At 32.7% G+C, this 72089-nt stretch overlaps 2 protein-coding genes and 1 long non-coding RNA gene across 4 annotated transcripts; 1 reads left to right on the forward strand and 2 right to left on the reverse strand.

Moving 5' to 3' along the window:
* Nucleotides 1-6531: 6531 nt before the first annotated feature.
* LOC114300493 (transcription factor MYB61) lies at nucleotides 6532-8497 on the forward strand. The gene is made up of 3 exons (XM_028245356.2): nucleotides 6532-7005; nucleotides 7107-7236; nucleotides 7318-8497. The coding sequence occupies exons 1-3, from the start codon at nucleotides 6873-6875 to the stop codon at nucleotides 8282-8284; spliced, it is 1230 nt and encodes a 409-aa protein (XP_028101157.2). The 5' UTR covers nucleotides 6532-6872; the 3' UTR covers nucleotides 8285-8497.
* An 11497-nt stretch (nucleotides 8498-19994) lies between these two features.
* Nucleotides 19995-32306, reverse strand: LOC114300494 (pectin acetylesterase 10). 2 transcript variants are annotated; one of them, XM_082868488.1, is made up of 9 exons: nucleotides 31901-32306; nucleotides 29894-29976; nucleotides 29076-29205; nucleotides 26043-26129; nucleotides 23246-23299; nucleotides 23042-23119; nucleotides 22813-22918; nucleotides 22543-22688; nucleotides 19995-20454 (listed from the first exon to the last, which is right to left on the reverse strand). In XM_082868488.1, the coding sequence occupies exons 1-9, from the start codon at nucleotides 31979-31981 to the stop codon at nucleotides 20347-20349; spliced, it is 873 nt and encodes a 290-aa protein (XP_082724614.1). In that variant the 5' UTR covers nucleotides 31982-32306; the 3' UTR covers nucleotides 19995-20346. The 2 variants fall into 2 exon arrangements, with proteins under 2 accessions (XP_082724614.1, XP_082724615.1); XM_082868489.1 differs by lacking the exon at nucleotides 19995-20454 and adding an exon at nucleotides 20621-20838.
* Nucleotides 32307-42932: 10626 nt separating this feature from the next.
* Nucleotides 42933-44608, reverse strand: LOC145790065 (uncharacterized). The gene is made up of 2 exons (XR_014328707.1): nucleotides 44512-44608; nucleotides 42933-43101 (listed from the first exon to the last, which is right to left on the reverse strand). It is a non-coding gene; the product is annotated as an uncharacterized LOC145790065 (long non-coding RNA).
* Between the last annotated feature and the right edge of the window lie 27481 nt (nucleotides 44609-72089).

Raw genomic sequence — 72089 nt, forward strand, 5'->3', positions numbered from 1 at the left:
GTTTTTTAAGGGGTCTAGCTTCCTTTCAGTCCATGATTAAACTGAAGGGTTTTATTGTGCTTGTGGAGGCCCACCACAGGTCCTTTTTTTGATAATTCAAATTGTTTAATGTATAGAACTCGTCGAATATTATATATCTATAAAAAATCACGTTAATTGGATATCGATAGTTACGTGATCAAATCAGTTTTTTATACAAAAAAATGGACAGTAAAAAAATAAACGGTTGATAGAAATCTGATTCGATGAGATAACTATCGATATCCGATAAACCTAGTTTTTTACAGACATATAGTACTCGACGAGTTCTATACATTGAACGGTTCGGATTATCGAAACAGAACCCGTGATGAGTCTCTACAGACCTAACAACACCCTCCAGTCCGATAACTAGAGGGAAGCCAGACCCTTTCTTAAGAATTACTTTAATAAATCTGTCAACATTCATAAGAATCACAACGATGTGCATGACATCGTCGATAGTAGACGATAGGAAAAGAGGTTGTGCCAACAAGAACACTTGCAACAACATAGGCAATGGTGTCAAATTGCAACCCACACGTGCCACCAAATTAATCAAGATACAAGTGAAACATAGTTCCTCTTTTTTTTTTTAGATTCATAGAGAGAAGGAACAAGAGAAGTTTCTCCCATATTCAAGAACTTCTAAACATATATACCACCTGAATAGCTATGTACTCTGCACTCACTTATACAAGACTTTCTTCCTAAAATATGTATGCAACGGGTGTAGCAAGAAATTTATAGAGTGTATTTAGAACCTTGATTCTTTTCGCGTGGAAAAAAATATTTATGAAATAAAGGGTGTGGTAAGTTACCCCAAGTCATAAAATCTAATCTGAATGTTGGATAATTTTATTCAAGGATAAATTAATCATACCACACCTATAGCTCTTAGTAAAATAGTCCATTCCCTCAAGAAAAATTTTGAGGCGGCTTCTAAGAGAAATGCTAAAGACTCTCAAAATAAGATCTTTAATTCACTTTCACTCAAATTTCACATTGGTCTCTTATATGTTAATTTTCACTCAAATCTCAAATGATAAGAAGACGAAAAGACCATATTGAACTATGGGCTGAGGTTTAAGGACTTAATTATTCCAATTAAAAGTCGAGGGATGAAGGTTAAATTTGGATAAAAATTCCATGGTGAAAATATAATTTACTCTATAATTAATAATTGGATAAAGACAATTTTCGTCCTTAAAATATGCATTCTTTGTCATTTTAATCTCTCAAGTTTTAGTTTTGTTATTTTAGTCTTCAAAATTATCAATTTGAGTCAATTTAGTCTTATCTCTAACGTTCATTTACATTGATAACAGAAAAAGTATTTTATCATTGGATAAAAAATAATTTTGGTCCCTAAAGTATTCGTTTCTTATTCTTTTAGTCCTTCAAATTTTAAATTTTGTCATTTTAGTCCTCAAAGTTGTCAATTTGAGCTAGGATCAAATTGGCTCAAATTGACAACTTTAAGGACCAAAATGACAAAATTTAAAACTTGAGGGACTAAAATGACAAGAAACAAATACTTTAGGGGCCAAAACTGTCTTTTATTCATTTTTTTATTATCAATGTAAACGGACATTAGACGTAAAACTAAATTAACTTAAATTAACAATTTTAAGGATTAAAATGACAAAATTAAAATTTAAAAGACTAAAATAAAAAGTAATGCATATTTTATTAAAACTATTTTTCATCCTTCATAATTTATTGCAAGAGTGATATTTTTATCACTTTTCAATGAAAGTCTCGTCCCATATTCAAAAACCTCTGAACATATATACCACCTAAATATCTATGTACTCTTTTTTTGATCCATCGAAAAATCCATTAAAGAAAGCCAATCGGCACTTGCAAGAATTCATCAAACCCAAAACTTACACCAAATAAAGTAAAAATATAGCAAGAAGTACAAAGGAGAGAAACTATGAAAATATTTAGATGCCATCTCGTGCTTGTACTTGTATTGCGGAATAGAGCCGATCATAAGAGTTCGACAATAGAACATGTCTGAGATAAATCATAGATCTCAACCACAGAGAGGGTAAGCTTAACAATCACACCACCAATGGACTCCAAAACACCAAACAACATTAGAGCAAAACACAAAGAAAAACCAAAAAGCAAAAACTCAAACCCACAAACAACAAACTTCTAGAAACAATGGTGGCGGATCTAGCGGTGGTGAAGGGGGTAGATCTGGGAAAGGAAGGTGGTGAATCTGGCGGAGAAAGAGTGGTGAGCAAAGGCGATGATGGCTGAACAACAAGTAGATGTGGAGGCGACGCCATGGAGGCAGAGAAGAGAAGAGACGATGGATTTGGTAAAGGCCATGGCCGAAGTTGAAGCGAAGGGGAGAAGAAATACCTCACAAAGGAGGGAGATGATGGAAAGCCAAAACTTCCAAGTTATTGGACAGCAAAGCAAGGAAAGGAAAGAGAAAAGAAGGGTAGGAGGAGGGGAGAGGAGGCCGGAGGCCACCGGAAAGCCCCCTTCCCCACCTCGCTTGCCACTTCACATTAGAAATCCTTATGTACTCTACACTCACTTTTTCAAGTCTTTCTTCCTAAAATATGTATGCAATGGATGTAGCAAGAAATTTATGGAGTGTATTTAGAAGCTTCCTTTTTTTCGCATAATAAAAAATAATTATGTATATGCAAAATAAAGGGTGTTGTAAGTTATCCCAAGTCATAAAAGCTAATCTAAATGTTTGATATTCAAGGATAAATTAATCATACCACACCTATGTGGCCTATAGCTCATAGTAAAGTAGACAACTCCCTTGCCTCAAGGAAAATTTTGAGGAAGCTTCTAAGTGAAATGCTAAACTCTCTCAAAATAAGATTCATAAATTCATTTTTAATGATGTGACAAAATAATTTATATCATTGTAAGTAAATTTAAGAGTCTTATTTTTAGAGTCTCAAAATTTTTCTCAACTTCTAAGTACACTTCAAATATTACTCATGAAATATCTCTCTAAACTCACTCTATACATTGAGATCTTTTTACTTTTTCCCTTTGTACTTTTTTTTTTGGTTTTTTAGTCACACGAAATATGTTGGTAGAGGTAAATTTGTTAGTAGAGAAATGGTGCAATACAAAAGGTAATGCATTTTCTTATGATTTGAACCATCAACCTAACACAAACATTAGATTAAAGGTCTTAATTGATTGAGACCTTTGTACTTTATTAAAGAACTTCTATCCAGAAGGTGTAGAGAGAAGGTTTTGTTTTTTGGGTGAATGAGAGAAGAGAGGAGAAGTTTTTGTTAATGTAAGCTAAGCCATTGACATGCTTGTACTTCTGGTAATTCAAGTCAATTAAGATGGAACTATGTATAGGGACTAGTTTTATTTTCACTTATTTGTAGATTTTATTTTTCCTTATATTTGTTTGTTTTCATTTTTCTCTCATTTCGGAGTTTGTGATTTATATTGTAATTAATCTTCATTGTAATTGTTAATGTTGATTCACTATCCTATTGTGTTGCCTTATATTAAACACCACTAATTCACGTCTTCCCCAATTTTTCTACTAATTAAAAAAATTGAAAATGAAAATATATATATACATATATATATATATATATATATATATATATATGTTTAATGAATTCATGTTCTCATTCCCTCAAAAAAAATAAATAAATAAACAAATCATGTTCGCGTCAGAGGTTATCAATTCAATGGATTGCATGATTAATATCCTCTTGTTTTGTGCACACAAAGTATCTTCAATTAATTTTATCCAAACTTGTCCTTATTCAAGTTTCAGTAGCACATACTCAATTTAAAAGAGGACTACTACATTATTGTTGTTGTCTTCTGCATGTAAATGAATAGCCTAGTTTTCTTAGCAACACATAATAAAATAAAGGAAAAAAATAATTAACAATTTCTAAATCAATCATGAATAGTGGAATATTTTTCCTTTCTTTATCTTATTTGATTCTTTCTTAGAAGAAAGATGAATGATTTGGGGAGTTGGTAGAATTTGAGAGTTTTTGAGAGAGAGAGAGAGAGAGAGAGAAGAGGAAGCTACCCCTAATTTCCAAGGCTTTCAACATACATTGTCTTTGTATCCAATTATAAATCTAATCAAAGAGATCATTAGTTTTGGAAGATTACTCAATCTGCCAGAAGAAGAGAAAATGCCAATGTTAGTTGAGACTTGAAAGTTATCTTGAACAGAAGTCCCTCAAGAAATAGGATGAGAGAGTCAATGAGGGTTTTAGAATTCTATATACTGCCATTCAAATGTAACAGGAGAATGCATAACTGTTCAAAGTTTGTGTTGGCATTAATTTATTCACCTCTTACTTCCGAGAAAGTTTTTTATGTAACGGGCACATTATATTGTACCTGCCCTCATCATTTTTGAGTCCTATCTATACGTCAAAGGGGCTTCTATAGATGAGAGGGTGAGTTGGCGAACCTAGAGGTGGATTGCAACAGTTTTAAAATAAATAAAAAATAAAAATAAAAATAAAAACACCTTAATTTGTACAAAGTTTAGTTATGACATATAATAGTGTTTGATTAAATCTAACGGCTAGAAATTGAGATAATTACAGTATGCACTTTTCCAAAGATTTGTTTGTACCATTGAGCCCTAACTAGCATCATGTTTTGGACCACATGAAAAAGTTACCTATATAATCTTATTTTCTTGTTTCTGATTTTTACATGTCTAATTTATTATTTATGGAGAATTTTATTCAAAAATTTAATGAGGTTTCTAAATTTCTTACGCTTATAAAAGTATAATATTAGTATGACTTTCATATAATGCTTTCGTTATAAATGAAAGATTTAGAATTTTATTGTCAATTTTAAAGGGAAATTTAATCAAAATTCCTCCATTGGATTTTAGTTTGGTAAAAATTACAACTTAATTTATTTTGCTTTATAAATCCTTTAAGGAGAAAACATATAATTGAGTAAGGACAAAATAATTTTTTTTTTTCTTAAACAATATTGTCAGAGTAACATGTTACTGTGAGATAGAATAAACATATTACTGTGAACCAGATTAACATGTTACTTTTAATGTTTACATCAATTTTGACTGTAATAAATTTTATTTTACTTTTAAAAAATTTCATAAATATGAAATTTATTTGATAGATCTTGATGAGAGAATTTAAAAATACTAATTTTATTAAATACCAATATTTACATCAAAAGTTTTATTATTTTAAAATTTAATATTTGATAATAATAGTATATGTTTAACTTCTCAAAGAAAATATTTCATACTTACCCTTAATATATTGAAATTTTATTATGAAATGATTTTGACTTCTCAATTTTAAACACACACAATTTAATCCCCTCTTACTGAAATTTTCACGTCTCAATTGTGGCGCCTCTAGTTATGAGACGTGTGGCTAAACTAGTCCCTACCTCTCTCAGGTTCAGAGGCTCAAGTACAGAGGTCCAATTAAGAGCATCAATATCAGCCTCTTAAAAATTTTAATTAAATTATAATTTAAAAAGTTATTTTTTATTTTAACTAGTCACTCTACTGTATTAAATTCTCTATTTTAATTCAATCCTATTAAAATATTTGTTATTCTTTTTTTATATTTAAATTGTTAAGCTATGAACTAAATAATTCTTATGTTTTACAAAAAAATAAAGCTGGAGGAAATGCAAAAATAAATAAAAAATTAAATAAATATTAAATTTTCCGTTGACTGATTGACCGGCGGGTCCGATAACACACAAGTAGCGATAAACGGTACCTCGCTTGTTGTAGCGAGGTACTGTAACACTCGTATATTAACGATAAACAGTAACGAGACTGATGCAGTCCATTTTTGATGAACAGTACCACTAATTTAGCTAAAAAATGAGTTTAGTTAGTTTGATACGGATGCTCTAATAAGTCCCATATGTATGTAAAATGGGTGAGTATACAGTGGGACTTCCATATATGATAGGGCAAGTACACCACCGCTCTGGTGTACCTGTTACACAAAATACATCCTCCATTGTGGCTGATTTTAGAGGCTTAACAACTAATCATGGAAACTTCTCATCTGCAGGAATATTTAACCTTTTTTCCAAATCTGTATTGGGAATCATGGCATGAACTTGCTCCAAATAAGTATTTTACTTAAGAGCCAATACAAACTCCAAAATCCATAAATGTAAGATGACTTGTATCATCCACCAAAAAAAAAAAATTGTATAGATTTTAAAGTCTTCACAATTTCTTCAATCCCCACCAAATTAAAATATCTGTCAATATGCCCCACCAGTGCTGTCAAACTCATTAATTCTCAACCTTTGATGAGACACGTGGAACTTAGATTATTGAAGCTCCGTCTTCACATTTTAAATGAAAAATAATATAAAATTAATTTTTAAAAATATAAAATACAGAATGATATGTACTAATTAGGCGTTATTTTTATAAAATACAGAATGATACGTATCATTTATATTTATTTATTGAAATATAAAATGCTCATCAGTATGGTTAGTAATAATAAGAGTGTCATTGCCATGTCATTTTTATCTTATTTTTTTACGGAAATTATGTATTGAGTATCATTTTCCTTTTAAAAAAAGTGACAATCTCAAAATGTGACCTCTCTCTTTGAGGTTCCTCCTATTAATTTGATTCCCCACCAGTCTGCCATTTCATTTTCAGAACCTCCTTATCACCTCTCTCTCCTCTCTCCTCTTTCTCTCTCTCTCTCTTCTAATATCCAATTGAAGACCTCTCTCCTCTTCTTTGCTGACAATCACATAGTATTCTATACAAACTTTGCTATCTTTGTTTAGCTTTTGCCAGCATTGCAAGGCAGAGGAATATTGCAAACCACATGGGGAGGCACTCTTGTTGTTTCAAGCAGAAACTAAGGAAAGGCCTTTGGTCTCCAGAGGAAGATGAGAAGCTTATAAACCACATCACCAAGTATGGCCATGGTTGTTGGAGCTCTGTCCCTAAACTTGCAGGTCCTCTCTTCTTTCTTCACTTCACTCACTAATCTTTTCTTCTTCTTTTTTCTTCATCAAATGCAAACAAAAGGGTATTCAAAACTATGTTTATATGACAGGTTTGCAAAGGTGTGGGAAGAGTTGTAGATTGAGGTGGATAAACTACTTGAGGCCTGATTTGAAAAGAGGGACATTTTCACAGCAAGAAGAGAACCTCATAATTGAACTTCATGCAGTTCTAGGCAACAGGTATATATATATTTTTTGTTTAAATCTTGCTTTTTGTGAATTTTGTTTTGTAAAACATGTTTTTGTTTATGTTTTCAACAGATGGTCGCAGATTGCAGCCCAATTGCCCGGGAGGACCGACAACGAAATCAAGAACCTGTGGAATTCCTCAATCAAGAAGAAGCTCAAGCAGAAAGGCATTGACCCAAACACTCACAAACCACTTTCCAATGCTGAGAGTGAAGAGAAAGCCTCTGGGGGATCTAAATCCAATGAACTGACAAATGTCGAGGCTGAGAATTCGGACAAGGGAATGGCAATTCACAAGTCAAAAAGGGCTTCAGTGGCAACAGAAAACTACTTTGAAAACAACTGCAACAACAACATGACAACACCCCCATCAACAACCCATGAATTTTTCCTAGACAGGTTTGTTTCCTCCCATGAGAGCTCCACAGCTGCTTGCAAAACATCCGATTTTCCAGCCTATTTTCCCTTTCAGCAGCTGAATTATGGGTCTGATGCCAGACTTTCTGTCAACACAAACACACCCAATAATCTCTTTCTCAATCCAATCACAACCACTCTTTTTTCTTCCATGTCAAGCCCAACCATCAAGCCTTCCATTAGTCTTCCCTCAAGTACCCCATCAATGGGCTCTTTCGACATCAATGGGGTCCACAATTGGAACACTGCTTCATTCAGCAACAATGGCAGTAGTAGCAGCAATGGAAGCACTAACAGTTCTTCCTTCTTCGATAACAACGGTACCTTCTCGTGGGGACCGGAAAACTGTATAAAATCAGAGAAAGAAGGCGAAATTCATGCAATAGAAGGCGACCCGGAAGAGATCAAATGGTCTGAATATCTCCAAACCCCATATTTATTTGGGACCACAATTCAAAACCAAAGTGCTCATCAAGATATATACAGTACTGAGACCAAAACAGAATCACACTTCAACGCACAAGGGTCTAGTACTAATTGGCAACAACAATCTTCACAATCTGCTGATTTATATAATAAGAATTTCCAGCGAATCGCTGCAGCTTACGGGCAATTTTCTTAAGTATTTCCATTTGGAGGATTTCAGTTCAGAGGCATTGGAAAAGAAAGAAAAAAATTGCAGGTGTGTGATATAGAATTTTCTTTGTTTTGTAAATAGGTTCTTGTCGTACAGAGTTTCTCTTTTCTATTTGTGATAGAAACATGGTTTTATGCTCTTCATCTTTTGTCTATGGAACATGGTAGATTTACAGAATAAAAGTATTGTTTTCCAATTTGTTTTCATATTTTTTAATGCTTCCCCAGCTTGTAATTTTATATGAAATTTGAAGAAAAAAATAAATACTTATGGGTTTTACTAGCATTATGACCACCTTTGGCTTCTCACCTTTTTGGCTTGAAAAATCCTAGGACATGGTGACCATCCATAGTATATCCAAATCTGTTTTGGTTTTCCGAAAGTCTTTCCTCACTTTTAACATGCCAAATAGTACCAAGTGCTTCAATTTTTGTTTAAATTATACCTACGACTTTTATTTTACCAAAATTCTACTTTAGGCCTCTATTTTCAATTGTGGCAGTTAATTTCTTATAGTTTTAGTAATACTGATGAAAATTGACATGTTTGTCGTACTTGAGATTCTTTTTAGAACAAAATTTAAATTAAAGGGTACCAACTGAGATTTTGATAAAAGTATAAGAGATCAAAATGAAATTTTGTTGAACAAGGACGTTAATGAAACGATAAAAATATCATATGTGGCTCACTTGCCAATTTTCACAAGTCTCATTAGTAACAAACGAAAAGAATGATAACATTACAATTTGATTTTAAATATAGATGTTAGCTGTTAGAGCATCCCCACCAGCTCCCTTAAATCTCCTCCTTACCTATCGTAAGAGGTAAATGGCTCCCTATACACCTGCATCAGCTCCCCTTATATATATATATATATATTTTACTTTGTTTTGTTTAAGAATTGCAATACATATTTATGATTTTTTTTTAATTTATAATTAAAAATTATATTTTAATAAAATAAAGAAAATATAGGAAGTTTGTTAATAGAATAGGGAAAGAATAGGAAGCCTTTTATGAGAAGTAAATGAAAAAGTGATTCCTAAAAAATGGAATGAATTTTTTAATAATATTTTAAGATAAAATATAGGAGTTGAAACTAGTATTTTGGTGAAATTCCAATAGCACTACGTATAAATTTGTTTGTTTGCTTGGTTTTTGTTTTTTTTTTTTTTTTTTTGTGGTGAAATTCACGTAAAATTTGAACTTAGACATGACGCTCAATAAAGCACCGTCTCAACGACGGCCAATCCCTTATCCAATTTCAAAGTATAATAATTAAATATATGAAAAAGACTCAAGTGCTTTTCTCAAATGCAAGATTCAAAGAATCCTTTAACTTAAATGGGTGTCTGTCACTATCTCATAGGTAAAGATAGTTTTCACTTTTCCCTTCCCCAGCCTTTGAAAACTAACTGTTTTTTTAAGACAATAAATATGGTTGTCTCACTTTTTACATCTTCTTCAAAGAATTTTATTTTATGGGTTCTCTTGTAAAGATCATACTTTCCACCTGACAGAAAAAAAAAAAAAAATTAAAAAATAAATAAACAATAAAAAATAAAAATAAGAAAGAGGAAAACCCCACAAGAAGTAAAGTGAGATTTAGACTGTTAATCAACATGAAAGCAAATGGATTTCAGTCTGCTAAAGGTCAAGAAATTCTGTCCCACAGCTTTCATGACTTGCTAACATTATCTTAAGGTTGTGTTCAGACCTTAGATTAAGAATGAGATTTGTGGGGAAAAAAGAAAAAACAAAAAAACAAAAAAAAAATGAAATGAAATATAGGTTAAATTTGTTTCACAGTTTTTTTTATTTGTTTTTATTTTTTATCTACACAAACTCTCTAAATTCAAAATTCGAACACATATTTAAGATGCACCGACGAAGCCCATTAATTGGGGCATCGAATTGCTTGGTGAATTGGTAGGCCACGAAATTTCAGGCCTTTTATCAAGTGTGAAAACCATGTCATACATTTCCCCTCTGCGGCTCAACTTTAGCCACTTCTGGGAAGAACATAGGAAAGAGGGTCCCTCTGAGGGACATATCTGGATACTGATATCTAAGGAGAGGAAAAAGTATCCAAAATTATCTTGGAAATAAAATATATGAACCAGATTTATTCTGAACGTGACTCACATTGCATCAAATTTTAATCTATGCTATATATTTCATTTCAGGGTACTTTTCAGGAGAAAAAAAAAGGCCCTTTTCCCTCTAGTAAAAGATAAAGAAATGTGACTTGACAGAAAAATGAGGGAAAAGGGAGTCTTGTTTAGATTGAGAAGCATCTTGCTATTGAACACAGCAGTTTAAAATTTGGTTCCTTTTAGAATCAATGTCAAATCTCTTTCACATAGTTTACATTGTTTTCTGTCTCATGAAAAAAAAAAAAAAAAAATGAAGAAGAAAAAAACTAGGCCTAGCTTAGTCATATTGGATGGGAGCCTAGGAGGGATAGATTGGGTAAGATCCAAACTTTTGGCAGTTTGTGTAAAGTTGCTACCATCAGATACGAATTCACAACTTTAAGGTAACGAGATTTAACCATTGAGATGTAAATGTCTCAACATAACCAACCAATTGTTTTGGGTGAGCTGCAGTCAATCAGTGATATTTTCATGTGCCTTTTTACTCATACCAACTTAGTTTTCTAGTCATCCAAACAACATCACATGTGAAAAAACACATGCTATGACCTTTGCATTTGACAAGAAAAATACCCAATTTCGAGAAAAACATAGAAGGATTTTTTAAGTAAACACAAATCTATTCAAATAAATGACGCCACTGATATCGATGTGTAAAAAATAAAAAATAAAAAAATTATCAAAAATCCTACGGACACAAAAGATGTGTCAAAAAAAAGGCAGAGAACACTCACAAGAATTGCGTCTTTTTGTGGCGCATCCCGTGAGCGTTCAATTTAGTGTTATTTTTGTATTACATCCCTTCTAAGTACTATTTTATATATATATATATATATATATATTTTTTTTTTTTTTTTTGTAACTCATCCGTTGTGAGTGTTCTGTGTCTTTTTTTGTGACACATTTTCGGTGTCCTTAGGAAAGCACAAAATTTGTACTCCTTATCTTCAATAGAATATGTTAGTCTCTCTTTTCCTTGCCAGTTTACATTTGTTTTATATTATGTAGATAGATTTAAATATTTTGTTGTGAATATGAATGCATGTGAACCAAATTATTGATGTACTACTGTTTAGGCCCTACATTAATCTTATACTCAGAAGAAAACAAAAACAATGGAAATGCTAGGGCAGACTGAAAAGGGGTAATGAGATGGCAGCAGACTTGGAAGCAAGTTTCAATTTCAACTTCAACAATTTTAAAATAGAAATTCCAACTTCCCATTTTCTTTACCTTTCTTCCGATAAAGTTAAATAGAATCAATAAATTATAAATGAATACGGATACTAAGCAAAGAAATGGCGATGATGATGGTGATGATTAAGAAATTGAATTTTTCTAATTTGAGATTCTGTTGTGAGTGAGAAAAGTTTAGCATAAGCTTCCCATTGCCATTCTGCCTAGCTGTCAGGAATATATATAGTTTTATTTTTATTTTTTATTTTTTTGGTGGAGTGGGTTAAATGCTTGCTAGTTTTTTTAATGTGAAGACAAATCTATAATAATAGTTTGTTTGGCAAACTAGAAAAGAAAACAAGAGAAAAATTAAATACAAGAGAAAAGAATTGTTTTCATTTCCAATTGTCAAGGGAATGGACAAAATAACAAAGTGACAGAGTAGAAGAGAGATGGAAAAGAAAACACTTGAGAATTTTGGTGGTCCAAAACTGGGTGGAGAATTAGGTATATAGAGCTGAAGTAAGAGTGTTAATGTCAAATTTTAATTCCAGGTGGACAAAATACTGGTACATTTCACACGTGAGCGTCAGCTCGAATGGTAAGGTCAAGTTTGACAACTCTAAAATAATTCATCTTTTTATCTTTTTATCTTTTTTTGATCACATCATCTCTCTACTTTTCTGCACATCTTTTCGTAAAAAGACAAAAAGTACACTTATTTAGGTTATCCCAAACAACCCCTAAGTCTCTAGATTCTATTCAAGAGGTTCTAATGATCTGTTTATTTGGATGAAAAATAATTTTTATTAAAAATATATTTTTTTTTAAATGTCTTTTGAATAAAATATTTTTTCATATTTGGTGGTGTGGTGAGATGAAAGTGGAGGTTAAGGTTGTGCCGTGACGGTGAGGTGACAGCGGCAATGTTAGCGACAGTGATAGTGGTGGTGGTGGTGGTGGTAGTGTGGTGATATTAGTAAGACTTTAGTCTAAAAAATGTATCCCAACTTTTAAAAGGGAAAAATATTTTCTACTCAAATAAATTTATTTTCAGTTTACTATGACAAATGTTTTTTTTTTTTTTTTACTTTTGTTTTCTATTATACCAAGCGCCAAAAAATTTAGATGACCGTTATTTGTTGCGGTACTCTCTTTTTTTTCTTTTTTCTTTTTTCTTTTTCAAGAACAAAAATACCTGTCATTTCATTTTATTTAATAAAAAAAGAAAATAAAATAAAAAAAGAAAACACAGTCTTTAAAAATAAATTTTATGTATCCTGTAAATTGTTTTTAGGGTAAATTACACTCACTTCCCCTAAATTTTGAAAAAAAATACAATTAATCCCATACGTTTGACATAATTATACTTATCTCCCTCAAGATTTTAATTCACATAATATTTGGGACATTTTTTTATCAATGATTCATTAATTGCATGAATGAAAAAATGTTGTTATCATCTCCTTCTTACTAAAATGCATATTTATCTTTATTTATTTCAATGTCTACCTACTATTGACATTAGTTCCGATCGCTTTAATCATACTAAAAGAAAGATTAGTGTAATTATTTAAAAAACGTGCGATTAACTGTATGTTTTCAAACTTCAAATGATGTTAGAGTAATTTACCTTTGTTTTTTTCCAAAAAAAAAAGGATCAATCTTTTTTCTAGTTAAAGAGAAGCAACTGGACCATTCAATTTGTTTTATGGGGCTCATTACAGGTCTCACTTTGATAATTCGAACCGTTTATTTTGTAGAATTTTTCAAGAAGATTATTTATACCAAAAATCAAATTGATCAAGTATTGATAACCACTTGATTAGATTTCATTTGTCAAAAAAAATTTGACAGACTAGTTGCAAAATCACACTATCCATTAATTATTTTTCACAGAATCCAATCAAGTGACTCCCGATATTCAATCAACTTAATTTTGTGTATAAATAATTTGTTTGGCAAGTCCTATAAGATAAACGGTTCAAACTATCATGATGAGCCCAATGTGAGGCAAATTAGACCCGTCCAATTGGGTGAGAGGATCCTGTTCAAAAATTCTCCAAAACAATTTTTAAAAACCTCTCCAATCATTTTTTTTAAGAGTGCTGCTATTAACACCCCATCAATTATTTTGGAACCCCCATGTTTTAGTTTTTTTTTTTAATTACAATAATAATCTCAAATGAAATTACTAAAAAGGACATCAAAAATTTTGAGACACCCTATTTCACAATAAGTCCACACACCCACTACATCGTGAGTTAGGATTTATGAAAGCACCTACCTCCATCACCACCCATCCATCTTCCCCAAATCCCACCTTCAAAACTTGCCTATACTCAAAACCTTGAAAACCCTTTGGCTGCAATATTCCGGCAACAACGATGGCAGCCATTTGATTACATATACTTCTCTGACAATGACAATGAGTGGAAGTTTTTCCAGCAACCACAACTTCATGAAACGAGAGGAGTGCAACAACAACAACTCAGAAAAATTGTTCGTCATTTTTTGGGGACTAAACTCCCGAACATATGATCGAAATTCGGAAATACAAGTCCGAACATTGTTTATTTGTTCAGGAACAAGTAACCAAACAGTTCTTATTTGTTCAAAAACAAATAATCGAAGCAGCAGTAGAAGTAGGCAAACAAAGGAGGTCAGACCACCCTTAGGTGGTCGACCGGCCAGTTGATCGTAGGGTGAAATCCTGCCCAATTTTGTTCACACAAAGAGCATACCAATACAATGAGGTCATAGATGAATGAAAGTGGATTGTGATGTATGTGTAAAAAAAGGTAATAGAAAGAGAAAAATAAATCAAACAAATTGACAAATCTCGTAATGAAATAGAGAAAAAAAAATTCTTAATCACCACAAATTTTTTCCATTGGTTTTGAGAGGTTCCACCGTTATGGATTTTGTTAGGATTTTGGAAGAGACTTTTTGGAGTGTGGAGAGCATGGGAGTACATTTGAATGGGTGAAATATTTGTACAAGGAAAATTTTGGTATCATTTGAGAGTGGAAAAGAAATTGTAAGTGAAAGTCCAAAAAAATAGGAGGTCTAAAATAATTGATAGGAATGCTAATAGCAACACTCTTTTTTTTAATCATATTTAACCCTTGGTATGCAAAAGATTGATTAAGGGAAGAAAAAAAAAAAAAAAAAAAAAACCCTATAATCCCACGCAATAACAGAATGTTATGCCCAAATCTTGCCACAATCTTTCCTTCTAATACTAGTAGTCACTCGTGCGATGCACGGGATTTTACAAAGTGAATAACATTAAAATTAATATAAAAAAAAAATACTGCACATGGGATTTTACAAAGTGAATAATATTAAAATAAAAAAAATGCTATTTAGCTATATTCTCTAATATGAATAAAATATTTTTATACATCCTTCAAATTTTTTAATACTTCACAACATGAAAAATTTTAGAAAACTATCATAAATGATGTAAAATCATTACCTAACTGTCACGACCCAAACTCGCCCCTATGGGTTTAGTACCGTAACCGGCCAGTAATCCGAGATTACCGAAGGCCTACTTAACAGTAGAACAGTAATACAGAGTACAGGGGCTGGCAGAAGCCAATACAGTAAGTAAACAATGTCCAATGAGCTGTGAGTCTGTATGTAAAAAGATTTTTCATACACATATACATAAACAGTACAGAACAATAAGTACACATATACAATCATTCAGTTCAGGGACTTAATCCCTATTAAACAGTACAGTAACAGTCTATACAGTTATACAGTCTATACGGTTATACAAAACAGCTACAGAGACAGACGGGGAAATTAAAAACACCCCTAAGCCATAACTTGACAGGCTCGGAACCTTGAAGTGAGGCACAGTGGTTGGCTTGACAAAACTAGAGCTTACCTCGACGCTTCTAACCACAGTCTGGTGACTGAACACCTACATTTATATATGAGCAGTGAGCTAAAGCCCAGTGAATAACGTAATGCGTAAAGAGGTTAAGAATGAATGTCCTTACAGTAATGAAAACAATTCGTTAATTCAGTATATCAGTCATTCGGTCAAATGTGGTACATCCATTAGCATAATAGTACAGTAAATAGTAGGTCTTAAAAGACCGAATAGTAAATGATGGCCATCAATCAGTAAACAGTAGTGGTTCCAACAAGGGAACCGACAGAGATCTTTGTAACAGTAACAATAAATAGTAGTTGCTAAGGATACCACAATACAGTTCAGAATATAGAGAGGTTGAATTCCCTTACCTAGGTCTCCAATACAAGGTGAAGAACCTTAATTTGCTAATTCTTTCTTCAATTCTACCAAGTTTCCAAGCAATTTGGTTGAAATCAAGTCCTTCTCCTAGCTCTCTCTCTCTAGTCGGCTAAGTCCAAGAAAAATGGGCTGATGAAGTGTTGTAATGTTAGCATTGGAGGTCAACTAAGAGGCTCAAGAGAGTCCACTAAGTGGCAAAATGGCAATTAGGTCCAACTCTTGTAATTTAACTCATTTTAATCCAATTTAATCATACCAAATCACATTTTAGATAAATACACCATAAAATCATATAAATTCCAATTAACACAAATCATTAATCAATTTCAGATTCGGCTGCCGATAAGGCCTTCAATTTGCAATTTAAACACAAGGGCGTGAACAGATAAACAAACAGTCAACAGATAAACATACAATTAAACAGACATACTTAATCAATTCAGTTCCAGATTTCAGTCAGTCAGTTCAGTACTTCAATCAATTCAGTTACCAATCATAATCAGTCTCAGTTTAGCAGTAATCAGTGGTTAATCGGTAAACAGTGACGAGAGTTGTTACACTAACAAATAGATAATAAGAGTTAGCTAAGACAACCAAAAGTGGGGTAACAAAAGCATACTAAAATTATAATTAATTAAAATAACTAACATTAAATAAAAGAATGTTATGTTTTTCATTTTTTTTTTCAATCAATAAGAGATATTATATTAATTATCTCACACAATATAATGAATTAAAATAAAATTAATTTTAATTTTCATTATATTCAATCAGTGGATAAAAAATTTTACATGCTATTTTTTTTCCCTTTATTTTTATATTGATTTACTAAACATAAATAGGTTTGGTAATGCATTAAAATTGAATTGACAAAAATAAAGAATAAAAATATTTAAATTATTCAAAAAATCTGACATTTTAAATTTGAGATCACTTGCATTTGTTCTAGTTTTGAATTTGCATAAAAAGACATTTAAAAAAAACAAAAAAAGGAATGAATTTGTGGTTTATGTCTCAAAAGAAATAAGTTCTTGAAAATTAATTTAATCCTAAGTTATTTCACAATCAACAACCAAAAATAATTGATGATTAAATTTAAAACATAAAGCCATATTCAAATAAATTTTGATGCTCTCCTCACTTCCAATCTAACATCTGCACCCAAAAAAATTAAATACGAATAATCAATAAGTGAAAAAGTCACAGGTTAATAATATTAGTACTTCAAAAAAAGAATGAAATCTCAATTAAATGACATATTATTAGCCAAAAAAGAGAGAAATAAAAAAATACAGATTGTAAGAAAAAAGAAAAAGAAACAAAAACATAAACAGAATTTAAAGAAAAATAAAATAATAATATCCATTTACATAAACTTACTTTTTCACAAACGTAAAAACTCATGTAAGTACACATTTCAAATGTAAAGTAGGTACAATTGAGGGGGGAAAAATCACATGTGATTCGAAGTTTAATGCAAGATTTTTTAGGCACCGTGAAAGTGAGTCAAAAAGGGCTCAATGTTGATTGTGATTTTTTTCTTTTCAATCTTATGTTCGTGGTTCCTTTTTCAGGCACTTGTTTTTATATTGAAAAGATTAAACGTAGGCAAAAGATACAATTCTGTCATATTTAAAACTTATATGGAAATTAATTAATGATTTTAAAAGATAAACTTTGATAAGATTAAATTGAAATATATGAGAATCTAAAACAATCATGTTCAAATAGAAGATAAGTCCAAGAGAAAGGGAGTTTTGAAGAAAATAAAAAATTATGTTCAAATTTAAAGATAAAATAAGATAAACATGAGAAAATAAAATAAATAAAATAAAATTTCAACTTTGAAATTTATATCTTATCTATAGGCTATGAAATTAATTTCCATTGGAAAATTAATTTAACAATTAAAAAATGAAACAAAAAAGAAACCATGATATACAATCAAAAAGGATTGCTAAGTAGAAGAGAGAAATATTAAAATCATGAAAATTTAAGAATAATCATTTAAATTTTTTTTAGAACACACTACATTTGCTTATATATAGTGTAGTATAGATTGAAAAATAATTAAAAATCATATCTTATTTAAATTTCATTATTTCAAATTATTTAATTTTTAATATATATGATAGATGGAGAGGAAAAATTGGAGTAAATCAAAATAAAGATTTAGATACAAAATGTTATTGACAGATATAGATTAACAAATCATACCATTATCTAAATTTTGTTATTTTAATTTTTATTTAACTTTTTATTATATTAAAAAATTAAAAATTAGGAAAATGAGCTAGGGAGACTTCAAGAACTGTAAAGAAAATGTTAACTTCCCTTGAAAAATTGGTATTGAGATGTTGGAGAGTTTTGAAAGCACACTACATTTACTTATATTTACTTATATATATATGTATGTATAATATAGATATAGATATAGATATAGATATGATTCTCTTGGCAAAGAGTTGAAGAGACTTTTTTGCCACAATCTTTCCTTCTAATATATGATTCTCTTTGCAAAGAGTCGAGGAGACTTTTATTTCCCTTCACCAGAACAGTAATATGAACACTGATTTTTTAATAAAGGAAAGACAAAAACAACTAACAATAATAATAATAATAATAATAATAATAATAATAATAACAACAATAGCAACATGATTAGTATGAAATTAAAAAAAATCAACGTCTTGACAAATTAGAAATAAATAAAACCTATCAAAGACGACGAGGATTAGAATAATACATGTGGTGTGGTTAGTGATTTTCAAAGCCCTGTAGGCTCTACTATAATTATTTTGTTCGATCAATGTTATATAAACAAAAATTTTGTATAAAAAAATCATTAAAAAATGTTGTGTTCTTCTCTGTTCATTTCATTTCAACCCAAAACATTTACAATTGTTACTTAGAATAACAAAAAAAAAAAAAAATAATAATATTGTCAAGTTATTTTGTATGTGTTTTATGTAGAGAAATTGAATATAACTTGTCTTTGGTTCATAAGTTGTGCCAGTGGGCTAACTAGAGACCTCACTCCAATAATTCAATCGTTCATTTTGTGATACCCTATGTTTAAATTTTTATGAAAAACAAAATAGAATAAAATCAAAAGATAAGATAGTCTAAAGATTGTGTTTGTTTAAGGTATTGAATTAGGAGATGATTGGACGAACTGGATAAGGGGAGATCAGAATCCATCAGACTTGAATTCTGAGACTGTGAATCCCCCAAACTATGTGGTGTTTGTTTTCTCATTGGATTAGATATCTGAAAAATACTATTTTTACTGAATCCAATATTTGGTTGAGCGGATTGGATAGGATAAATGAGCAAAAGACTATTTTATCATTTTTCAATTGTTTACTAAGTAATAGCAATATTAAACATATCTTTAATATTTTAATTATTTTTAGCTCGATTAAATAAAAATTTATTTTATTTTATTTTTTACACAACTAAGTAAATTTATTTTTAAAAAATTAAATAAATAAAATATCAATAAAAATATATGTTGTTTTTTAATTAAATTTTTAAATAAATTTATTTTAAAAAATAATAATAATTAAATAAAACATCTATTAAAATTTAAATAATGAAATTAAATAAAATATAAACAAAATTTTAAAATAAAATATTAATAAAATATCTATAAAAAATTATTTTAAAAAAATTAAATAAATAAAACATCAATAAAAAGTTAAATAAAATTAATTTATTTTTAAATTGAGACATTTAAATTTTATTAAATTTTGCTAAATATAATACATAATTAAATAGCAGAGGGTCAAAATAATCATTTCATCACTTAATCCCAACAGTAAATAATCTCATGAAAATTTTTTAATCAAATTTATTTCCTTTTTACATGTATATGAATCTAACTCTCCCAATCATATGCGATCTCATCGTGCACACACATGAAAGAAAACATAGCTCGCAAAAGGTGCACGAAGACAGACATACAGAACAAAGTGCACAATAACAGAGATAAACCTCTTGAAATAGAGCTCAGATACAATGTCAAGACAATTGTAGTAACAAAAGTTTAAACTATTATGAAATGAAACCAACAATATATACATCAAGCTAATACACCAAATCATAATTGTAGCCACTGAAACAACTTTGTTAAAAATTACAAAGTCATTACTACAGAGATAAATATATAGAGTAGCAGGAATGCTTATGTAAGTTCCACAAGCATAACACATGCTTATCAGAGATTCAGAATTACACTACTCTAAAATAGAAGAAAGAAAATTAAGTATATAAATCATGTGCACTTACTCGACGAATTGCAATTTTATTGTCTTTAATGAAGATTAAAAATTGCTAGCTTTCTGAATGGGAGCTGAGATAACTCACTAAGATGACAACATAAATGTGCCAATGAAATTAAAAATAATAATAATAATAATAAATACATATATGTTGCTGCCTTATTTGAAAATCAGATTGTGACAAGTTTTGTCACAGGGGTATGCACAGTCGATGGCCTTAACGCTTGATCGATCAAAATACCAATCTCCAACAGATAGCGCGATCCCCTGCCATCGTTAAACATCCCATATTAGATAGTTCAAAATTCTTTTGCTCAACGATAACAAGTATGCAAAAAGAGCACACAAATGTAGATACCCAACAAGTGATCAAAAGTACTTACATTCCATCTTTGAATTGTTTTTAAGTCCAATGAGGTATGTTTATGTGGGATTAAATCTTCAATTCTTGATTATTTGTATTCTTTGCTGTCTCTTAAAAGATTAAAAAGGGGAGAACAAACAAACACACACTAACAATAACTAAATCACAAATCTCAAGGACCAATAATTTCAAGTTGAGTTCTAGTTTTACTAGATCTCCAAAAAACTAGAGCCTAGCTTAGTGGACATTTGGAAGCATCTCCTCGAGTTTTCTTCAAGCTGGGCCTCCTGACAAAATTTCCTCGCATTTGGTTAGAGTTGCTACACCTTGAGGTAATATGTATTTCATGATTCGTGTAGCTTTTATAGAGGTCATTAGTGATGCTAGTGTTACCAAAAAAATGCTAGCAAATTACATTTTGGAACACACATTTTGAAACATGGTATATTTTCATTCCAAAAGGTAAATTTAGCAATCAAAAGTGATCAGTGTTGGGATAATAGATTTGGGTAAGGATTTGAAAAGAGAAAGAGAAAGAGAAAAAGAAAATGTGATAATAATGTGAATGGAATATTTGTGAGTCAAGTTTTAACAGGAAAAAGTGTGAGTCAAGTTTCCATCTAAATTCATGATTTAAACACAACATAAAGGTTTTCTTAGAAGTAAAAAATATATATATATATATATATATAATGAATAATTGTGACTCAAGTTTTAACAAGAAAAAGTGTCTGGGTCATGATGATAGAAATGTGTTACAGTCACTACATGATTAATTCGGGACAAAAAATTAAAAAAAAAAAGCCCTACATTTCATTGGATGTCTATATGTTAAAAGAAAAATACTCTAAAAGTAGTATAATACAAGTTTGCTTCTATCACACAACATTTTAGTGCGTGTGGCATAAGACTGCAAATGAATTGAGTTGTTCATGAATAGCTCAAAGCTCGGCTCATTTCAACTCAATCAAGCTCGTTTGATTACCAAACGAATCGAGCTCGAGCCTGATAAAACGAGTCGAGCTCGAGCCTTACTATCAAGCTCGAGCCTTACTATCAAGCTCAATTATTAAACAAGCCAAGCTTGGTCTAATGTGAGCTCGACTCGATTAAGCTCAGCTCAATTGTAACCAAAAAAAAAAATTTGAATTTGAAAATGCATATGGAGTAATAATAATAATAATGCACTGCTCATGGAAATGTAACATGATGGAAAACAATTTATAAAGGGTGAGATTAGTTCAATTTTCCTTATTTTTCGATGTGGGATAGCCACTGAATGAACTTCACCAAAAAAAAAAAAAAAAATTGTAAATGACATGTGCAAGTTTGCAATGGTTAAGAGTCCCACATCACTTCTTTATACATTCAATAGGCACAAAAAGCTCTATATAATTGAGGGAAGCCAGCAGGCCATTTTAGCTACGGCTGTTAGGAGAGAATACATATTGTAAAGTCAAGCCACAAGAGCCGAGCTTGAGTTTTGTTTTAGTCCAACGAGTCGAGCTCAAGCCAAGTTCAAACACTTGAAAATTTACGTGAGCCGAGTTCGAACAAAGTTGATATTCGGCTCAGATCGTTTGCAGCCTAGTGTGGCATACCACATACTTGTTCTTGTTACACGAACCGGAACGATCCGCATTCCAGCTAATATAGAGTGATGCAAATGTACAAGTATGAGACCTAGGCCTACTTGATGTGTGTATGACATAGGTGTTAATTTTTCTTTATGTTTTCTTCATATGCATGCGTGTTTATTTCTATCAACAGGACTTGAGTATGAGTTAATTGTGATAAGTAAAACCAAACATTGAGCATGAGATTGACATTAACTGACTTGAAAAGTATGGGTGATTGACTTAAATTGAAGGCTAGGTCAAGAGAAATCAAAATATGACATAGCTCGAGGCAGAAAGGAAAACCATGATTGACTACAAATCTATACTAGTATTCAATAGAACTAATACATAGTAACCACACATCAGCTGTACCTTATTGCCAACAAGAGGTGAATCATCAGCAAACCATGTATCCTGCCTCTCTGTTTGGCAGTGAGCAAAACATGAATTTATTAATAACCCATTTTCCTCGGACGTTGAGAATCCCTCTATTGCATTCAGCATATGATTTCTGAAGTCTGCTCCAAAGAATATACAAAATCTTTAATCAATTGATAAAATTTCTATACTACATTTTTAACAAAGCTGATTAAATTTATTAATAGTCATGCCAGTTGAGTAATTTCTGTTATATGAAACCACCTTGCAGAAACTGGATCTGTGATTCTGAACAACTTGCGTGATTCATTTTGCAGTCACGCCAACTGCCACTAGGATCAGCTGATACAGGAGCTAAACTGGCCTGGACCTGAATTGCGAAATTAAGAATTTATCAAGTTTTTCATTTAACACGCTTAAAAGCAGTCACAAAGCAATTTAGCAAACTCTAGGTGAACTAAATTTAGCAAACTCTACAGAAACAAGATATTGCCTGCCATGAATCATAGGCTGCATTGAGAATAAATAGAGGGGTTTTGACATTGGCAATTAAGTTCTCGGGGAAGAAGCACTGTAATGGAAGAATGATATGAAAGTCAATGTGAGTTTGAGAATGATGGGATTGAACAGAATTTGGTATTTTCTTATGCAATTAAATCTCTTGCATTTGCCAAGAAAATTGAAGGAACAGACTCACCGAAGTCGGATCAAGATTCTCAGTACAAGTACTTGGAAGATTCTTTTGCACCCCCTAGTAGTTAAAACATATTTCAAATAATCAAGAATGTATAGGATGTCAGATGACCATGCTCAATGAGAAATATTCAAGAAATAAGAACTAGTAAGTTACTAGACAGGCATGTGCACAACTTCTTTAAATTGCTCAAGTCATATATCAAGTTTTTGGATATAAAAATTAAACAATTATGGCAGGATTCACTTTTAAAATATATTACAAAATAATTAAACGATTGTAAGACATGTTTGAACATGTGTCCACCAAGTGTCAAATGAGATTTGTGTGGTATCGGTGTCCGACAAGATAAGCCACCTTCTAAGAAGTGCCGGTGCTTATTACCAACAAATGTTGCAAGGAAGGGGGACAGTATTGTGATAGATACAGAGACATAAAATAATAATAAAATAAAATCAACTTCCATATTCCCTTTCTAGTTGGCCAATCAGAGGCAGCATATGCATGGTTTGAAAGTAACAAATTTTAATGAAATTACAAGAATCATTACATATAATATAACTTTGATTATATAGATGTGTGTTACAGCTTACTTCCAGTTCCCACAGTAACTAGTGTGCATGCAGGAGATGATAGACATGTAGATTATTTGGACAACGGGAAAGGGGGGGGGGGGGGGGGGGGGGGGTGTTGTGTTGTTGTGGCGGTTCTGTTAATGTACCTGCACGCTAACCACACCACTAAAAAAATTCCTAAGGGTGTTTAATTGAATTGTATTCAAAAGCATTAGTACTTTTTTTAAAAAAATAATAATAATTGTGTTTTATTAAATATTTTAAAATAATTAATTGTGTTTTGTTTCATAGTATTCAAATATTTATCTCTAAAAAGTGAATAAGTACCTTCACATATTCGATATTCTATTAAAAATATTAATTTTGAAAAAATTGTGAATAAAAGTGTAATAAGATAATTTTGAAAATTTGTGTAAATAGAATTATCTTTTTGAAAACTTTAAAATTAATAATTTCAATGCTAAACTTAAATTTTGTTGACAAAAAATATATTATGTAATAAAATAATACTTAATTAAATTTTGAAATTATAAATTACCCACAAACTTATAAAATAATAATAAATAACAATTAAACAAACACGCTTATATAAAAGGCAAGGAACCCAAACACCCCCCCCCGGCGCCAATATAGCCTTCTCTGTAATGGGTTGCTCTCTGTTATATTAGCAATTAGCGAAGAATACGCTAATTCCTAATAAAGCATTATGCTATGTATACCGTGTATTCTCACAGCAACAAGTCATTAACAAAGTTCCACCCCTCCTCTCTCTCTCTCTCTCCATGAAGCCCTCAACTTCAATCTCTCTGTCTCTGAGGTTCGGGAAGTCGTTGATCCGGAAGGTCAAGAAATGCTTCACCGGTTGTAGCAGACAGATGGTAGTGATGGTGTAAAGTCACTGAATTACAAGCCGACAGATGACAATGACGTTGTAAAGTCACTTAAGAACTGTATGTATTACAGTGACATGAGTGCCGAGCAGAAGAATGAGATGATAACCTCGGCAATCAGCTACTGCAAGGTTAGTGTTGTTGAAAAAAATATTTAATAGTTTTGGACCTCATTTTTATTTGGGAGAATTTCGAAAAAGTGAAAAGTCAAAAAAAATAATTTTTAAATGGTGGTATAAGATTTATTTTAAAAATTATTTTTTTTGACTTTTCACTTTCTCGAAATTCTCCCAAATAAAAATGAGGTCCAAAACTATTAAATATTTTTTTCAACAACACTAACCTTGCAGTAGCTGATTGCCGAGGTTATCATCTCATTCCTCTGCTCGGCACTCATGTCACTGTAATACATACAGTTCTTAAGTGACTTTACAACATCATTGCCATCTGTCGGCTTGTAATTCAGTGACTTTACACCATCACCACCATCTGTCTGCTTACAACCGGTGAAGCATTTCTTGACCTTCTGGATCAACGACTTCCCGAACCTCAGAGACAGAGAGATTGAAGTTGAGGGCTTCATGGAGAGAGAGAGAGAGAGAGAGGAGGGGTGGAACTTTGTTAATGACTTGTTGCTGTGAGAATACACGGTATACATAGCATAATGGTTTATTAGGAATTAGCGTATTCTTCGCTAATTGCTAATATAACAGAGAGCAACCCATTACAGAGAAGACTATATTGGCGCGGGGGGGTGTGTTTGGGTTCCTTGCCTTTTATATAAGCGTGTTTGTTTAATTGTTATTTATTATTATTTTATAAGTTTGTGGGTAATTTATAATTTCAAAATTTAATTAAGTATTATTTTATTACATAATATATTTTTTGTCAACAAAATTTAAGTATAGCATTGAAATTATTAATTTTAAAGTTTTCAAAAAGATAATTCTATTTACACAATTTTTCAAAATTATCTTATTACACTTTTATTCACAATTTTTTCAAAATTAATATTTTTAATAGAATATCGAATATGTGAAGGTACTTATTCACTTTTTAGAGATAAATATTTGAATACTATGAAACAAAACACAATTAATTATTTTAAAATATTTAATAAAACACAATTATTATTATTTTTAAAAAAAAAGTACTAATGCTTTTGAATATAATTCAATTAAACAAGTCATTTTTCTGTTAATATAGAAGCCAAGCCCCCAGCAGAACACCCTGAAAGAAGAGCCTGAAACAAAATGGATTCGTATAATCAAAAGAAGAATCAAAATAATGGCAAAAAGGCATGGACAGAATTGAATGATTTGGTAGACATAAAACCTGGTCAGCATTGCTCATCCCCCTTGACATTAAATCTTCCATAGCAGCTGACCATATGCGTTGCCCTCTAAATTCCAGTTGTGCAGCCTAGAAATGAAATAATATTCCTTAAAGAAGTGTACACAAACCAATGATCAAAACAAGGCCTAGACTCAATAAATGAATGGAATCAAACCGAGTAGTGGATTGCTTAACTCATTTATCTTACGAACAATCTCAAGCAAGCTTCTACATGAGCCAATCTTGATGTGAGCTTGAGTAGCTCACTTCGTTATATAGTTCTAGGAAGCCCACTACCTTATGAAACAAAATTCAAGTCAAGCTACTACTTGAAGCTTGGCTTATTTGTTAGTTGATTTAGGGCAAGCCTCTAACCCAGATACTCACAAGCCAAGCTCAAGTACCTTTGATTCACTTCACAACTTTAGGTGCATGATCAAATATAGTCAACCAATTCATATAACCGATGTTGTGAATTAATTTCTTGAAGGATAGTGGAATAGATTTTCACAAACTATTAAATAAGCACCATTTCTCATCTCATCTACAGTCTCGGATCAATTATTATTTTGTTACTGTTGCGCCTTGGACCAATTTAATGTGATGAAGGAAATAGGATCCACTAACAGAGAGGCATCAAAAATTGCATTACTAGAATAATTTTTACAAGATAAGGTCATTTGAGTTTGTTTTGTCAAAATTAACACCAAAATACCTATTAGCACTAAAATGCCTACCAGCTTTCCATTACTGACAAAGCACACCTTATATCACTTGATCTATAATTACTACTCCCTCCATCCCATTTTATTTGTCCACCTTTCCATTTTGATCTATCCCAAAATGTTAATTTTGTTAGATTCCCAAAACTACCCACTACAAATCAGTATACACCCATTTAAAAATTCAATAGAAGGGTACTGGTGGTAAAAATATTTCAAAATTTGAATTAAAGTGTCATGATTGCATATCTCCTTATAAGTTGGATTCCCTACAATGGACAAACAAGTAGTGACGGAGGGAGTGATTAGTTAGTCTTCTTTGCAAGTGCTTAATTATTATATACTACACATTTTATGGGTTGCAAATAAAGTTGGAGACAAAACACTAATACTGTGTTTGGTTGGGGGATTTGGAGAGGGATTTGGAAAGGAAAATGGAAAAGGTAGGTGAAATGTGAATAAAACATGCCTATATTTCACCTAGTTTCACATATCTTTTCCCTTTCCCTTTCCAAATCTCTCCCCAAATCCCTCAACCAAACACAGCATAACTAGTGCCTCTGGGAATAACTCAACTAAGTGTACAACATTAATCATCTCTTCTTTGAAATGACTTGGAAGAAGTATGAAAAGTAATGTGGTCCAAAGAAGTAATAAATGTCAAGCAACTTGTGCAGGAGCCTTATCTGTAATGTAGGCCCTGCGTACTTCAATTGGGCACATGGCCCATGGACAGTGGTGCCTGACCACATGATTAGATCAGCAGGTTTATTTTACATAGGTATATGTTAGCCTCAGAAATATTACTTTCTCCCTCGGGTGAAGCCCATGGACCCATTGCATGGAAATAAGACTTTTTGGTCCAATAAGTGTAATTAGTAGATTTTATTATTAATATTTACTTAGAATTATAAGTAATTATTTGCTAGGATATTTGGTTATATTTCCTAAAATTGTTAGGGTTTAATTAGGGTTAATGCCTCATAAATCAATGTTTTAAAAACTAGATTGATAAGCGAACCAGAAAAGGAATCTGGTGAATAGATCACTGGTTCAACTGTCAAGTTGAATTGAAATTGAACCGTGACATCATAATTATTTTATAAATATAAAAAAGTTACTTAATAATAATATAAAAATTAAGATATATTAATTTAAATTATTTTTATATTTTAAGATAAATATAATTTCATAAATATATCTATATTTATTTTTTTGTAAAATATCAATTATATATAATGTTTGAAAGAAAATATTATAATAATATATATTTAGCAAATATAAACTAAAGTTAAAGGTGACATAGTGGTTATACTATTATTCCACTTTCAGGTGGATTTTTTTTTTTTGCTGTGGTACTTTTATGTGAAAGTGGAACTTCGTTTTGTAAAATTGTTAAATATATGTTTGTTTGGAATAAGATATAATAAATACCATAAATAATATTTTTTTACTATATATAAGCAAGGAGGTATGGTGGCTCAATGGAAATAAGCTGCCTTTTCAACCAAAGGTGCTGTGTTCGACTCTCACAAGCTTCAACACTGGAATAAGCGCGCATGAGACCGGCCGGTTTACTTCAATCGGTGCCGGTTCGTCCAATATACCGGTTCAACCGCGGATTTATCCGGTCATCTAAAATAGCCAGTTTTGAAGCTTAGAGGGTAGACCAATCGATGGGTCAACCGGTTGAACCGGCCGATTCGGTCTCGTTTCAAAACATTGCTATAAATATTAAGTTGCATTTTATTATTCAGAGTTGATGAATAAAATTGAGTGCTAAGGCTGTGACTATATCCAACAAGTGATTTTTGGTAGAGAACTGTTTCAAATTTCAAATAAACCCCATGCCTCTATGTGCCACATGGCAGGCAATGACATAGGAGGAAATATCCTCAATATACCTTATTACATTTACCTGTGGTAAGAATTAGGGCCGCAATACCCACCAACAAAAAGGACAAGCGTCGTAAGGTAGCAATTTCGTTCATTTTGTTCAGGTTTTTTGTAGCCAAATAGAGCATCAATATTGGTTGTACAAGAAAATAAAAATACCACATACTCTCCCACTAACCTTATCTTCACTATCCCCAGCAAAGGAGGCACCATCACAATAACGAAACAAGACCTTTAGTCAGCAAAATGCTCATACACACACATCCAGAACATAGCCACAAAAAGGAAAATAATAATAATAATAACAAAGAAGATAGAAGAAGGAAGTTGTATTGATGATTTAACTATATGTAGCTTTATGTTAAAAAAAAAAAAAAAAATAGGAACTAGATGTACTTTGAGATTGAGAGAATACCTGGATTTTCTTCGGCCTTATTGCTAAGTATTCCTGTAAATGGTATCTGCTTTTCCATGTAAGTTGATGATCCACGCCGAGTCGTTTTGCGGTAAACACAAGATCGTATGGCATTACACCATCCTCCACCCTGTCACAAGATGTCCCACAAAGTCACGTTCTCAATCAATACCAAGAAGCATAGTTGAAAAATCTGTAGCATGAAGCATCCTGCCAAGATATTGTCAGCCCACAGATTCAAATAATGATAAGCACACAAAAAATACGAAACAAAACTTTTCTCTAGCTTGATAACTGTATAACATGTCATCAACAGACTATCAAACATCTTGCATTGAAAACAGGAGGAAACATTTTTCTAGAAGTAATCCTCAGATGTACGGAGCAATTTATGTGAGCTAAAGGAAATTCTAACTCATAATAACATAGTGCTTGAAAATCTCGCATTTCAGTTCATTTTTCTTTGAACTCCAAATTATTAATAATTTTTCTTTGTTTTGTCGATCACATAGAACCTGTTAGAATTGTGTGCTCTGGTTGCCACTAGAAATAACATAATCTTCCCAATCAATATACTTGTGTTTTAAGGATTAGAGGAGCAACGGGTATCTGGAACTACAGATTTATCAGACTCACAGTTTGGTACTTGAAACAGTGGAACATCAGCGTGTGTGTGTGTGCGCGTGTGTGTGTGTGTGTGTTTTCTTTGGGATAATGAAAAACACCACAGAAGAAAACATAGACAAGCATGTACACTTTAAAGTGTAAAAGTAAAAATGTAAGAAAAAGGACAAGTATTTTCAAGCTGTCTCACATACCTCCAATTGAATGAGCCAACTGTTTGCTCCTGAATCATATCCGCGGTGGAAATGATAACCAGGTAATGTTCCGTCCAAACATACTGTAAAAGTAAACCACACCACAAGATAAATGGGGGAGGGGGAAATTAGGTAGATTTCATAACAAGGAAAAGTAAGTATCTAATATCGCAATCATTAAAACTTCAAATAAGATGAGATATATAACTTTGAAGCTATGTTATCTTGAATGCAGATTGTTCCAATACAAGGAATGGGAACATAAATGTAGTACATCACATACTCTAGAATGTGGTGTATGATGAAGGTAGGGTCATTTAGATCACACTAATAAAATTTAAGAGAGTACTAAATGATGATAGCAATTATATTTTAATAATTAGACATCCAATAAAGTATAGGTATGAAACATTAGGGCCCAATTGTTTTACATTTGGTCATGCAAAAACTGCATTCTCTCTAGTTCATATATTTGATTTTCTTTACCTCCTACAGGAAACTTTCAAGCAAATATTTAGGAAAAATTTTGGAATTGTCAATTTTTTTTTGTTTTGGGACAAAATTGTACCACATTAAGGCATTTTTTTACTTTTTTAAAGACCAAGAACTCCAACCAGCCCAACCTATCATCCAATACAAAATCTTATCAATAAACTCTGGATACGCACAATCACCCACAAATCACGTGTCAATTAAACCCGAGTGTTTTATTGCCTCATGAGACTCAATTCGAGAAGTATCCATAGCAGACCTTTCATATTTAAGCCCTTAGCCACTGGGCCACCCATAGGAATTGTCACAAAGTAATGATGATTACGCTAACTCTACTACTTTACGGGTTGAGTTTGTTTCAAGTTCAAAACTAAATTTGAAACAATTTAAGAGGCTTACAAAATGAACAATTTGGATCATTAAAACAGAACCGTTTTATTCGATTAAGATTTAAATTTGAGAAGCCCAATCCTTTTACTAAAAGGGCATGTTGATGCATCATTAATATGAGAAAGTGATAGTTGTGAAGACCTAAATTTAACCAACCAAATCTACTAATTACTATCAGTACTACCAAACAACACTAATTGATAGCAACAGGCTAACAAATTGATAGCAACAGGCTAACCAACTAGACCTAGCCTAATTAGTCACCATGACGCTCTTGTGTTTGGTTGAGAGATTTGGAAAGGGATTTGGAAATAAAAAGGGAAAATATGTGTGAAACTAGGTGAAATGTAGGTATATTTTATTCACATTTCACCTATTTTTTCTCTTTCCCGTTCCCTTTCCCTTTTCAAATCCCTTCCCAAATCTCCCAACCAAACACAACATTAAGGGCTTAGTCCCAAGGAGAGGTCATGGGTTCAACTCTTCCTAAGGTCGTGTTTGGTTCAATGATTTGAGGAGGGATTTGGAAAGAAAAATGGAGAACTATATGAAACTAGATAAAATATAAGTATATTTTATTTAAATTTCACCATTATTTTCCCTTTGCCTTTATATTTCTAGATGCCTCCCCAAACATTTGAACCAAACACGGCCAAAGGGCAGTTGAATAAGGAGGAAAGTACTGGATGATTTGTAAGGATGGGAGGCTAACTCTATAATCTAACCATTATCAACAAACTTTTTAGCAGATAAAAAAACACAAAGCAAACAGGCTAACAAATTGATATAATTATGCGATTAATATCATGCCATGACACAAAAGCACCTCAATCAGATCACTCACCCAATAAAAGTAAACCAAGAAAAAAGGAAAACATGAAAACGCGTAACAAAATCAATCAATAATTAGAAATCAGTTTTAAAAAAGCAAAAAACTTGCTTTACCAAATAAAGAAAACATTGAAAAGTAACATCAATCAATATAGAATTATGTAGAAAATTCAATTAGCAGCAAATCCATAAAGTGGCCATAATGTAGAAAATTCAAAAAAAAAAAAAAAAATCATTTTAGAAAACAAAAAACATATATATATATATATATAGAGAGAGAGAGAGAGAGAGTACCAGCGCCTTTGGCAGCAGCACCTTGAATGAGGGTAAGACCGACGGTGAGACGATTATTACCGTCGGAAGCAGAGACTCCATAGAAAGATTCAAATCGAAGCTCTGTCAGATTGAAATACTCAAACCCATAGACACATTTGCTCACAAACCCAACAACAAATAGAACCCATAAACCCATAAGCTTCCTCATAGCTGTGTCAATCAATCCCACCCAAAAAATCTCAAAAACCAATCACTAGCCTACAACACTGAAAATCTATATATAGAACCAAATATGGGAACAATGTTAAGAATTTTAGAGAGAGAGAAAGAGAGGAAAGTGAGAGAAAACGAGGAGCAGAGATCTTTGAAACTGTTAAAGCAGTCACGCCATTGATAAGAGAGAGCGGAGAACTAAGCGAAGTATAAATAGTGTGCTTTTTGCAGGAGGGCATCGGTAATAAGGCCATGTTTGTTTGGGTAGATATGAAATTGGAATTGTACTAATAGTCTAATAAAATTATTAATTTAATATTTGGTTAAATAATTGAGGTACGGATTAATTATTTTAAACTTAACTATTAATTAAGATAGTATACACAATCCAACGGATTCGTAATCCTAAAACTATTAGTCATGGAAATGCTAATCCAGTCCGCCCAAACAAACATGGCCTAATTGTGTTAATCGCACGTTTGGAATCTAGTAGAGAAAGCTAAAGTCACCATAAGTGGAGAACACGGACGATTCGACAAGGTTTGACACGGTGGAGGACCCCGGTTCCGCCCTTAAAAAAAAAAAAAATGCTATGGATGTAAAGTTAAAAAATTTCTAAAAAATAAATAAATAAAACGTAAGTAAAATATATTTATAATTCACACAATTTTAACTAAACACAATGTAAGACTTGATCATGTCCTGAGGTGAGGTGAGGTGAGGTGAGAAATAATTATGATTTGGGAAGTTAAAATTTACAAAAAAATAATATTAATTAAGGAGTTATATTAATAATAATGACTGAGATTCTTTTTTAGAACTTTACAATTCTTTTTTGATCTCAACTATAAATGGTGTGGCTCTATACATACATGAATGGGTCTCACACATACATCAATGTGACGCAGCAGAATACACGGAGACTAGATATGGTTCTAGCAGACGAAAGGGGCTCTCGAATCCACGAGAAAAATAGAACCTTGAATTCACAAGGAAGAGAAATATTATTGAATGAATGAATAAAAATTGTATAAAAGTTGTCTTTGCCATGAGGCTTACATAGCTATTTATAATAAACAAAACCTAATATTTGTAGGAAAAGTGCTTATAAAATAAATTAGGAAACTTAAATCAATACAAATTAGAAAACCTAAGAGAATAGGAAACTAGAATTCTAAACTATTTAAAATCCTAATCAAAACCTAATTCCAAAATAATAAAATTAAGAAACCTAATAATTCTAAATTATTTATACTAAATTACAAGAATCCTAATAAAATAATATATCAAAAATATTAAAACTAAAAATATAAAAATTGTTAAAATCTTGTCCTACATCACAATGGTTAAGATCCAAAGGATCCCAAAAAAAGGAGTCTCAAACATTTTTGTTATATTAATAGTCCTTATAGTTCGGGGTTTGTATCACTTTAGTCTATGACATTTCAATTGTAATACATTTGACTCTAAATTTTGAATCTCGTTCTAAAAAAGAACAATTGAAAATATTGTTGCTACATTTTAAAGGCAAAATCATCAATTTGATAAAATATAAACTAGTTTGATAAAAATAAATGTCAAAAAATTATTTTTAAATTTTTAAAAATTATTTATAATCACTAAAGATAAAATTATATAAAAATGATAAATCTTTTACATTTTTATTTTTTTATCAAATTAATTTTTAGTATATGCTTGGATGATCATGTAATAAGTGGTTATTTTTGTTGATATTTTTAAATGGTTATTATGTAATAAATTATTGTATTTGTTGTTAACAAATATTTTTTTATAGTTATTATATAATTGATGGTTATTAGGCTTTTAATATATAATCAATACGTTTAATATATGAAATATTTTTAGTTTTGAATTTTTTTGATTAAATAGATTGGTTTAATAATGACATCAAAATTGTTACCATGTTTTACTTTTGAAAAAATAAAAACTAATTTAACGAAAATAAATATCAAAAAATATATATTTTTACCCTATCAGAAGATAAAATCATATAAAAATTATGTCTTGTTTTTCACTAATTTAATTTTTAGTTTCTTAGAAAAAAAAATTGAAAATAGATTTTGAAAATCAAACAAAATGGAACTTTATAACCAAAAAAGTTTCAACATTACTCATTAAATAAAATGCCATTATATTTCAAACAATATAAGTTAACCAATACAAAATAAATTGTATGACGATTTTGCCCTTCAAATATAGCAATAATGTCTTCCATTGTCCTTATTTGAAACGAGATTCAAAATTTATGATCAAATGTATCACAATTAAATAGTCAGGGACCAAAGTGACACAAATCTCAACCTATAGGGACTTTTAATGTAATTCACTCAAAGATAAAATAGATTAAAATAGCTAATAAGATAAATGTCACATCAAATTCATAATCATTTCAATTTTTCTCTCACAAACATTACATTCAATTATAAAAAAATCTAATCCTCTTCCCAAATACAAATATTTTAGCCTACTAAAATAGTTAACTTCTCAAATAATACTATTATATTTGGATGAAAAAAGAAAAAGAAAAGATAAGGTCGGATAGAGTAAATAAAATAAAAGAAATGAAAGTATTTTATTTTATTTTATTTTACTAAAATAACCTTTCATATTAATAACTTATGTTTTTTCATAATTTTAAAAAACTTTCATTAATCCCAATTAATTTCTCACAAAATCTCACCACTTTTTGTGAGAAATAAAACATAAGTTTGGTGAGAATCATTTTCTTATTATCTCTCATCATTTGCTACTTACTTAACCATCCAAACAAGTCAAGGAGTGTCTTATTCTTACTATTTTTTTTTTTTTTTCTCATAAGACCTCATCACATCCAAATGGAGTGTACAAGTTTTACCAAATTTTTTACTAAATGTCTTGTATAGGTGTGCAACCCACACCATGTAAGTCACATATGCATCACACTTATATGAGATATTTGATAAAAAATTTAATAAAATTTTTGGAATATCCAGTATTACTATTTTTGTTTTGCTTTTTGGCTTTTCATTTATTATTGTATAAAAAATGACATTTTGCCTTTCAAACTATGGCTTAAAAAATTAATTCAATTCTTTTTCTTTTAGTAAAATAAATTTTATACTTAGAACTATTTGATTTTAAACTAATTTTATCTCGCCGTTAGTTGAGGATTATAATCAAACAAAATTGTTGACATTTTACTGAAATTTCATTTAAAATTTTATTTTACCCTAAATTATCTTTAAAATATCAATTGATCCCAAAATTAGTTTTATTTAAGAATCTAATTTATGTTTTGGCATAATTTGATAGTAAAATAAAATTTTAAATGAAATTTGGGTGTGAGATCAGTCATTTCTATCTGATTATAGACATTAATTAGTGATGGAGTAAAATTAATGTAAAATTAAATAATTTAATTATAAAATTAATATTGTTAAAAGAATAATTGAATTGAACTTTGAGTGCTAATTTAAAAGACAAAATGATATTTTTTGCTTTATTTATTGTATGCGCTCCGCTTTACAGTTGAATCGGTGGAACAGCTACCTGGCTTTGTAATTTATCAGGATCTATTTGGCACCCGTGACACGCGGCGCAAAAGACGTGGCGTTGGATTTGATTTCGCGGTTTTTGATATGGTAAAACAGTGGTCGTCAATGTAGGTGATTACATTAGGCCCGTGAGATCAATGGGTTGACTCGAATCCTTTTCGTTTGCCCCATTGCTCGTGGTTTGGTTTGGTATTCTTTCTGCCCAATTTGCGGGTGTGTGTGATATTGATAACAATAATATTACAAATTTAGATTTAACTATTTAAAAATTATTTAAAATTATGATTTTGTGGTCTTGCTTTTTTTTGACACAGATAATACATTACACAAATTTAATCTCAACTATACATTCTTATTTTAGGCAAATTTGGGATTCTTACATTTAGGTCAATAGACTTATTTTATTGATAATCATGACAAATAGAGTTTTTAGGGACAAAATGAATTACTACAAAATAGTCTATATTATGGTTTGGGTGAGAATTTGACATGCAACTCGTTAATTTAACTTAAATTGTATATGTAATTAGAGAGTTAGGATGGATCATTTTTTGATACAAGCATGAATAGTTATATTGATGCAGGAGAATTCAGTTGCGCAAAAATAAAAAATAAGCAAAAAAATGAAAACGCATGACACAAAACACCACACCAAGGGAGAGATCCCAAGCAAAAACCTTGTGCGATCTTCCCCAAAAATAAAAAATAAATAAATTTATAAAGCTTTGTGACTTGCTATGCACACTACAACATAAACATACTTTAGTGGCACTACACTAGTGGCATATTTTTAGAAAATGCCACAAAAACTGATATTTAGTGGCACGTTTTTGAAAAATGCCACAAAATGACAAACATAAAAGGCTCTAGTGACATTTCAATGAACAAGTGTCACAAAACTACAACAAAAACATACTTTAGTGGCACTACACTAGTGACATATTTTTAGAAAATGCCACAAAAATGATATTTAGTGGCACGTTTTTGAAAAATGCCACAAAACGATAAACATAAAAGGCTCTAGTGACATTTCAATGAACAAGTGTTACAAAACTATAACAAAAACACACTTTAGTGACACTATACTAGTGGCATGTTTTTAGAATATATCACAAAAATAATATTTGGTGACACATTTAGATAAATGCCACAAAGCCACAAACATATAAGGCTCTAGTGGCATTTCAATAAAGAAATGTCACATCAATTTTATGGCATTTTATAAAATAATGACACAAAAAATTATGTTCGTGACATTTACCAACAGATGCCACTAAACTTTAGTAGCAATGGCATTTTTTAAAAAATGTCAGGACACTAGGTAGGTGCAAATTACTTTTTATGGCACTTAGGTGAAAAGTTTCATAAACAAATATTTTATACCATTTTGAGAAATGCCACTAGGTCAAAAACTTTCCAAGCTTATAATGGCATTTTTGAAAAAACAAAAAATGTCAATATATTTTTAAAATTTTTACAATGCAGTAAATGATTAAAAATAAATAAATTAAACTCAATATACACTACAGGAAAAAACATATTCGGCAACTAAATTTCCTGACCAAAAAAAAGTTTGGTCACTGATTATATGAGTTTTACCAACTAAAAAAATTTTAGTAGCCAAAAGTAAAGCTTTTTGGTGACTAAAAAAATTTTAGTAACCAAAAGTGTATAATTGGCGACTAAAAAATATGTTTAGTCGCCAAAAGTGGTTATTTTTAGCGCGGGAGAACTAAAATCCTAAGGCAGGAATTAAATTTTTTGGCGACCAAAATTTTGGTAGCTGAAAGTGCATCTTCGGTGACCAAATCCGATTTTGGTCGGCAAAAGTTAAGTTTTTTAGCAACTAAAAAATAATTAGTAGCCAAAAGTATAGAATTGGAGACCAAAAAATATTTTTAGTCACCAAAAGTGGTCTTTTTTTATTTTACTAGCAAATATTTTATTTTACATAAATTATGTTCAATAAAATAATTATGTTTATACATATACTTTTATATTAATATAGATGTATGTACTATATAAATAATATATGTTGCATATATAATCATATGGTGCTATAGAGGTGTATAAGGTTTATGGTGTGGGAGGTTGGCGGTTCGAGTCTCTACAAGAGCGGATCAAATTGTTCTACAACGAATTATCGTCACGAATGGCACTTGATAGCGTCACGAATAGTGCCTACCATGACATTAAAGTGTCATTGAAAGGTTTTAGTCTTGATGGTGTAATGACACTTATAAGTGTCACTAACTCTTTTTTTAATGGCGCTTGATAATGCCACAAATAATATCTACCATGACATTAAAATGTCATTAAAAGTTTTTAGCCATGATGGTACAGTGACACTTGCAAGTATCTACCGTGGCACTCGTAACTACCGTGGCACCGATAGAAGTGGCACTTGTTCAAAATGCCACAAGACCAAAAAATGTCATTAGAAGAATAGTTTTGTGGCACTTTCAAATGTCACTAAACTAATAAAATGTTGTAGTGGCAAGCGCACTTGTCATGGAAAAAGTCGAATGACAAAGAACAGTCAAGACTTTAGAAATTGCTATGTGGGATCGGATCGGATCGTATGACCACTATTGTGGAACTCCTTCAACCCCATGAAAAGGATCAAGGCAAACGTAAGAAAGAGTCTCGAATTGAAAATTGTATCAACAACTTGTTGGCACCACATTTAAACCATCCAATGCAAAAGTGACACGTGGCAAGCAAGGGATACCTTGTGGGATACATCAAGATAATAAAGAGTCCCACCTTTAAAGATGCTCGCGTGAGCTTCAAATGCAAGTCTGCAATAGGCAAACATTATGAGCAACGTGTGAGAGGTACATGAAGAGGGAGTTAACAAAGAGCAGGTGCTAATAGTTACACACGTACAAAGAAAATATTATGGTCCTAAGAAATAGTTAGAAGGAAGGAAATCATGGTAAGAGGGATCAGCCTAACTGCTTTAAAGGCGCCACGAAAAGACTATAAATAAATGGAAGCAAAGATTGAAGAAACCCCCAACCAGATTCAGACTCCACGTCTTTGTTAATTTTATTTTTCTTTAAATTTTTGCATTGCACTTATTTTTCATAAGAGTGTATTAGCCTTGTAATTCTAGAACTTGGTCGGTCTAAGGTTTCGAAATTGCCCTTACTAAAGGTAACATATCGTAATTGTTTATTCAATTAATCAATTGCAATTTTCTGCCCAGTCTCTTCCTCTCATTCTGTTACAAATTTAAATTACAAGCTTTGGTTCATCTTTTCAACAAAACACAGTAAAGTCCTCTTCATTGAGGCTAAAAAAACATTAACACAATCGCTTGATGTGAATTGGCGTTTATTATCTATAAGCATTTTTCAAATTCTTACTAGCATGCTTCAATTACATTTTTAACCTTCAGAGTGTCAAAATAGCCAACACAACCCAAGTCTTTTCCAGCCACCTTGACGCAGAGCTCTCTGACTCAGTCGCTTCAATCTTATGCTTATCTTTTTCCGTTGGAATATGTGTGTATCATGCTCTCTTTTGCAATGTGTTGCTACTAAAGCTGTTGGTAATACGAGTGTTGATTATTGTAATTTGTTTGCCTTGTTAGTTGTTGTTAGTTTATTTTGTTGTGGTGTTGAACTTGATGTATTTATGATTCTATCTATTATTTTCTTTATGATTTCCTCAAAAAAAAAAAAAGATACAAGCATGAATATGACGCAATCTGTCAACATGAATATTAAATGAGTTTTGTTGTGGTAGAACACGCATAATTCAAATACAACCTCTTTGACCTTCATGTTGACACATAGACATGAACTTGTTACTATCCAGCAAGTATGGACGGACACAGAATTCTAACATACAAGACAAACATATATATTAACAAATTTTTTTAAAAGAAAGTATAGACTACAACATTAATCTTTACTGAAATAAAATGCGAAAAATGACAAAAATATATATAAATAAACATAATTTCCTATATTCATGTTGAGTTATAAAAAATAGCAATTGTAAGACATTTTATTGGGCCTAGAGAAATCAATTTTTTTGTTATATTTTATCAAAATTATTAAATTTTATACTTTGAAGCCCATACTTCATAAATATAAGCGAATCTGTATTATTTAAAAATAATTAATCATTAATATTAGTATGTCAAGGGGGATTTTAAATCGCTCTCTTTTATCCTCCAACTCTACGTCTAATAAGTGCAATTAAATATGAATAACTCAAAATAATTGTATTTTCAAGAAATTGCAAGTGAGCAAGTGTCTTGTGCAAGTAAAATTCATGACAGAGGACATAACTATCACTTATTTCGATTTGCACCCCTATTTAAGTGCAATCATTTTGATTTTCTTGTATATATTATCATTGTGAGTATTAATGTTTAAACATGTCAACATTATACATATAATGTAAAATAATTTTGCTTGAAATATGTTGTATAATTTGTTTATAATCCAAAATAAACTTAGGATATCTGTGTTAGAAGTGTCATGCTTGAGTTGACACGATTATAAGTAGGTCAAGTTAGTGTCAAAATAATGGGAAGTGCTTGAAATATGTTGTATAATTTGTTTATAATCTAAAATAAACTTAGGATATCGGTGTTAGAAGTGTCATGTTCAAGTTGACACGATTATAAATAGGTCAAGTTAGTGTCAAAATAATGGGAAGTGTTTGGGTGTGCTAACGTATTATGGTGAAATCCACATTCAAAATAAAATGAACTTGTTATGATTCATACATGTGAGTGCTGGATTAAAGTGGTGTTGGGGGCATGAAAAGTTTTTCTAATTATGACACCTTAATACAAACATGCAAATTGATTTGAATGTGCTTTTTAAAAAATAAATTATAGTATAATAATACTATATGCATCAATTAGTGTACTAATTAATGTATCAATTGATGATGTGATATAATTTAAGAGATTTTTTATATTTGTAATGTAATTAATGAGTGGGGTTAATAATAATGTCATAATTATTGTTGGTACAATAGTTAGTACACTAATTAATGCATGTAGTACCACCGAATACTATGAATAATGATATATGCACCAATTAGTATACTAATTAGCGTACTAATTGATGATGCGACATAATTTAAGAGATTTTTAGTATTTGTAATGTAATTAATGAGTGAGGTCAATAATAATGTCATAACTAATGTTGATACACTAGCTAGTACACTAATTGGTGCATGTAACACCACCGAATACTATGAATAATGTTATATGCACCAATTAGTGTACTAATTAGTGTATCAATTGATGATGTGGCGTAATTTAAGAGGTTTTTGGCATTTATAATATAATTAGTAAGTAAGGTCAATAATAATGTCATAACTAGTGTTGGTACACTAGTTAGTACTCTAATTAGTGCATGTAGCACCGCCGAATACGATGAATAATGCTATATGCACCAATTAGTATACTAATTAGTATACCAATTGATGATGTGGCATAATTTAAGAGATTTTTGGTATTTATAATGTAATTAACGAGTAGGATCAATAATAATGTCATAACTAGGCCCCGTTTGGTAGAGCTGTGGGAAAGTGATTATGACCCTGTTTGGTAGGGCTTATTTCCAGCTTGTTTTAGCTTTTAGCTGAATTTAAGCTATTTTGATGTGTTTGGTTCAACTTAACAATACAGCTTATAGCTTTTTGTAAGTCAAAAATCAACTTATTCTTTGAGTGGGAGAGAAGAAGCTTAATTTATAATTAAAAAATCAGCTTATATTCATAGCTATAAGCTATAAGTTGTTAGGGTATAAGTTATAATCACTTTCCCACACCTCTAGCAAACGGGCCTTATAGCTTATAGCTTAACAGCTTATAGTTTATAACTGTGAACATAAGCTGATTTTTGACTTATAAATTAAGCTTCTCCTCTCTCACTCAAAGAATAAGTTGATTTTTGACTTACAAAAAGCTATAAACTGTATTGTTAAGATGAACCAAACACATCAATATAGCTTAAATTAAGCTAAAAGTTGAAATAAGATGAAAATAAGTCCTACCAAACAGGGCCCTAGTGTTGGTACACTAGCTAGTACATTAATTGATGCTTGTAGCACCACTGAATACTATAAATAATGCTATATGCACTAATTAGTGTATCAATTAGTGTACCAATTGATGATGGGACATAATTTAAGAGGTTTTCGGTATTTGTAATGTAATTAATGAGTGGGGTCAATAATAATGTTGGTACATTATTTAGTACATTAATTGGTACATTTAGCACTACCAAATATTATGAATAATGCTATATGCACCAATTAATATACTAATTAGTGTACCATTTGATAATATGACATAATTTAAGAAATTTTTGGTATTTGTAATGTAATTAATAAGTAGGGACAATAATAATGTCATAAGTAATGTTGATACATTATTTAGTACATTAATTGGTGCATTTAGCACTACCAAATATTATGAATAATGCTATATGCATCAATTAGTATACTAATTAGTGTACCAATTGATGATATGACATAATTTAAGAAGTTTTTGGTATTTGTAATATAATTAATGAGTGGGGTTAATAATAATGTCATAACTAATGTTGATACAATAGTTAGTACACTAATTGGTGCATGTAGTACCACCGAATACTATGAATAATGATATATGCACTAATTAGTGTACTTATTAGTGTACCATGATGTGACATAATTTAAGAGATTTTTGATATTTGTATTGTAATTAATGAGTGGAGTCAATAATATTATCATTACTAGTGTTGGTACACTAATTGGTGCATGTGGCACCACCGAATACTATGAATAATGCTATATTCACCGATTAGTATACTAATTAGAGTACTAATTGATGATGTGACATAATTTAAGAGGTTTTAGTATTTGTAATGTAATTAATGAGTGAGGTCAATAATAATGTCATAACTAATGTTGGTACACTAGCTAATACACTAATTGGTGCATGTAACACTACTGAATACTATGAATAATGTTATATATATGCACCAATTAGTGTACTAATTAGTGTACCAATTAATGATGTGATATATGTGACGCCATGATTCTACACTATAGGTTGCAGTCAAGGGAGAGTCACTAGTGAGTCCTATGGTCAATAACCAAGTAAGATCCCAGATCGCCGGAAGAGTCAAAATAGCCTCCCTTCTAAGTCCAGCTTTCTTAGGCAGCGCACTACCTTTTTGACAGATCTTACAAGGCATTGACACAAGGTCTCATAAGCAACGATAAGGTTTGTACATCGAATATAATTACATAATAACCACAATATACTTGATTAAAAAGATTGTTCCATTACATTACATCTCAAAAAGAAAATTTTAAACCTCACATGAGTCTTACAAAAATATCAAAAAGAAACTTCTAATATTCTAGGATAGCCAAAAGTCTTCAAATGTTTCAGGTTCGACATCTCCAGCTATGAGTTCCTCTTCGTCACCTGGCATGATACGCCGTGAGCTTTGAATGCCTAGTAAACACACGCACACACCCTACCCCTTTTTCCCAGTCCAATACACAATCACAAAATATAACATCAAGTAGTAAAGCATAATATTCCAATAAATAAATCAATAAATAAATAAATAGTTAAGTTAGATGTCAGTAAACTAAAAATCCCCCAAAGAGATTCCGTCCTCCCAACCACAAGAATCGGATGCGGATTATTCGGTATGCCCCCTTTTTTGCTGCTTTGTTGCAGAACTAACCTCGGATGCCTACCAACGGTTATATACCGTGTAGCGCCAACCGCAGGGCCTCAAAAGAGACGGTAAAAATAGGGCCTTGCCCGAATCCCTCCTTACACCAAACTACCTAGAGTCTGAATACAACCGCTTTGTTCAAGGGTTCCGAAAACCACTTGCGCAAGACTTTAACTTTTAAATAGGGAACGCATCCCAACATACCATATACCACATATTCTCATCTTTTCATTACTCAAATGTTCGAAAAACCCAATACCCACCAAATTAGGTTTTCCGTTTAATTAAGTGTTGGTTAGTTCAATATATAAAACATTAATATCCATATAAGCATGCATTCTTAAGACGAGAAAGGTAAATAACATAACCACAACACATATATTATCAAGTCAAGACATGATTATAAGCTACAACAATCTCATGAACTCAAAGGTACAAAACATCCATACCTAACAAAATTTCCAAAGTTAGCATCGCATAAAGATTAAAATGAAAGAGCTATTTTAGATCCTTTATCGGGCTTGAACTTCCTATGATTTGTAGAGGATTCAATCTAGTTTCTAGAATATTTTTTGGAATTGGGGTTGCTCTTCCAGATTCTAAGTTATTTAGAAGATACTTCAGCGCTGTCCAGGGTCTGTCCAGAATCTGCCCAAATCTGTCGACTGTTACGAAAACTTGATTTTCTTGCAAACCGCTCAATGTTTTTCAATGAAACCAATTTTAGTTGAAAGATAACTTCTAAAAGAAGGTTTTGACATAAAATAGAGGTTCATAATATTTTTGTACATTTTTCTGGAATTTTCTAAAGTTGGCTTCAAAAACAGGTTCTAAGGTAGAATGCCCAAATTAAGAAGATTTATGAAAAGGGGGTTCCACCAAGGGAAAATTTCATTTCTTTTGTGAAGAAAATATGCTAAATATCACATGTTTAACTCAGAAAATTTGTTTGAAAAAGTGTCCTTGAAAAGTTGAGAGATTTGTACAAAAAGAAGATGGTTTGTACCAAAATGAGGAAAATACAAGAGAGATGGAAACAATACTCAACATAAGAACATGATAATAACAGATCTGAAACATCACTTAAAATCTTTAAAAGAATATGCATTAGAAAATAAAATGAAGAGAAGGTTGTGTTGGTGGCTTACCTTCTAGCTTTGCACAAGAAACTCTCTTCTTCTTCCCTCTCCTCCTCTAGACTTCTCTTCCTTGCTCTCCTCCCTCTCTCTAACCAAAATGTGTGTGTGAGTGAGTGTGTTGTGTGTATGTTTGCAAGCTAGGAAGGGTGTGGTATATATAGGCAAATTTGGGGTAAAAGGACATAAAAGCCCTTTAGTTGGAATTGGATGGAAGGGTTAGGGTTTGATTGAATTCTAAAGGAATAGAAGGGGCTTAGGAGGCTTGTTCCATTGGTTAAGGCCACATCTAGTTATAATAAAACTAATTCTTAGATTTTGCATCCTAGGTAGGTCACTAGGTTGTGTTTCTCTAGAATCTCATAATCATGGTCTTAGAAAATTGGCTTCTCTCTCCCTTCCCTAGGAGGGCTAGCCTTGGGGGAGTGTGATGGGGCAATTTTTTTTTATTAATTTTGGTCCTAGGCACATCCCTCAAGGTGTTTACACACACACACACACACACACACACACACACATATATATATATATATTGCAAGATTGATGGTATACCAAGGTACAAGCTACAAGTACTATTTTGGGGCAAGTTTAAAAAAAAAATGAGGGCTTGAAGTTAAATACATGTTACCTAGGTAGAATTGAATTAGGTTAGGGAATTTCTATTTTGATAAAATTAAAATAAAAAAAAAATAGTAATTGCTAATCGACAAGATTCAAATTAATTCAAGTAAACGAGGGCTTTAAGAAAATAATTCATCATTAGGGTCTTAAAAATAAATACATATTTCAGGGGCTTTACAATATAATTTAAGATATTTTTGGCATTTATAATATAATTAATAAGTAGGGTCAATAATAATGTCAGTAACTAGTATTAATACACTTGTTAATACTCTAATTAGGACATGTAGCACTGTCGAATACTATGAATAATGCTATATGATACAGTGGAGGACCCCGGTTCTGCCTTTTTATTTAGTTTTATACATTTTTTTTATTTTTCTTTTTAAAGTTCTTTCTAAATTTTTTGATTAAATTTTTTAATTAAACGTAAGACTTAAATAATTATGATTTGATAAGTTAAAATTTGGTTTTTTTTTGTTAAAATTTACAAAAAAAATAAAATAAATAATGGCGAATTATATTAACAACAATGATCGAGATTTCTTTTTTTTGGAATCTCACAACCTCTTTGGATCTCAACCATTGATGGTATGGGTCCCACACATACATCAATGGTTGAGATACAAAGGGATCTCCAAAAAAAGGGGTCCAAACATTTTTCTTATATTAATAATTCTTATAGTTCAGGATTTGTATCACTTTAGTCTATGACTTTTTAATTCTAATATATTTTATTCTGAATTTTAAATCTCGTTCTAAATAAAAAGAATTGAAAATATTATTGTTATATTTTAAAGGCAAAATCATCAATTTGATAAAATATAAATTAGTTTGATAAAATTAATGTCAAAAAAATATTTTTTAATTTTTTAAAATTATTTCTAATTACCAAAGATAAAATTATATAAAAATGATAAATCTTTTACATTTTATTTTTTGATCAAATTAATTTTTAGTATATGTTTGGATAATGATCATGTAATGAGTGATTATTTTTGTTGATATTTTTAGATGGTTATTATGCAATAAATTATTATATTTGTTGTTAACAGATATTTTTTGATAGTTATCATATAATAGATGGTTATTAGGCTTTTAATGTATAATCGATGCGTTTAATATATGAAATATTTTTAACTTTGAATTTTTTGATTAAATGGATTGGTTTAATAATGACGTCAAAATTGTTTCCATGTTTTACTTTGAAAAACTAAAAACTAATTTAATGAAAGTAAATATCAAAAAATATATATTTTTACCCAATCAAAAGATAAAATTATATAAAAATGATGTATAGTTTTTCACCAATTTAATTTTTAGTTTCTTAGAAAAAAAATTTGAAAATAGATTTTGAAAATCAAACAAAATAGAACTTTATAACCAAAAAAAGTTTCAACATTATTTATTAAATAAAATGTCATTATATTTCAAACAACATATAAGTTAACCAACACAAAATAAATTGTATGACAATTTTGCCCTTCAAATACAACAATAATGTCTTCAATTGTCCTTATTTGGAATGAGATTCAAAATTCATGATCAAATGTATTACAATTAAAAGGTCAGGGACCAAAGTGACACAAATCCTAACCTATAGGGACTGTTAATGTAATTCACCCAAAGATAAAATAGACTAAAATAGCTAATAAGATAAAATGTCACATCAAATTCATAATCATTTCACTTTTTTTCTCACAAACATTACATTTAATTAGAAAAAAAAATTAACTTTCTTCCCAAATACAAATATTTTAATCTACTAAAATAGTCAACTTCCCAAATAATACTATTATATTTGAATGAAAAAATAAAAGAGAAGGTTGGATAGAGTAAATAAAATAAAAGAAATGAAAGTATTTTATTTTATCTTACTGAAATAACCTTTCATATTAGTAACTTATGTTTTTTTTTATAATTTTAAAAAACTTTCATTAATCCCAATTAATTTCTCACAAAATCTCACCACATTTGGTGAAAAGTAAAACATAAGTTTGGAATCATTTTCTCACTATCTCTCATCATTTGTCACCTACTTAACTATCCAAACAAGTGAAGGGGTGTCTTACTATTTCTTTTATTTTCTCACCAAACCTCTCTATCCAAATGGAGTATAAAAGATTTACCAAATTTTCTATTAAATGTCTTACATAGATATACAATTCAAACCATGTCAGTCACATGTGCATCCCACACTTATATGAGACATTTGATAAAAAATTTAATACAATTTTTGAAATCTCCAGCATTACTATTTTTGTTTTCTTTTTTGGCTTTTTCATTTATTATTGTAGAGAAAATAGCATTTTGCCTTTCAAACTATGGCTTAAAAAATTATTTCAATTCTTATTCTTTTAATAATATTAATTTTATATTTAAAACTATTTGATTTTAAACTAATTTTATCTCGCCGTTAGTTAAGGTTTATAATCAAACAAAATTGTTGACATTTTACTGAAATTTCATTTAAAATTTTATTTTACCCTAAATTATCTTTAAAATATCCATTTGATCCCAAAATTAATTTTATTTAAGAATCTAATTTATGTTTTGGCATAATTTGATAGTAAAATAAAATTTTAAATGAAATTTGGGTGTGATATCAGTCATTTCTATTTGATTATAGACATTAATTAGTGATGGAGTAAAATTAATGTAAAATTAAATAATTTAATTATAAAATTAATATTGTTAAAAGAATAATTGAATTGAATTTTGAGTGCTAATTTAAAAGACAAAATGATATTTTTTTTCTTTATTTATTGTATGCGCTCCGCTTTACAGTTGTATCGGTGGAACAGCTGCCGGGCTTTGTAATTTATGGGGATCTGTTTGTCACCCGTGACACGCAGCGCAAAACACGTGACGTTGGTAGGGATGGCAATCTGAAACCGGCCCGATGGGGACCCGACCCCCTGATCCCGAATATAACAGTTATTTCCCGAAAAATATCCCTGACGGGCCAAGGATGGTGATAAAAAAAAAATCCCCAATGATATTCGGGTCGGGGACGGGGATACATGTTTCAGTCCCGGCCCGCTCCGGCCCAGGTCCCGAGCCCCGCCCCGTTTGTCACCCAAATGATATATATATATTATATATATACTTTTTTTGATTTTCATCTCTACCTTTTATTCATTTACATCTACTCTCTCTCTCTCTCTCTCATTCATATAGATCTACTCTCTCTCTCTTCATTCCTCACATCTCTCTCTCTCTCCACCATCTCTGGTCTCTCTCTCTTCTTCACCATCTCTCACCGCCACCTCCTCCTCCACCAATACTCTCACCACTCCCCTCCTCTCTCCTCCTCCTCCACGGATCACATCGCTATCGATCATTTCTCCCTCTCTGTTTGACCATGTCTTTCGTCTCTCTCTCCTTCACTCACGGGATCGTGTTTCGATCTGAAACTTTTTTTCACTTAGATCATGGTTCGATCATTTCTTCTTCACCATCTTTCATCCGTACACAGGACCAGGATCGTGGTTCGATCTGGACAAACCGTGGTTCAATCTGAAGCTACCGATTTGGATCGTGGTTCGATCTGAAGCTACCGATCCCTCTCTCTCTCGTTGATGAACAAATTTTTTTGAAGCTGAAGCTGCAGAAGCCCTCTCTCTCTCTCTGTTTGTGTTGATGAACAAATTTTTTTTTTAAGTTGTTATATATATATATATATATGTATCTGTTACTGTTGTTGATGATGGTTGTTGATTTGTACAGTTCTTTTGTGTGTGTGTGTGTGTGTGTTGAGAACTGTCGGGGATATTTCAGGGTCAGGAAAACCCAATCCCTGTTAGGGGATGGGGGCGGAGGTGGTGATGGGTTCCCCGTTGGGGATCGGGGTCGAGGCCGGGAAGATTTTCACAATCGGGGATCGGGGACGGGGAGGGTGATCCGACCCCACCCCGCCCCGTTGCCATTCATAGACATTGGATTTGATTTCGCGGTTTTTGATATGGTAAAACAGTGGTCGTCAATGTAGGTGATTATATGAGGCCCGCGACGTCAACGGGTTGACTCGAATCTGTTTCGTTTGCTCCATTGCTTGCGATTTGGTTTGGGATTCTTTTTGCCCAATTTGCGGGTTTGTGTGATATTGATAACAATAATATTATAAATTAGATTTAGACTTGGCTTGGTGTGTTTTAAAAAATTCAAAAAGTCAAAAAGTTATAAAAAAAAAAGTCAAAAAGTCATTACTATTCACAAATTGAAAATATAAAAAAATTAATATACATAATATTTTAATACAAACTAACTTTACACGATTTTCGGGATTGAGGCCTGGTTTGGGGTGTATCAAAAAAGCCAAAACGTCAAAAAGTTACAAAAAAAGCAAAAAAGTTATCACTATTCACAAATTAAAAAATTAAAATATATAATATTTTGATCAAACAAAATTTACATAGTTGAAATGACCCTGTACTACTGTAAGAGGGAAAAAAAAAGAATTACATATATAAAATCACTAAGTTTGATGGAAATGTTGGGCCCGTAAGGGCCCACCACGGGTCTTGTTTTGATAATGCGAACCGTTCAATATGTATAACTCGTCTAGAACTATATGTCTATTAAAAATCACATTGATCGAAAATCAGTAACTACATAATCAAATCAGTTTTGTATAAAAAATGGATGGTGTTGTAGTTAACAATTGACAAGAAAAACTAACATGATCGGAGAGCTATTGATATCCAATCAATATGATTTTTTACAAGCATATAGTACTCGACGAGTTCTACACATTGAACGGTTTCGATTAGTAAAATGGGACCCGTGATGGGCCCCCATGGGCCAAACAATACCGTCCAATTTATGCCCGAAAAGGAGAGAATCAATCTCCTACACTATACCCTCTGTCGCGCTGCTCCTTATGCTTTCGACCGTACGGGCTATTCCATCTATAACTTCCCCTATACACTTATTTATACAATTTTTTAATACATATTTTTCTATAAAAAGTCAAAAAGTTAATCCAAACATTTATATTTTTTTCCTTATTTTTTAGTCTAAAAAGACAAAAAATATACTTATTTAGGACACCCGAAACAACTCCTGAATTGATGGCTTTAGTACGTGAAAGGAATAAAAAAAATTACATAAATATTCACTAAGTTGGATGATAATGTTGGGCCCGTGGGAGCCCACCACAGGTTTGATAATCCGAACCGTTTTAATGTGTACAACTCGTCCAGTACTATATGGCTGTAAAAAATCACGTTAATCAGATATCACTAACTACATGATCAAATAGTTTTATATAAAAAATGGATGGTGTTATAGTTAATGGTTGAAAAAAAACTAATCCGATCAGGTAGTTATAGATATTCGATCAACGTGATTTTTTACAAACATATAATACTCGATGAGTTGTACACATTGAACGGTTCTGATTAGCAAAATAGGACCTGTGGTGGCCCCCACTGGCCAAAGAACACCATCCAAATGGATGCCTGAAAAGGAGGCAACAATTTCGTATTACACCACTCATCAAACCAAACTTGCCATCGTACAGTCAAAAAGTCAAAACTTTTCCGACTCACTAATTTATAGAATTTTTTAAAACATATTTTTTCGTAAAAAGTCAAAAAGTTAACCCAAATATCTATCTTTTCTTCCTCAACTTTTTAATCTAAAAAAACAAAAAGTACACTTATTTAGGACACCCAAACAACCCCTCATTTACTCAAAAATTATTTAAAATTATGATTTTGTAGTCTTGATTTTTTTGACACCTAGATAATATATTACACAAATTTTCACACATTCTCATTCTAGGCGAGTTCATACATTTAGGGCAATGGACTATTCTATTGATAATCATGACAAATAGAGTTTTTAAGGATACAAAATGAATTACTACAAAATAGTCCATATTATGGTTTGAGTGGGAATTTGACACATAACTCGTTAATATAACTTAAATTGTATATGTAATTAGAGAGTTAGGATCAATCATTTTTTGATACAAGCATGAAAAGTCATGTTGATGATGGAGAATTCAATCACGCAAACATAAAAATAAGTAAAAAAATGAAAATGCATGACACAAAACACCACACCAAGGGAGAGATCTCGAGCAAAAACCTCGTGCGATCTCCTCCAAAAACCAATATATATATATATATAGTAAGCTTTGTGACTTGCCATGCGAGCGCACCTGTCATGGAAAAAGCCAGATGACAAAGAACAGTCAAGACAATAGAAATTGCTATGTGGGATCAGATGGTATGACTGTTATTGTGGAACTCCTTCAATCCCATGACCAGGATCAAGTCAAACGTAAGAAAGAGTCTTGGATTGAAGATAGTATGAACAACTAGTTGGCGTCACATTTAAACCATCCAATGCAAAAGTGACACGTGGCAAGCAAGGGGTACCTTGAGGAATACATCAAGATAATAAAGAGTCTCACCTTCAAAGATGCCCATGTGAGCTTCAAATGCAAGTCTTCAATAGGCAAACATTATAAGTAACGTGTGAGAGATGCATGAAGAGGGAGTTAATAAAGAATAGTTGCTAACAGTTACAAACGTACAAAGAAAATGTTATGGTCCTAAGAAATAGCTAGAAGGAAGGAGATCATGGTAAGAGAGATCAGCCTAACTGCTTCGAACGCGCCACGAAAAGACTATATATAAATGGAAGCAAAAACTGAAGAGACTCCCAACCAAATTCAGACTCTACGTCTTTGTCAATTTTATTTTTCTTTAAATTTTGCACTTTACATTTTTGCATTACACTTATTTTTCATAGGAGTATATTAGCCTTGTAATTTCAGAACTCGGTCGGTGAAGTTGCCCTTACTAAAGGTAACATATTGCAATTGTTTATTCAATTAATCAATGGCAATTTTCCGCCTAGTCTCTTCCTCTCATTCTATTACAAATTTAAATTAAAAGCTTTGGTTCATCTTTTCAACAAAACACAGTAAAGTTCTCTTCATTGAGGCAAAGAAAACTTTAACACAATCGCATGATATGAATTGGCATTTATTATCTGTAAGGATTTTTCAAATCCTTACTGGCATGCTTCAATTACATTTTTAACCTTCAAAGTGTCAAAATAGCCAACACAACCCAAGTCTTTTCTGGCCACTTTGACGCAGAGCACTTTGACTCAGTCGCTTCAATCATGTGCTTATCTTTTTCCATCTTTTGGAATATGTGCATATTTTGCTCTCTTTTGCAGTGTGTTGCTGCTGAAGTTGCTGGTATTGTGGGTGTTGATTCTTGTAATTTGTTTGCCTTATTAGTTGCTGTTAGTTTATTTTGTTGTGGTGTGTTGAACTTGATGTATTTATGATTCTATCTATTATTTGCTTTATGGTTTCCTCAAGAAAAAAGATACAAGCATAGATATGACGCAATTTGTCAACATGAATATTAAATAAGTTTTGTTAGGGTTGAACACACATAGTTCAAATACAACCTCTTTGACCTTCATGTTGACACGTAAACATGAACTTGCTACTATCCCGCAAGCATGAACGAACACATAATTCTAATATACAGGACAAACACATATATTAACAAAAATTTTAAAAGAAAGTATAGACTACAACATTAATCTTCACTGAAATAAAATGTGAAAATGACAATATATATATATATATATAAACATAATTTCCTATATTCATGTTGAGTTATAAAAAATAGCAATTGTAAGACATTTTATTGGGTCTAGAGAAATCAATTTTTTGGTATATTTTATCATAAATATAAGTGAATCTGTATTATTTAAAAATAATTAATAGTTAATATTAGTATGTAAAAGGGGATTTTAAATCGTAAACGGGCAATCGCTCTATTTTATCCTCCTACTCTACGTCTAAAAAGTGCATTTAAATATGATTAACTCAAAATAATTGTATTTTCATGAAATTGCAAGTGAGCATGTGTCTTGTGCAAATAAAATTCATGACATAGTACATAACTATCACTTATTTCGATTTGCACCTCTATTTAAGTACAATTACTTTGATTTTCTCGTATATATTATCATTGTGAGTATTAATGTTTAAACATGTCAACATTATACATATAATGTAAAATAATTTTGCTTGAAATATGTGGTATAATTTGCTTATAATCTAAAATAAACTTATGCTATCCATGTTAGAAGTATCATATTCAAGTTGACACGATTATAAATAGGTCAAGTTAGTGTCAAAATAATGGGAGGTGTTTGGGAGTGTTGGGGTATGGTGGGGTATTATGGTGAAATCCACATTCAAAATAAAATGAACTTTTTATGATTCATTTTGTGTTTTTATTTACATTAGTGAAACAAAAATCATGATACATGTAAAAATTAATTATATTGATTAACTTCTGAGTGCTGGATTAAAGTGGTGTTAGGGGGCATGAAAAGTTTTTCTAATTATGACACTTTAATATAAACATGCAAATTGCATTGAATGTGCTTTTTTCAAAAATAAATTAGAATAATATTATATGCACCAATTAGTGTACTAACTAGTGTATCAATTGATGACGTGTCACAATTTAAAAAGTTTTTGGTATTTGTAATATAATTAATGAGTGGGGTCAATAATAATATCATAACTAGTGTTGGTACACTAATTGGTACATGTAACATCACCAAATAAATTATAGTATAAAATACTATTGATAGATACCCATTTACAAATAAAATTAAAAAGATAAGGGGATATCAATAAAGTTATTCCATGAGTAATTATTTAATTATAAATTTTGTTAGTGAGATTCCTAAAATGTATACTAACAATCTTAAAAATAATTATACATTATTTATAAAACTCTGTATAATGTAGTGTAAATAATGTATAATTATTTTAAATTTTATTAATTAATACTCATAAAATGCTTATTAACAATGCTCATTTTTTGACAGTTTGTGTCCTTAATAATTACTACATTGGTGTCAACAATTTTAATCAATTGAACCACTTCATTTTAGTCATCTCTTTCATGATCGAGTCCTATTTCACTATTTTTATGCTAGTAATCTAGACCATTCAAAATGGTGAAAATCCAAATTCCATCTGCATTATCGAAGTTATATATTGAGTTAAAAAAAACACAATTGCATTACTAAATAACAAGTAAATGGTACACGCAAGTCTCATTAATCTTTTAATTCCATATTTAATTACAGGATTAAAATGGTGGGAATAAGCACATTATTCAAAATCTAAATTTACAATAAATCGATCTCAATTATTCAACAAACCTTTTGCTTCTCTGTTCTATTATGTGTTCTTAACCGTTACAAGTTCCATTTGGTAAAGATTGTGCTAGGGTAAGTCGCATGTAAAATTTTAAATTTTATCAATTTAAACTCTAATTACCTATTTTATTAAGTAAACCCAATGAAAAAAATGTATTTTAATTATTAAACTCAACGAAAAGGTATTTCAATATACAATGAGTTTAATGACTAAAATATTATTTTTTTGGTCAGTTTTACTTGATAAAAATAGACAAATGATTTATATTAAAAATAAGATTTGAATTGACAAATTAAAAATTCAGAATTTATTTCGTTAGAAGGGCTAAACCTTGAGTTTTTTTTTTTTTTTTCCTCCTGGAATTTTTATTTCAAGAAGTCCTTTTTTGTTTTCAACTATTTTTATTGCTAGACGATTTTGCCTTCAATTAAAAGGGTAAAAGAACTCATGCGTGGAGGGCTTGACATGCTTGTTGATGTGGTGAAATTTTATACTTTGGTCTTTTAAACACTAAAATGTCATAAACATATTTTTTTTATAAAATTTATATTTTTAGAATTTAATTGTCAAAATTTATCAAATAAGACCAATTTTGAATATAAAAAAATATTTTAAAAAATAATCATTGTGTTTAGTTTCAATTTTTTTAATTTAGTTTTCTGAAGATTGAGTTTTTTATTTTTCGTAATTTTTATTTTTAGTGAATATTTTTTAAATTTTAAGTAATATTTTTACTTTTTGAGATGCACCTTAATTAGATGTATTTAAATAGTAAAATATTTGTGAAAAAAATATTTTAAAAAATTAATAAATATATAAAAATATGAAAAATGTACTGAATTTTCAATTTTTTTAAAATATTTTTTGGTATTTAGTATATTTTTTAAAGATTTTTTTCACAAATATTATACTTTTTAAGTATATATATGTTAGGTGTGTCTAAAAATTTAAAAAAATGCTTAAAATATTAAAACAATTCATTGAAAACGTTAAAATACGTAAAATAAAAAAGTAAAATTTTCTAAAAATTGTTTTTTGAAAACCAAAACCAAACAAGCTGAATAATTTGGCAAAGTAATTGTATACACACTGTTGTGCAAAATTGAGAAATTTCTCAGTTTTAAAATTAGAAAAAACTAGGAAATGAGAAATTCTCAATTTCATATGGCTATAAAAATTAATATTTTATCTTTATAAACTTTATATTGAATATTGATCTTATTTAATAGATCTTGTTGTGTACATCCTACAAATATAATTTTTTTAAAAAAAATAATACAAGTTACGAAATTTTAAAGTTTGAAATAATAAAAATAAAAATACTAAGATAAGTTATTTATGCTCCGTTTGGCAAGAGCTAAACGGGGTTTTTTTGGCTATTTTAGCCACAAAAAATAAAATAGGCTATTTTAGCCACAAAAAACAAAATATCACATCCAACCCATAATCATCACATTCTTCTCTCACAAAAAAAGCCAAAAAGCCAAAAAAGCCAAAAAATCAAAAAGCCCTTCCCAAACCAAACTTTTTAGCCCAGGCTAAAATAGCCAAAAAAGCCAAAAAGCTAAAAAGCCAACCCACTTCCCAAACGGATTAGTGCTCATAGGGTATGATTAAGTGGTGCAGGAATTGTGATTAATAAAGGAAAACAGGACATTTTGGTGATTTGTCATATATATGGTGCATTTAGAGTACCTAATAATTTTTTCGTCAGCTAGGTACACATATTTGCATGTGTGGATATTTCTTAAACAAAAAGCCATAGGACTCGTTAAAATAAAATATCTTGAGGAAGACACCTAACCTCAAATAATTTTATAAGGGGACTTCTCACTGCCCCAAATAGATATCTAAGTGAATTGCATTGATTAACATATGGGTGCATGGACTATGTGTGGTTAGGAGCATGCAAAGTTTTTCTAATTATGATACTTTAGTATAATTCATGCAAATTGCAATGAATGTGCTTTCCAATAATAAATTTATATAAACTGCAACTGCTACAATTTACAAATAAAAATGAATAGAAAAAAAGATACCAATAAAGATATTACAAGAGTAATTATTTAATTAGTAATTTTGTTAAGGGAGATTTGTTGTGTAGGTCTTAATAGGTGGGTTTATTGTCCAATAGGTCCTGTAAAAATTAATAGTATTTTTCATCAAATAGTGTTAAAAAAATCACTAATTATTAATTTTTAGTGACAATTTAAAAATTTTGTTAAAAAAATGTTACTAATTATAAGTTTTAGCGACAATTTACAAAAATCATCACAAAAAGTCACTAATTTTTAACTTTCAGCGACAGTTTGAAAAATTCGTTATTAAAAAAAGCCATTAATAGTAAGTTTTAGCGACAATTTATAAAAATTGTGACAAAAAAGTCACTAATTATCAATTTTTAGTGACATGTAAAAAATCGTCACAAAAAATTATTTTTAGTAATAATTTTACTAAGACTTATTTTTAATAGAACTTGATTGGAATTAAGGCCAACTATTAGTACCTATTGATAGTTTACCCTTTTGTTAATGAGTGTCCTAATAATACATATTAACAAGCTTGAAATGATTGTATATTATTTATAAAATTGTGTAATGTAAATAATATACAATTATTTTAAATTTTGTTAATTAATTTTGTTGAAAACTATAAAATATGCTAAGAAAATATTCCTTTATTAGATACAATTCATCAAATTTATATGCTAAGAAAATATTCCTTTATTAGATACAATTCATAAAATATTAATTTATTTATTTAATGATACAAATATATTAATTGTAGAAAAAACGATTACATCAGAAGATGATCAGAAACCCACAAAGAGATGTAAGACAAGGAGTTACACCAACAGCTGAGAATCCCCTTCTAGGCAGACATCTCTCATGCCCATCACAATATAGGGTGGCTATGGACCCATGACCTGTCCAACTTGTCTAGCCTAACTTGATATTCTTAGAATTAAAAAAAAAAAAAAAAAGGTTCATTGGATTAGGCTAGGCTAAAATTTTGTATCTATTTAGGTTTCATTAGAGAATATACTATTTTAGTAATTTTTAATTTTTTATGAAAAGATGTATAAAAAAATAGATAGAGTAGTGTGACAATTTATAATGACTTTTTAATTAAAATATATAATTGACAAACGACACCTTAATATTTGAGCTAGACTTGGAATAAGGAATTTTAGCCTAACTAGGCTCATTTATACAATATTAATTATAATTATATGCTATAATAGTTATAAAATAAAGTTAAAAAAGCAAAAAATGTATATATAATTATTTTTAAGACTTATGTTAAAGTTTCAAATTCAAATTCAAATTCAAACAATAGTTTAATATCCCTTAAAAAAAAAAAAAAAAAAAGTACTAGCCTATGGCTTTGTTTGGGAAGCCCAACTTAGGACTTTTTTTGGCTATTTTAACCACAAAAAATAAAATAAGCTTTTTAACTTAATAAGACAAAATATCACATCTAACCCATAATCATTACATTTTTTCTCGCACAAAAAAGTCAAAAATCCTTTCCAAACCATACTTTTTAGTCTCAAGCAAAAATAGCCAAAAAAGTCAATCCACTTCTCAAACGAAGGCTATATATATTAAGTTAAGCGGATGAGTTTGAGTTTTAAAATTTTTTTAGGGTTGAAATGATTAAATTGAATTTGATGTCGACTCAAGCCCCATTTTGAATGACATACATCTTTTTAGTATATGGTGTAAACCTAGTTTGAACATAGCCTAGCTTAAAAGCTATGCTAGGTAGCTCGAAAGAGAGGCCTCCGAATCCCCCCGAATTCAAAAATAACGTCGTTTCGTCGTTTTGAATTTTTTTTTTTTCAATTAGAAAAGAAGAAGAAGAAAGAAGGAAGAAGAAGAAGTAGCAAAGAGAGAGAGAGAAGCAGAGAGATCAGAGGCAGAGCCGGTGGCGATGGCGGTTGGAGGCAGAGGCGGAGGCGGGATTGTGACGGGCTGCAACGATCGGCCGGTCGATCTGCGATCAATCGGCGGCGGCGGAGACAGACGAGGGGCCCTCTCTCACTCTCTCCATTCCCTCTTCTCTTTCTCTCTTTTATCTGTTTCGGGTTGTTCGGGGGGGCAAAAATCGGGGGAAAAATCATTTTTGTAAAATTTATCCACCTCTATAATTAGAACCTTTCTAGAAGCATATAATTAGAAATTAGCTTAAAAAAATTAATAAACTATAAAAACACTCAAAAATTTAGAAGTCATGAAAGTATTTGTTTAGGTCTCCAGTAAGTTTTTTAAAAAGTTGCCTTTTTTTTTGTGTGTAAGTTCTTGGAAACTATTTGCAAATTTAGAGAACCTTTCTGGAAGCATATAAGAGCATCCACGTCAAAGTAATTAAACTTTTAGATAAATTTTAGGTAAAAAGCTATTTTTCTATTTTAGCTAATATGTTTTTTATTCTATTTAAATATTCTTTTGAAATCACATTTTTTCAAATGGACATTATTTTCAATTGTCATATTTTTTAAACATACATTTTTATAATGGTCATATTTTTCAAATAGAAAATGCAAAACCATTATAATACAAAAATGATGTGGTAGTAGAATACAAATAAGTAAAAATTATTTTAATGGATTTTTTATTTTGAAATGAAAATTTTATATTAAACCATATTATTTTATATGAATTTTCTATTTATCTATTGTGACTACTCTTTTTAAATGAACACTTTTTCAACCTATCATATTTTTTTTTTTTGGGAGGATGATTCCAATTATTATTTTGTATTCAAAGTATGAATCCGGATCCTCCGTCGCCCTTTCCTGCGGCGCGTCCCTATCGCCCTCCAAAACGACGTCGTTTTGGAGGGTTTTTTTTTTTTTTTTTTTTCTTCTTCTTCTTCTCACTGATATCTCTCTCTCTCTCTCTCTCTCAGTCGGTTCTCAGTGCCCAAGTCATGGGAGGGGCCTCAGAAGGTGTAGGGAAAGGGGAGATGCAATCTGATCTTCGTTGTGATAGAGAGAGTGAGAGTTTAGAGAGAGAGTATAGCGATCCCGGGTTTACCCTTGTTGTACAGTGATCCGGACATGTGTCCGTGGATGTTGGTTGTTGTTTATTATCTTGTTGCATCCTTTTTACTTTGTATATTGAGTTATAGGATGTGTTGGGCAGGTTTGTTTCAGGTTGGTTATGTTTGGGAGCCTAGTGTTGCTGCCCAGATTTTTGGTCCTTCGCTCGAGCCAGGAGTTTGTCGCTCGAGCGAGATTTGAGTTGTGTCTGGTGGGTCGAGCCAGAGTGGCTTCGCTCGAGCGAGTGTTGCGTCTGGTTCTGGACCTGAGAGTTGCCTTTCTTGGCTCGAGCGAGCTTTTCGTGGCTCGAGCGGTCTGGGTTTTTCTTCACTCGACCGAGAACTTCTTGGCTCGAGCGAGAGTTTTCTGTGTCTGGTAGCTCGAGCGACCAAGTCTTCGCTCGAGCGAGCGTGTTTTATATCAGCGGACAGTAGCGTTTTAAACATCACTTTTTCACTTCCTTTCTTTGATGAAACCCTATATTCGACACCCTCTCTCTCTAAACTTACTCTCTCTCTAAGATTTGATCTCCCTAAAGTGTGAATCTAGCCTAGAGCCTTTTTTAAAAAGATAGAGGGCGTTGAGAGCTTTTATTTAATCTGAAAAAGTTTGGATTTGGAGCAAGTTGATCTTCGAGTCTTCATCTCCTTTTTGGCTTAAACTTCGAGGTAGGGATATCCTACTCCTCTCTATGGATTTTGTCTTTAAATTTTGGTATTTTGAGATGTTGTGCTTGGCTTGGTATTTTTGTGAAAGTTTGGGGCTTTTGTGCAATTTTACAAAAGTTGGGGGTTTTATTCATAATAAACCTAGATGCATGTTTGGCATAGAGAAATGGAATTAAATGTTGAATCATTGATGAAAATGGGACCTAAGGTTTGAAATGGTAATTATGGATAACGACCTAATTACATTGTTTAATTAATTGGGATAATTAATTGTGAGAAATGAGGAAATGAAATGTTGATTGAATATCCATTGTGCATTTATTTTCTGTTTAGAAATAACTGCTTGGGCTATCGATGAAGGATAGTCGTGATTGTTGTAGACAATGCATGATGATTAGGCAAACTGAAACTAATCAATGGAATGTGTCATGGAACTTGACGGTTGATAGAATACATTAACTGTATGTATTGGGTGATTGTATATAGAACCAATGTGTTTATATACGTTATGTGTAGAGGAGGAGATAGGGGATGTACTCCGCGGTTTAGGGGAAGATAGGGAATGTACCTCTAAACCGGATAGTGTTGGGAGAAGATAGGGGATGAACTCCGTAGACACAGCTCATATGCTTGTCTAGAGAAGTGAAGATAGAGCTTATATGCTTATCTTAGTAAAGTGTGGATACAGCTTATATGCTTATCTGAATGTGGGATATTGTTGTTATACATATCTGTTGAGAATGTGGATATAGCTTTTATGCTTATCTGAATGTGAGATATAGTTTTATACATATCTGTGGAAATGATGATAGAGCTAGCATGCTTATCTGTTGAAAAAGGGAAAAAGAAAGGTAACTTAGACTCATAAGTTGTATGACATACATGTGTAATTTATGTGAATGTATCTGTGTTAGCCATCTATCAATTGCTAATCTTTTAGTCATTGTTCATGGTTGGTTTAGTGTATTTCTACTGGGCTGTGGCTCACCCTATATGGGAATATCATTTTCAGGTACAGGAAGCATGCCACCTCCAAGGACATTGCTTGGGAGGCTTGAGGCGGACATAATGTTGTCATTTTACTTTTGGATGTATTACATGTAAATACAAGCCAAGAGCTTAAGGTGTATGAGTTAGTACTCTTTTTGTTGTAACCAAGTGTTAACTTGGAAAGCTGTAAGCCCGTAGGGCATTTTGTTTGATGTTAACATGTAATACTTATGTAATGGAACTCTAATGAATAAAAGAATGTGGTTAGTTTATATGTAAATGCATGTCTTATCTGATGGGTTTAATGTTGTTATTTTGAGGGTGTTACAACTTGGTATCAGAGCGTACCGGGTTCGAATACTTTGGGTACGTGGGAAGTGATTAGTATCACAATGGGTTTGTCTCGCTTGGTAGAGACTTAGATGTAGTATCATATGCTATGTGCTTAATTGATAACATGCTTATGCGACTATGTGGGTATGAGATTTAATTTCTAGGATGTTGATTGGATCCTTGAGTTTCTGGGAGTCTTGTTGGAAAAGCACTTGATCAATGCTGTTTCTAACCGGAACTCTAGTAACGTCTCGAGACTATCATTATCCGGAAATGAAATTCGTAAGTGCTTATGTGTTTATGTGGTTATGTGGAGTGACTTACAGTTGTCCATGCATTAGGACGTGAGTGTTTAGTTTCGGCACATTTGTGAATGTGCTAATGTTCTGTGTTACCTTTATTAGGATGTCAGGACGAGGAAGAGGTGCTAGGCGTGGTAGACTTGCGAGGCAGGAAGTACCGTTACCGGGTGAGATTCCGGCAGTGCAGGAGGGAGTTGGTCAGGCCAATGTGGCCGAGCCAGTGGGTCAGCAGCCCATGGGTGCCTTGGCCAGAGAGATAGCAGGAGCTTTGGGTATTCTTAGAGCTGGGAATCAGGCCGCTGAGGCAGGGCCTTCTTTCTTGAAGAGGGAGTTCTTCCGGTCTAATCCGGATGAGTTTATCGGGGATCCGAAGGAGCCACTGAAGGCTGATGAGTGGCTAGAGCAAATGAGTAAGACGTTCGAGATGCTTGGCATCGAGGACGGAGCACTGAAAGTGACCTTGGCATCCTTCCAACTGAAGGGAGATGCGGGTCAATGGTGGAAGTACGAAAAGGCTCGTGTTGGTGGTACTTGGGAGGCGTTTATAAATGCTTTTCAGGAGAGGTTTTTGTCTGCAGCAGCTAGGGAGAAGCTGAGGGATCAGTTTAGCCGGCTTAATCAGCAGGGCTTGTCAGTGGCCGAGTTTGAGGCTACTTTTACCAGTCTGTCCAGGTTTGCACCTGAACTGGTGGCGTCTGAGGAACGCCGTTGCTATGAGTTTGAGCGGAAGTTGAGGCGAGGCCTCAAGTTGAGGGTTGGTGGGTCTTACATCCGAGAGTATAGACACCTGGTAGATGCTGCAGCTCATATGGAGCTTATGATGCAGGAGGAGGATGAGGGACAGAGAGGCTCCAAGAGGAGCCAGGATGGTCAGGGTGATGGCAAGAGGCAGAGGGGTTCTAACCCTCAGCAGTCGCATGGTGGTGTTGCTAGATCGACCTTCCCAGTCCCGAGTGCAGGCTCTGGGAGAGGTGGTCAGGGGGATTTCACCTGTTACAAGTGTGGCCAGCTGGGTCACAAGGTTTCTGTTTGCCCACAGAAGGGTGGGGGTCAGAGAGCTGTTTCTTTTTCAGCTAGATCACAAAGTCAGAGTTTGGGCAGGGGGCAGCCCTTGTCTTGTTATCAGTGTGGACAGCCTGGGCACCTGAAGAGGTTTTGCCCACAGTTCAGTGCCACTTCGGGAGCGTCTGGTTCTAGGCAGACGCAGGGTTTTCAGCCAGCTCAGTCTGTGCAGGCCTCGAGGGCCAATCCGGGAGCTTCGTCATCCCAGTCTGTGCAGCAGTCTTTTGCTCCGAGAGGTGAGCAGGTAGACCAGGGGCCTACGGGGCGCGTGTATGCTGTTACCGCGCAGGATTTAGTACCGGCTCCATCAGTAGTGAGAGGTACTTTTCTGTTTTGCAACTCGGTTGCTAGTGTGTTGATAGACACGGGTGCATCTCATTCTTTTGTATCTGCTGCATTTGCATCGGTTTTGGAATTGGAGTTAGCACAGTTAGCATCTCCTATTTGTGTGGTATCGCCTTTGGGTGGTGAGTTGATCCTGAAACAGGGTGTTAGAGGATGTGATATAGAGGTCACCGATTATAGGCTTCCTTTTCCGTTTGTTGTCATGCCCATGAAGGGTTTTGATGTTATTTTGGGTATGGACTGGTTATCGTCATACCGGGCTGTTATTGATTGCTACCGCCAGAGGGTCACGTTATGTACCTTGAGCGGGGAGTGGTTCCATTTCTTGGGAGACCGGGTTGGTAGTGTTTTGCCACCGGGGTATGATTCGCGAGGGGGAAGTGAGCTTAGTAGTCTACTTGCCAGCTTTGAGAGTGGTGAGAGTGGTGAGACCCAACATGTATTGCCGAGGGTGGTTTGTGAGTATTCGGATGTTTTTCCCGAAGATCTTGTTAGTTTGCCACCTCACCGAGAGATAGAGTTCTCTATCGATTTAGTGCCTGGTACGGCGCCGATTTCTATGGCACCTTACCGTTTTGCTCCAGCAGAGTTGGTTGAGTTGAAAGTTCAGCTCCAGGAATTGCTAGATAAGGGCTTTGTTCGCCCTAGTGTTTCGCCATGGAGAGCACCGGCCCCCTTTGTTAAAAAGAAAGATGGTGCCTTGAGATTGTGTATTGACTACCGGAAGTTGAATCGGGCTACGGTTAAGAATAAGTATCCTATGCCCCGTATAGATGATTTGTTTGACCAGTTGAAGGGTTCCCGTTGTTTCTCTAAGATAGACTTGAGATTGGGTTACCACCAGTTGAGGGTCAGGGAAGAGGATATTCCGAAGACGGCTTTCCGTACGCGGTATGGCCATTATGAGTTTCTGGTAATGCCATTTGGGCTTACCAATGCACCGGCAGTCTTTATGGACTTGATGAACCGGATTTTCCGGGAGTTCTTAGACCGATTTGTGGTCGTCTTCGTGGACGACATTCTTATCTATTCGCCTTCTGAGGAGGAGCACGAGGCACACTTGAGAGTGGTGCTTGAGTTGCTTAGAGCCCATAGGCTGTATGCCAAGTTTGGGAAGTGTGAGTTCTGGCTGAGGGAAGTCAAATTCTTAGGCCACGTGGTATCCGGGGAAGGGGTGTCTGTTGATACATCCAAGGTTGAGGCAGTGCAAGATTGGGCACAGCCTAAGAGTGTGTTTGAAATCCGCAGTTTTCTGGGATTAGCTGGGTATTACCGTCGGTTTGTGAAAGATTTCTCCAGGCTAGCGTCACCGTTGACTAGACTGACTCAGAAGGGAGTCAAGTTTGTGTGGAGTGAGACTTGTGAAAAGTCGTTCCAAGAGCTGAAAGTTAGATTGACCACCGCTCCGGTGTTGATTATTCCGGAGAGAGGGTTGGGTTATGCGGTTTATTGTGATGCCTCACGAGAGGGTTTGGGTTGTGTGTTGATGCAAGAAGGGAAAGTGGTAGCTTATGGCTCACGTCAGTTGAAAATACACGAGAAGAATTACCCCACACACGACCTAGAGTTAGCAGCAGTGATCTTTGCCTTGAAAATCTGGAGGCACTACCTTTATGGTGAGAGGTTCGAGGTATTCTCGGATCATAAGAGTTTGAAGTATCTGTTTACACAGAGAGACTTGAATTTGAGGCAGAGGAGGTGGATGGAGTTCATCGAGGATTATGATTTTGAGTTGCACTATCATCCGGGAAAGGCCAATGTTGTGGCCGATGCCCTTAGTAGGAAGACCATTGGTGAGGTAGCTTGTATAGCCATCCGGGAATGGGAGATGTTAGGAGCACTTGGCGAGTTTGATTTGCTACTGGGCGAATCTGTTGAGGCTGCGGCCTTGTTTTCTGTTGTTGCGCAGCCTACACTTGTGATTAGAGTGTTAGAGGCACAGAGAGGTGACCTTGAGGTAGAATCCCTCCGAGAGAAGATCTCCAGTGGTAAAGTTGAGAAGGGTTTGGCGGTGTATCCCGACCTAAGTGTGAGATACCGAGACCGTTTGTTTGTACCGGAGTCTTGCCGAGAGGAAGTACTCCGAGAGTTTCATCATTCGCGCCTTGCAGTGCATCCGGGAGGTACTAAGATGTATCAGGATTTGGGTCGCCAATTTTGGTGGCGGGGTATAAAGAGAGATGTGGCTGTTTTCGTATCAAAGTGCCTTACTTGCCAGCAAGTGAAGGCCGAGCATCAAAGGCCAGCGGGTTTGTTGCAACCCTTGCCTATTGCCGAGTGGAAGTGGGAGCATGTCACTATGGACTTCGTTGTAGGTCTTCCGAGGACTCAGCGGGGTAGTGATGCTATTTGGGTGGTTGTAGACCGGTTGACTAAGTCGGCGCACTTTAGTCCTATGCGCGTGAGAGATTCGGTAGATCATCTTGCCGATTTGTATATTCGGGACGTAGTGAGATTGCACGGGGTCCCAGTGACGATCGTCTCAGATAGAGATCCTCGTTTTACTGCTAGGTTGTGGCAGAGTTTGCAGAGTGCTTTGGGCACTAAGTTGACCTTTAGTACGGCTTATCATCCTCAGACTGACGGGCAGTCCGAGCGTACTATCCAGATCCTCGAGGATATGCTTCGGGGTTGTGTCCTGGACTTTAGCGGGACGTGGGAGAGGCACTTGCCCTTGGTAGAGTTTGCCTATAACAACAGTTTTCAGTCTAGCATCGGTATGGCACCGTTTGAGGCCTTGTATGGCCGACCGTGTAGGTCTCCAGTTTGTTGGGTCGAGGTGGGTGATGCACCTTTGTTGGGTCCGGAGTTGGTTAGGGAGACGACGGAGAAAGTTGAGCTTATCCGTAGGAGGCTTGTTACAGCCCAGAGTCGACAAAAGAGTTATGCCGACCGTAGGAGGAGGCCTTTGGCGTTTGAGGTAGGTGATCATGTCTTTCTGAAGATATCACCTAGACGAGGCCTGATGAGGTTTGGGAAGAGTGGGAAGTTATCCCCTCGGTTTATTGGTCCTTTTGAGATCCTTGAGAGGATAGGTGAGGTTGCTTATCGGTTAGCCTTACCGCCGCAGTTGTCCGGAGTGCATGACGTGTTTCATGTGAGTATGCTTCGGAAGTATGAGCCAGATCCATCACATGTGCTGGATTGGACCGATTTAGAGGTAGATGAAGATGCCTCGTATGAGGAGAGACCGGTTCGGGTCTTGGATAGGCGGGATCAGGTCCTGCGTGGCAAGACCATTCCTTTGGTGAAAGTCTTGTGGAAACATCACGGAGTGGAGGAAGCCACTTGGGAACGTGAGTTGGGAGTCCGTGAGAAATATCCGGACTTGTTTGTTGATGTGTGATCTTGTGTTTAAATTTTACATTTTGTTGAACTTAAGAGCTTTTATATATATCTTAAGTTGTGAAACATTGAAAATGTTTTGATTATTGGAAGTATGTTTTGGAACTTGCCTCATATGGAAGTTGAATGTGACACTATATGTGTTGAATATATTGTTGAAATTGGAAAGATAGTGCATAATGTGGATGCATGTTGAAAATACATATGTTGTTTACATATTGTGATATGTCTCTTGTTAAAGGGATGGGATGACCGGTAATGGGTCGAATTGTTGAATGTTAAAGTGTAACATTGTTTAAAATAGGGGAAAACTTGTTTTTGCAAACTTGTGCTTAATTTCGGGGGCGAAATTCTTTAAGGGGGGGAAGTTATAGCGATCCCGGGTTTACCCTTGTTGTATAGTGATCCGGACATGTGTCCGTGGATGTTGGTTGTTGTTTATTATCTTGTTGCATCCTTTTTACTTTGTATATTGAGTTATAGGATGTGTTGGGCAGGTTTGTTTCAGGTTGGTTGTGTTTGGGAGCCTAGTGTTGCTGCCCAGATTTTTGGTCCTTCGCTCGAGCTAGGAGTTTGTCGCTCGAGCGAGATTTGAGTTGTGTCTGGTGGGTCGAGCCAGAGTGGCTTCGCTCGAGCGAGTGTTGCGTCTGGTTCTGGACCTGAGAGTTGCCTTTCTTGGCTCGAGCGAGCTTTTCGTGGCTCGAGCGGTCTGGGTTTTTCTTCGCTCGACCGAGAACTTCTTGGCTCGAGCGAGAGTTTTCTGTGTCTGGTAGCTCGAGCGACCAAGTCTTCGCTCGAGCGAGCGTGTTTTATATCAGCGGACAGTAGCGTTTTAAACATCACTTTTTCACTTCCTTTCTTTGATCAAACCCTATATTCGACACCCTCTCTCTCTAAACTTACTCTCTCTCTAAGATTTGATCTCCCTAAAGTGTGAATCTAGCCTAGAGCCTTTGTTAAAAAGATTGAGGGCGTTGAGAGCTTTGATTTAATCTGAAAAAGTTTGGATTTGGAGCAAGTTGATCTTCGAGTCTTCATCTCCTTTTTGGCTTAAACTTCGAGGTAGGGATATCCTACTCCTCTCTATGGATTTTGTCTTTAAATTTTGGTATTTTGAGATGTTGTGCTTGGCTTGGTATTTTTGTGAAAGTTTGGGGCTTTTGTGCAATTTTACAAAAGTTGGGGGTTTTATTCATAATAAACCTAGATGCATGTTTGGCATAGAGAAATGGAATTAAATGTTGAATCATTGATGAAAATGGGACCTAAGGTTTGAAATGGTAATTATGGATAACGACCTAATTACATTGTTTAATTAATTGAGATAATTAATTGTGAGAAATGAGGAAATGAAATGTTGATTGAATATCCATTGTGCATTTATTTTCTGTTTAGAAATAACTGTTTGGGCTATCGGTGGAGGATAGTCGTGATTGTTGTAGACAATGCATGATGATTAGGCAAACTGAAACTAATCAATGGAATGTGTCATGGAACTTGACGGTTGATAGAATACATTAACTGTATGTATTGGGTGATTGTATATAGAACCAATGTGTTTATATACGTTATGTGTAGAGGAGGAGATAGGGGATGTACTCCGCGGTTTAGGGGAAGATAGGGAATGTACCTCTAAACCGGATAGTGTTGGGAGAAGATAGGGGATGAACTCCGTAGACACAGCTCACATGCTTGTCTAGAGAAGTGAAGATAGAGCTTATATGCTTATCTTAGTAAAGTGTGGATACAGCTTATATGCTTATCTGAATGTGGGATATTGTTGTTATACATATCTGTTGAGAATGTGGATATAGTTTTTATGCTTATCTGAATGTGAGATATAGTTTTATACATATCTGTGGAAATGATGATAGAGCTAGCATGCTTATCTATTGAAAAAGGGAAAAAGAAAGGTAACTTAGACTCATAAGTTGTATGACATAAATGTGTAATTTATGTGAATGTATCTGTGTTAGCCATCTATCAATTGCTAATCTTTTAGTCATTGTTCATGGTTGGTTTAGTGTATTTCTACTGGGCTGTGGCTCACCCTATATGGGAATATCATTTTCAGGTACAGGAAGCATGCCACCTCCAAGGACATAGCTTGGGAAGCTTGAGGCGGACATAATGTTGTCATTTTACTTTTGGATGTATTACATGTAAATACAAGCCAAGGGCTTAAGGTGTATGAGTTAGTACTCTTTTTGTTGTAACCAAGTGTTAACTTGGAAAGCTGTAAGCCCGTAGGGCATTTTGTTTGATGTTAACATGTAATACTTATGTAATGGAACTCTAATGAATAAAAGAATGTGGTTAGTTTATATGTAAATGCATGTCTTATCTGATGGGTTTAATGTTGTTATTTTGAGGGCGTTACAGAGAGAGAGAGATGGCGGAGGAGCAGCCAATAGTCGCCGGAAGGCGGAGGAGCAGAGGAGCCGAAGCGGGGCGAAGTTCGTAAATTTGGGTTTGATCCTGATGTTGCGAAGATGAGGACGGAGGGGGGGGACCAAAATGAAGATGAAGAAAACCCAAATTTCTGTTATGTTTCTGCTCCCTTTTGGTTTTCTTGCTCGGATCAAAGCCAGATTCATTGCTGCAGAGAGAGAGAGAGAGAGAGAGAGGGAGATAACTCTTTCTTTTCTTTTTCCTCTTCTTCTTTCTTATTCTTCTTCTTCTTCCTGGATCTGTAAACTTCAAGTGTAGAATTGTTTCTTTTTTTTTTAAATGTGAGATATATATATATAAATGTTGACCAGACCAGCATTCTTCGTCCCTCTTCTGATATCATTTCTTGGGGGTAATTTCAATTTTTGAAAATTTTCACAGACAAATTTAGATGTATTTAAACATTAAAAATATTTGTAAAGAAATTTGGAATTTTTTTTTACCAAAACAATAGAAATCTCAAATAATTTTTGAGTTTGAAAACAAAACAAAGATTCCATAAAATTCCCAACACTTGAAACCATGTCTAACCCAAAACCTTGATCTACAACCCCAAAACCGCCAAATCTTTCAGAATATATATATACATATATATATATATTTTAACATTTCTATTTGGCTTTTTCCATATTTGAAAAAATAATATTAGAAATCTGTGTAGATTGGGTAATCTTTCTGAAGTTAGATTTGTAAGAAAAACCAGATTTGATTTTACAGCTATGGTAATTTTTTTCAACACAGCTATGGTAATCTTTCTGAATTAGATTTGTAGATATTTTTTTTTTTTTTTTTTTTTTTGTTGATGTTAACCCTGCAGCGCAGCTCCTTCTTCCTTATTGATGTTGATCAACAAAATCTTGATTGGTTTGAAATGGATTTGAAATGGATTTTGTTGATCAACAAAATCTTATTTTTCTTAATCTTTTTTTGGTCCCAGGCCGGAAGAGGGATGCGCCGCAGTGAGAGAGAGAGAGAGAGAGAGAGAGAGAGAGAGAGAGAGAGAGAGTTATCAGTGAGAGAGAAAGAAGAAGAAGAAGAAACAAAAAAAAAAAACCCTCCAAAACGACGTCGTTTTGGTGGGCGACAAGGACGCGCCGCAGGAAAGGGCGACAGAGGATCCGAATTCTTCAAAGTATATCGTCGGCCCAATTTCATTGAAAGTTTGGGAGCCCTTTATCAATATTCTATCAATAATGCAAGGGCTCAGAACTAATTTGTCAGGAGGCTTCATAAATGAGTTGATAGTGACCAACACCTAATATATTATTAAAAAAAGAAAAGAAAATGAAAAAAAAAGGACAAGAATATAGGAATATATTTTACTTAGAGTGAGAAAGTTCTGTGATTCTATATTTTTTTTTCTTTTTTTGAGAATAATTAAAACTGCATATATATAAGGATATAAGAACATAGATAGTCCTCGTACAAAGAATTGAACAAACATAAAAAAAAAAAATCAAAAACTAATTCTAAAAATGCAAGAGCTAGCATCATCAACACGTCCAAATGAAGATCAAGAAGTTTTTACCAGCAACCTCACATCGCAAGCTTCACAACAAATCCTACAAAGATATTAGAACACATCCAATATAAACATAAGCATAAGAATAAAAACAAATTACAAGATTAGATAGTTCTATGCCAAGGAGGTCGACAAAAGATAGGGGTTGTTGAAGCTATCTTCAATTTGTGCTCGCTAAAATCAAGATCATAGGGCTGAATCTTGGTGCTCAAATTCTCTTTGGGCCACATACACAGAATTCCCAACGTGCTCAAGAACTGGTGCTAGCAACTAAGGTCTGTTGGAAAAATATGATTTTTATAGGCTTATTTTGGGCTAATTTTGAGCCCAAATATGAGTGGGGCACACATGTCTTTTGTGGTGGGTCCAAAGAGGTAACGTGTTCTTTGCCGCATGGCAAGTCACGTGGTGCAAATGGTTCGTCAAAATCATTTATGAGTGAATGGAAAGTTGACGTCGTTTTCGGATTCGTGGATTGGACAATTAAAGAAGTAAAATGTATGTTTCCTTGAAATGGTTGTCTCACATTGAAACTTAAAGAGAACTTATGTGTATATATAAGTTCTAGGTGAGAATACTTGGGTTGGGTTCCAAGGAGCACCCCAAGTTTATAGAAGGGAGGGGTTATGGACAAAGTAGGCTTTGGCCTAAACCACCAAATGCGCGTGTGGCACCGCACCAGGTGCGGGTTGTGAGTTGGGTCCTAACTTTAATTTTTGGACAAATTTTATTTGATTTTTCCCAAAATTCTTGCAGGAAAAATTTGGATTTTGCACCAATTTGAATTCAAATTTTTTTGCTCCCAACTATTGTGTCTTTTCTAAACTGTCCAAGCAGATTTAGATTTTTTTTTAATTTGATTTAACAGATTGCGCCCGGACAAATTTTATTCTTCCTAGACAGATTTAAAACTGCCCAATAGTTTCCAATAGATCAAATTGGTTTCAAACAAATTTTTGCTTCTGTTCAGTTTGAATTTGCACCTGTTTGGATCTATCCAATAGTTACCATTTTGCCTATAAATTCATAATCATTTCAGCAGATTTGCACATCCAGAAAATTCATTTCTCTTCCCGATTTTGCTCTCTCTTTGCATTATTCTTCATACTAGTTTTAGAGAAAATTCTAAGAGTATAGAACACAGGCTCTAGTTCGCCGTACAGATTGTTTAAAGTACTGCTACAATTTGTGTAAGATCATTGTATCCTTGAAGATAGACGCCATTTATCCATAAGCACCAGAGCGGGACGAATCTGTCTTATGGACAGAGTGTCACACACTCGACTTGATCAAATTTGTACTTATTCATTTCGGTAAATAAATTCTATAAGTAATTTATTTTTATTTATTTGATTTGGTTTCAAGTTATTTATTTTACACAGAAGATTGTTCCAACAATCTTAAGACAGATTCGAATTATTTTGTTTATACAGAATTTTTCGTTTGTTTCCTTTTCTTTCTTTCTTCTTCTTATAGAAATTATTTTCTATGGCTTTACAAAGTAATATTCTGGTTGAAAAATACAAATAGTAGTAATATACTGTTTGACAAATAATAGTAATATACTGTTTATTTTTTTTGACAACTAGTAGTAATACACTGGTTATCATTAACAATTTCATAATATTCATTAGTGTAGTCAGAAATTAATTTTGGTTTTCATAAATAATTTCTGAGTTTT

This window comes from Camellia sinensis, chromosome 5, assembly GCF_055761805.1.
Source record: "Camellia sinensis isolate YWXY chromosome 5, ASM5576180v1, whole genome shotgun sequence".
NCBI classification, from domain to species: domain Eukaryota; kingdom Viridiplantae; phylum Streptophyta; class Magnoliopsida; order Ericales; family Theaceae; genus Camellia; species Camellia sinensis.

Coding starts and splice junctions, on each gene's coding strand:
- LOC114300493 (XM_028245356.2), top strand. CDS start 6,873: ATGGGGAGGCACTCTTGTTGTTTCAAGCAGAAACTAAGGAAAGGCCTT. Junction 7,006..7,106: donor CTCTGTCCCTAAACTTGCAG/GTCCTCTCTTCT, acceptor TTTATATGACAG/GTTTGCAAAGGTGTGGGAAG. Junction 7,237..7,317: donor CATGCAGTTCTAGGCAACAG/GTATATATATAT, acceptor TGTTTTCAACAG/ATGGTCGCAGATTGCAGCCC.
- LOC114300494 (XM_082868488.1), bottom strand. CDS start 31,981: ATGGAGTCTCTGCTTCCGACGGTAATAATCGTCTCACCGTCGGTCTTA. Junction 26,130..29,075: donor TAAGGCCGAAGAAAATCCAG/GTATTCTCTCAA, acceptor TTTCATTTCTAG/GCTGCACAACTGGAATTTAG. Junction 22,689..22,812: donor ACAGATCCAGTTTCTGCAAG/GTGGTTTCATAT, acceptor TCTTTGGAGCAG/ACTTCAGAAATCATATGCTG.